Source organism: Scleropages formosus, chromosome 6, assembly GCF_900964775.1.
Source record: "Scleropages formosus chromosome 6, fSclFor1.1, whole genome shotgun sequence".
NCBI classification, from domain to species: Eukaryota; Metazoa; Chordata; class Actinopteri; order Osteoglossiformes; family Osteoglossidae; genus Scleropages; species Scleropages formosus.
The window spans coordinates 19,179,207-19,251,295 of record NC_041811.1 but is presented as its reverse complement, the minus strand read 5'-3'; the positions used below and the strand labels follow the sequence as shown (position 1 = coordinate 19,251,295).

The 72,089-nt window shown below is 43.9% G+C and overlaps 1 protein-coding gene across 1 annotated transcript; it reads right to left on the bottom strand.

The window, feature by feature from the left end:
* Nucleotides 1–13,381: 13,381 nt before the first annotated feature.
* pdzd2 (PDZ domain containing 2) lies at nucleotides 13,382–71,885 on the bottom strand. The gene is made up of 24 exons (XM_018736623.2): nucleotides 71,410–71,885; nucleotides 46,659–47,154; nucleotides 42,154–42,299; nucleotides 41,020–41,152; nucleotides 39,791–39,955; nucleotides 36,514–36,613; nucleotides 35,879–36,027; nucleotides 34,498–34,617; nucleotides 33,983–34,097; nucleotides 32,915–32,988; nucleotides 31,965–32,187; nucleotides 30,952–31,069; nucleotides 30,132–30,264; nucleotides 29,420–29,504; nucleotides 28,879–28,982; nucleotides 28,320–28,488; nucleotides 27,321–28,147; nucleotides 26,538–26,682; nucleotides 20,521–23,065; nucleotides 17,377–17,494; nucleotides 16,847–16,948; nucleotides 16,327–16,594; nucleotides 15,980–16,096; nucleotides 13,382–13,676 (listed from the first exon to the last, which is right to left on the bottom strand). The coding sequence occupies exons 1-24, from the start codon at nucleotides 71,883–71,885 to the stop codon at nucleotides 13,510–13,512; spliced, it is 7,095 nt and encodes a 2,364-aa protein (XP_018592139.2). The 3' UTR covers nucleotides 13,382–13,509.
* Between the last annotated feature and the right edge of the window lie 204 nt (nucleotides 71,886–72,089).

The window sequence follows — 72,089 nt, the reverse complement described above, 5'->3', positions numbered from 1 at the left end:
ACACACAAAAAACTAATATTCACACATCTAGGCATATTTGTGTTGAATTCATCAAATGAGTACCATGGAAACTAAGCCACCACCAGTAGAGAGAGTGGAAGACTGAATGCTTCATGAGAATAGGCTCATTTCCTCAGGAACTGCAATCTGTTTTGAATCCATAAGAAGTATTACAAGAGGACTGGTGTTATTCACCATGCTGTTCCTACCAGTAATTCATCATCTGTTCTGAAATACTGTTAATCCATATGCCCGTACCTTTGTTACATTCATTTTGGATACAGCATTCATTTGTTACAGATAAAATCCTGTTGAAAGTTCAAAGAAGTACAGATCCCATTTCAGATTTGTAATAGATTCGTAATAATCTCACAAAGGTGAACGGAGGAGGCGGTCTAGAGTCTTATCACTTTGCAAGGATGAAGTCAGCATTCAATAAGAAGTTAGCGAGAGTGGTAATCTCAGGTAATTCAATTGGAGTGTTAGTCTTTATGATGTTTTTAGTAGCACAAACTGTAAATTACAGCTTGAAGGGCTGTTTCCCTCATGCTCAGTTTTGGACTCTACTGAACCTTGTGTTCTACATATATAAACACACTAGCACTAGACTGAATCTGTGTTTCCCAGACACAGAGCAAGCCTAGTACCAGACTAAAATGGAATTTCAATGAAGAATCCTTATTGACAGTGAAGTTTAGCACAAGATTAGATTTAATCAGTGTACAGAACACTACCGCTTAGCCTCACAAGTTAATTAACTTTAATGACACTGATGGGAAAGAAACACGCTCATACAACTGAGAGACTAAGCAGCAGGTGTAACCTTGCAACTCAACTTTTGATATACATGCAGCTGAAAAAAAAAGGTGATTTCTGGTTTCATCACATTTTTCTCTTGTATTTTTGTTTCTTGATGTCCAATATTAAAATTTATCTCAACACATTAAATCCTCCCTGTCTTGTCTGCTTCCCGGCTGGGGTTTAACCATCTGTACCATTGCATTAGTCTGGAGGTGACAGCAATTGGCACTGTCAATGTCTTGCAGCAGCCAGAGAAGGCGAGGACACCGTGAGTGATGATAATCCTCTTGGTGCGTGTACTATAGGTCATAGTCACGGCCACATCAGACTTTTGAACCAGGAAGCATAAATCCTGTCACCAAGGTGGATATTGTCTCATAGCAGTCATGACAAATCAATTTAAGTGACAAAAAGAATCCAGAGTGGTTTTTCACGGCCCTGGCTCTTTTCATGTGTTACTCAGGCATTGGAGGTAGGGGTACTGGTGTGTTCTGCAAAGAATCGCAGATAAAGTTATAAGTACAGAGGTACGACACACAAGGCTGGAAATCTTTTCAGGGTTCTGTTCACTATTACCAGGGTGCTGAAACCTCATAAAATACTCGTTCATCCTGTGGACTATACCACTTAGTCATCCTTTTGGATTTCATGGATGCCAAGACAACTTAACACGTTACACACTCAGCATTACGACTCCATGTTATATATGGGCGACGCTGTAGTGTGCAGCAAGTACTTGGATGGATTTATAGAGCATTCTTATTCATTCGGACATTTTTTAGTAGAACAGTTTAGTTTTCACTGTAACATAGACCCAGAGAAGTGTTCACTCTCCTCTCTTCACCTTGACTTGAAAACACGAGTTTGGAATATGTATGTCATAAATAAATTTAGCAGTTTAAGCATCTGAATGAAATACCTTTTCACAAAAAATCCCCAACCCCCCAAACTCGATTATTCTAATTATAATTATTCAAAAGAAGGTACGGGAGACAAAAATTTCTGTCTTCCTGTCTCTGTCTTTCAATGTCTGTCTTCCTCTCTTTTTTGCTAGCAATGCAAAAAATAAAAATCATTGTACTTTAAGCTTTAGAGAATAATACGACCAAAGTCATCTTTTGTAAGGACAGGACCAAGAAAAAATAGCATGACAAAGATGGTTTTTTTTTTCAAAAGGTAATGAGGTTATAAGCTTTAATTGGAAAGAGGGGAAAAGGTGATTTGTCAAAAGGTTGAAAAAATGCATTCCCTTCAGAGTGGTAGAAAGTACTGAGGCTTCTAAATTATAAGGGAAAATGGCCTGAATGAATTTAGTCAATACAAAATAACTAGGAGATTAAAATGTAAATCAGCAGTTAAGTATTTTCAGTGCAGTGCTATATTAAAACACAAAACTTTAATAAATTTGTCAACATATGACAGCTCGTTATGCCCAAATCAAAAGTAGAAATACTCGAGTCATGATGACAGTTTAATGAAAATGTTTTTCTCATTTTCCTTATACTGTACAGAATCACACACACATTTTCTGAACTGCTTGCCCCACACGGGGAGCTGGAGCCTAACCCGGCAACACAGGGCGTATGGCTGGAGGAGGAGGGGACACACCCAGGACAGGACACCAGTCTGTCACAAGGCACCCCAAGCAGGACTCGAACCCCAGACTCACCGGAGAGCAGGACCCGGTCTGCGCCATCGCACCACCACGCCCCTTTCTGTACAGAATCTTTTCTTTCAATTTCATGAAAAGATAAAACTACTACCTGGGACTAAGAGACATAACAGTGCTAGGATTAAATTGTTATGTAGTTGTATAGATTTGTTGAAATTGGTCCTCAACAGGTTGAGATACAATTATATCCTCATATTTAGATATTATATTTCTATTCACAGAGGCAGGACAGCTAGTGCATGCTGGCAGGGACTACCCAGACAAAATATTTCATTACCTTTAAATTCGGCTTCTGTATAACATAGTCTGCAAAACTCATACTTTCCATTTGTCATTGCTCTGTTTGATTTATTTACTTGGCATATCCACATGCACAAAAAACTGCAGCCAAGAATATAGTATAATACATGGAATACATTCAAACAGAAAGTAATAAAACAAACAGATTTGTAGATAAAAATCAAATTCAGTATCCTGTGTATGTGTCTGTCTACATCCTGGGCCTACCAGTAGGTCTAGAGTATTGCACATGTCCACTACGCTCATACAGAAAGTGGCAGTTTTAATTAGTGAATATCACACACATGCACACACACCCTCCAGTCCAGAGAAGGTCCTTTAAAATCATGCAGCTGACCGGACAGAGTGATATACTCCTGGTTCCTTTTAGATGGGCAAGGAAGAAATGGGGCAAGTACAGGACTTTGAAGTTCTTTCTCCTTAGCATTCTCCAACCTCTTTAATTTTATGCACTTAACTTTATTTTACTTTTCATTAACTTCTTGACATATGTCTATACTTTTTGTGCTTGTGTGCTTCTTTGATTAAAAAATAGATCATATTTGACTATATTCAAATAGTGTGGTTATGGTGATGTAATAAAGAAACCGTTTTAATGCACTTTTACAAGTCAAAAATACATCCCATGAAGAATCTCCTCAAGTCAGTTGAGGATATGAAGTTGCATTTAAGAAATTGCCTTCACCAGTGTTTGAAGTAAGTCTTTGCAATGTCATCTGAAGAATCGTTCACCACCTCAGCTGCTCGATGCCAGCGATGGAAGTTTTCATCTTTGCAACCTGTCACATGGCTCTGTTTCCTGTCAAGACAAACCAGAACTGAAACTTTCAAGCAGTGCGGCCACAGTTAAGTAGCCAGTGACATTTGGAAAGTCCTTCCACCCCCACACTGCTCTCAGCAGACGCTTGTCTGCAGAATACCATGTTAGTTTTTCATTGTACAATAAAGGGTTATGGATGATTACAATAATACCAATACAATACAATAATGCCAATGAGAACCTTTGTTTAGCTGACTGTCTCAGGAATTATACCACAATATGAACCATGAAAGAAAATTCAAAGAAAAAGCCTTGGACTCCTTCCGACCCTTGGCAACAACCTATCTATCACAAATAAGGTGTTTAAGCACTCACAAACCTCCAAGGTCCTGTGCATGATGTTCATAAAGCCCTACCTCATTACCTCCTGTCTTTTGTCAATGATGTCCCAATGAGGGGCTCAGCAACCTCACCAAAAAGCAGGTGCAAGCCCTCCAGCCGCCTCCAAGCCAAATGGAAGTACTCCAAGCAAACCCCTTCGGCCACTTGTGCCATTTTATTCTTCTAGCTACTGAAATTAATTTTGGGTGATGTGCAGTAACCTAACAAAGCTAAACAAAACACAAATTTTAGTCTGTTTTTAAGATCAGATGAGACGGTGATTGCTTTTCGTTTTAGAAAAGTACTTAATTGGCCAGATATTCGTTTCATAATAGGTTATGATAATATTATTTTCAGTCTCTACAAAGCATATCAGCATGACATGACACGAACTGAGAATTCATGCAGGTATGCTTCTGGACGACAGCGGAAAGTAATACTGCACTTTTTGCATCCATCTAATTGTCTTTTTTTGATCATCAGGAACCTTCTGCCATGTGATGAAACATGCTTTACTTTTTCTTCACCCAGCCACTAAAAAAGTGTGTCATTTCCCTTTAGCTTTAAAACAGATTCACTTCTGCCACTTCCTGCAGGCCTGACACTGGGAACTGATGAGTTGTTTTTCAAAACAAAATAATTTGCCAGGCAGTTTCTTTCAAAATGGTTTGTTAAACCTAGAAAATAAAGCACTGAAAACATATACATAGCAAGACCAACATTAAAATATTGGGAAAGCTAAAAAGCATTTTCTATTTGGCTTAAAAAACATGGTATTTGCAACCACATACTCACTACTGAAGTTTTCGTGTCATTTACTAAGTGATATTTCTCCCCTGGGGGGCGCGGTGGTGCGGTGGGTTGGACCAGGTCCTGCTCTCTGGTGGGTCTGGGGTTTGAGTCCTGCTTGGGGCGCCTTACGATGGACTGACGTCCCATCCTGGGTGTGTCCCCTCCCCCTCCGGCCTTACGCCCTGTGTTACCGGGTTAGGCTCCCCGCGACCCCGTATGGGACAAGCAGTTCAGAAAATGTGTGTGTGTGTGTGTGTGTGTGTATTTCTCCCCTTATCGCATCTTCATGACTCTGAGTTTATGACGTTTATATTCTAAGCAGTTCTTTAGGAACAAATTCATAGCTGTCTCACACTTGCTCAAAGATATTTTGTCAATTAAAAAAAACACACATCTGTTTAAAAAAAGTCAGTTCCTAATTGCAGCATCAACAATGACAACTGATTTCTCAACTGCATGCTGATTATTTTAGGTGCCTGCTGAAATGGATCCTTTTACAGGATTTAATCCACCACCTAAACCTGAAAAATCCTTCAAATGAAAGAAAGTTTAAATTTTCCATGTCTGTTAATGTCTTTATGCTTGAGAATCATGAACATACGATGAACACCTAAGGGAAACTTAAGGAAGAACAGGATAAATTAAGGCTTCTGCCAATAATGACAGAGCTTGAAACATGGTGTCATAGTTCAGATGTTTTGATGACATGACTTTCATCGAGAAATAAATTATTTGAATTATGAAAATGTTTAGTCTATGAATCCAAGTTTGGGGCTTAACCAAATAGAAGGTAGTGGCAAGTAACCTTTGAGAAAAAGCATAATTCATTACATTAATTGAATTAATTGAATTAATTTTTGAAAATCAATTGCTTCACATCCAGAATAAAGATACCTTTGCCTGTGAAAAGATTTAAAAGCCTGAGCTAAAAAAACAGCAGTTTACCAGCTGAACTGATCTGACTAAAACTGTATTTCTGTCTCTGATCTGGCATTATCAGCAACCGCTTGTCCTGAGCGGGGTCGCACTCTCTGGCGGGTCTGGGGTTCAAGCCCTGCTAGGGTGCCTTCTGATGGACTGGTGTCCCGTCCTGAGTGTGTCCCCTCCCCCTCCAGCCATGCGCCCTGTGTTGCCAGGATAGGCTCTGGCTCGCCGTGACCCCACATGGGACAAGAGGTTTAAGACAGTGTGAGTGCATGTTTGTGTCTCTGACATCCTGAAATATATAAAATGTCCTTTAGTTTGATTTTGTCATAGTATAACTTTGCCTGTCATTTTCATTTATGTTGTGGCGTTAAATTTGATCTAAACATGACTTAAATGTATGCTTTGATGATTATATGCATTTAAAAATTAGAATGTGTCCATAGAATGCGTTGTGACTTAACTAAGTAGGATAAGTACTAACAAACACGCTTGCAACACCCAGAAGTGACCAAACACGTAGAGAAAGGTGGTGCCTGTATGCATAAAATATGATATGAAATGAGGCCAGAAGGTCAGCAAGAGGTGGGGTAGTAACTGCTTCTGCTTCCACATAAACAGCAGAAACCGAAAAAGAAAAGTTCCGAAAACCGAGAAGTGGAAAGTTACTAATTACGCCTAACTGTTACGCCCTTGGGGGGCACAGTGGTGCAGTGGGTTGGATCGGGTCCTGCTCTCCGGTGGGTCTGGGGTTCAAGTCCCGCTTGGGGTGCCTTGCGACGGACTGGCATCCCGTCCTGGGTGTGTCCACTCCCCCTCCGGCCTTACGCCCTGTGTTGCTGGGTTAGGCTCTGGTTCCCTGTGACCCCGTATGGGATGAGTGGTTCAGAGAGAGAGAGAGAGAGAGAGAGAGTGTGTGTGTGTGTGTGTGTGTGTGTGTTACACCCTGAAATGAATTACGTAGGAGATTTGCAAAATAAAAGGAGGCAGCAAGGACTGATCAGGGAGACACCCAGATGATTGAGGCTCTACCGTTGGTACTGTTGCTGCTGACAAGACAGATATGTCTCATGTCTTTTTCTGCCTTGTCTGTTTCTCTATCTCAAGTCTTTCCCTGTTTAGTGTCTTTGTCTTGCGTTTTCTTCCTGAACATTGTCTGGCAAATAAGTTCAATTGTCCTGCGGTTGTCTAGGTTCCGAGTGGAGAGAATTTTCTTCCAAAATGTGCAGGTTGATGACATTGAAAAGAGTTTTGTAATATTCTTATCACGGGTTAGCTATCCTGGTAGAACACAGGCAACAGTGACCTGCATACATTTAGTCACTTAGCAGACACTTTTCTCCAAAGCAACTTCCCACAAACTCTATGTAGTGCTAGCAGCCCATGCACCTTATTCACCAAGGTGACTACACTGCTGGAAACACTACTTACAAGGAGCTACTCATCAATGCATCAGTGAAACACACTCACTCTGTGATACTCACACACACTAAGGGGGAACCTGAACAGCATGTCTTTGGACTGTGGGAGGAAACCCACGCAGACACGGAGAGAACATGCAAACTCCACACAGACTGGGCAGGGACAGAACCCACATTCTCACACACCACTCTGGCACTGTGAGACAGCCACACTACTCACTGTGCCACCATGCCACATACTCTTTCTCAAGTGACTCTCCAGTCATTTCCACGTCCCCTCGACCTCCACTTCCTCTCCATCAATTGGCACTGAATACAGCGAACCCCTGGACCTCCTGAAATCCATCACCATCGCTTTCGTCTTTTCAGCGTGGAGCTGCAGCTGGCTTCATTTGCACCGTTCAACAATGTCCTTCACCAAATCTCTGTGCTCACACTCTTGCCCATCCCTCACACACCAAGCCAGCTTTGTTTATGTAAGATGAAGTCTCAAAGTACAGTGTCATTGTTGATTTCACACTTATTGGTTTGGACATGCAGAGCTTTTGAGGATTATAAAACATGCCCGTACCAGCTTGCCCTTCGAACAGGCCCAGCTGACTGCCTGCCGTACAGAGGAACTGAAGTAACTGGAAGGTTCCAACAGAGGGCACTGCAGCAACTCTCTATTGGACTGATCAGCAAATCATAATTATAATTTTTCTGGGAAAACTAAATCAAATTCTACAACAAAAAGAATTATCAAAGAAACATATCACTTCCACTGTATTTTTTAAGCACTAAATTAAATAGTAGAAGGTACTTAGTATTATAATTATCCATTTAATATACAGTGAGTTGCCTTGGAGTGCTGTAAAATACATATTACATAATGTGTTTATCATTATAAAATTACATCATACGTCCATAGAGTGAGAAGTCAGATATGAAGGACAGTGAATTTTCCTACCCAGATATCATTTAGTTGATAAGCTTAGGGAACTGTACACACATGGTTTATCTATTTCTGATAAATATTGCAAAAACATGCAGACATGGGAAGTTTTTGCTCTAAATGAATAAAAACAAGCACAATGTACTTCTGATAATCATGTGATGTACTGAGACAAATGCAGTAAATGCAATTACAACTAAAGCAAATTTTTACACCTAAACTGTTTTGGAAAGGAAAGGGGGTTAGAATGTGGAATATACTTAATGAAAATTGTCTGTGATTTATATAGCGGGTCCTCAACTTAAAAACTTTTGAGTAAGAAACTTTCCACCATTAAAAATACTTTGATAAGTATCTTCTTTTGCATAGAGACCTAAAATTACAAATTTGAATTCTATTACATAAAGCACCAACCATTCATTTCTTAATAAAAGGTTAAACAGGCTTTGAATTTAAAAAAGATCGCCAGGAATCAGAGCCCACATACTGAAGGCTGCAGTGCTGCACAGAAGATGCTCTGTAATTGCACCAGTATGTACTGTAAGTTGTTTGGGATAATAATAATTACAGTACTTTTGAATGTTGAAATTATCAAGTCTTTAATTACCAATTCCATGAGCACTGTATTGTCAAAGAGAATCTCCTGAATGATGACTTGCATTCATATATATGTATTAATTCTCGTCCAGCTACAAAAATCGACCAAACAAATTAGACCTGCACATTGTTGTTTGGAATACAAATCTTACTCTTTGTTATTTAACTCATTTTATTGTACCAAGTTTGATTTACTTTCTCAATATACTGAAGGATGTAGTTAGGAAAGCATGTTTTGTGCAGATGATACTCTTTCCATAATAAGACGTGGCGTAACTGTAAAGTAGTCGGGTATTCAGCACATTAACACATTTTAGGGAGCGTATTTCATTATATTTAACTATAAGATAATTAACATATTTTAGCTAGCGTAATGTTATAGCAGTTTCAGAGACATCTGGTTCAATTTGTCACGCTCTAATGTAGCAGAACCCCGCATGGATGATACTTGATGCATTTGTGTTAATTCCAGTTTCTTGATTGAGTACAATTCCATGAAGCAAAAATGAAACCCGGGGCAAGTCGGTTCATGAAAAGGAGAACCGTGACACGACGGATGAAAAGGAGAAGCGTACGTAGGCATACTGTGTCATATCACGTCACCTACACCGTTTCAAGCCTCTCCATTTGAGTAAGCTCAGTGTTATTGTTCATGACAGGTTACGTCTCGAGGGAGTTGAATCACCGGCAACAAAAGGCCATATGACGCATACTGTAACGTACCACAAGTATTGACACAGAATGGCCACAACTAAAAGCAAAGCAAAGGAGGAACAGCTCACAACAAATATTTATGCACGGGACCTACATCCTTTGTTGGTGTGAAAAAACAAAATTCCTGCAAAGAAGATGAAAATCTCATCGGATCGTATATTTCCGTATTTTCCCCTCGAGAATATTATTTTACTTTTGTCTGTCGGTTCAAGCAGACCTCACCCTCGGCAACATTGTCATTTTCTTTTCCTTTCAGCCAAGCGACCGCTTCTACCGACACTTCAGCATTCGGTGTTTCTGTGTTATTTCGTAACATTTACAAATAGATTCAGTTCAGTTAGAAGCAACATGTTCTCAGGTGACATTTATTTAGCCTTACGTTTAACTGAGGAATAAGAATAATAAAAAGGATAAATATTATCATAATCACAATTATCATTATGTCCTGGGTGTGTCCCTCCCCCTCCAGCCTTACGCCCTGTGTTGCCAGGTTAGGCTCTGGCTCCCCGCGACCCCCAATGGAACAAGCGGTTCAGAAATGGCAATGGATAATTATTGTTCTTGTTATTGTTGCTGCATATTATTATTATAAGTTACAATACCGCACATCTGATGGTTCATCGAGATTGTAGCTTCAAACAGGGATGACTAGGCTGTGATACCCTTGAGTAAAGTACTCAGTCTGACATCATCATGGCCCAGTTATGGAGACATATCTGGAACAATATTACATATAAAAATTAAGCATATTAAATAATGAAATACTTTAGATCCGACGCTGAAATGCACTCACGTGACTAATTACGCGCGCATGTGGTAATGTGTGTTTTTTGCAGCCGCTGTTTACGTGGTGTCTCTGGATTTTTTTTGTTCCAGCAATACAAGCCGAACGAGTGCGCGCACGAGGGTATGAATGATGCTTGATGGGTCGCGCTAAACAGCCAACGCTGCGCTCGAGTGACGGATGAAAGGGGATTTTTTTGGGCTGCGGAGACGCTGTTTGCGTTCGGGACAGCGGGGTGCGGGGGGGGCTGGTGGTCACGTTCTCCTCCGCTCCTCGTGGTACCTCTCTTGTTTATCGCGTCCGCGGAAGGATCAGCAATCCTTGAAGTACGTGGTGAAAGTCGTCGTCGTCCTCCCCCCCCTCTCGGACGATACTACAGCGCGCTGTAACAAGGAAGTGGCCTAGGGTTTAAAAGGGGCTTCGTCACACAGGTGCTTCGGCGAAACGCTACAACATCCGGGAAAGAAAGTGAGTCGGGCTGCGGAGCGGAGACTGCGAGCCGAAATCGAAGCTGGACTCAATGAGTAAAGCAACGCGCAAAACCTCAGAGGGAAAGATCGTGACAGGCGAGGGTGAGTTGCGTTCGACCGATTAACTTTTCTCATGTATATTCTGAATTGGAAAAGTTGGTGGGTAATAAAAGCGCAGCGAGGTGACTGACTGTGAGCTGCGTTGCCCGTTCAATCCAGCCGCAGCCATGATCGCCGCCTACCGCCTCCGTGTCATCGGAGACACCCTGAACCTCAGGTACCAGCTCATGGACATACTCGTGAGAGGGAAAATACGCTCCACGAAGAAGGAGTGACGGCGGAGGAGTGGCACGGTGACGGCGAACGCGGCAAAACGGCGGAGCGTGTAGAGATCCGGCCCGGCCGATTAGGGAATGACGACGCGACGGTCGGCGCCGCGGAGGAGCTCTGCTTGGTCGGCCGGCCGGCGGAAGAAAGAGCGCCGAGCGGGGTGGGGCGGCCGAAACGGTGGCTTCACTTCACGGACGACGTCGATCAACGAGTGCAGGTTTTCCGGCAAACGGCAGGGAAATCGCCACTTGAGAAGCATGAAAACGCGACTCTTCTGTCGGGTCCATCGATTCACACAGACAGGAGTCCGAGTGACTGGAATGGGCCGGTAGCTCCAGGAGGGAACGCGAATGACTCGGCACTGTAGCCTCTTCATTGGACCGAACCGCTGTCTGTCAGCACAGTGCAATTGTGGACCGTTGTGTGTGTGTGTGTGTGTGTGTGTGTGTGTGTGTGTGTGTGTGTGTGTGTGAGATTCACTCTAGCTTCTCTTACTTGAATAATCTTTCTTTTATATTCTCTCAGGCGTTAGCATTTTATTGGTTCATTTTCTGGCTAAATTTGACCTGAGAATTCCTGTTGTACCTTTTTTTTTTTTTTTTTTTATGCTGGTTAAATAGTTTCAGGTGTGTTTAGAGGCCCAAGTTTCTGAAAATTTCTTAGAGGCAGGTGTAGTAAAACAAAATGTAGTGTGGCGCACAGCGCAGAGGCGGCTTTCGTCTCGAACGATTTATTTGAGCGCCAGCACCAGGGTGGTAATGCTCTCGGTCCGGGGACCCCGTTTCCTTCCGGACCTGCACCTACAGCCAGCCCTCCCAAGCTCCTTAATGCCCCCCAGGCTCTCTTCTTTCTCCCCACGGCAGACGTCATCACCCCCTTATATTCCCCGTACATCACGAGAAGCTAGCCAATTACAATAAACGCATTTCCCGCTCAAAACAGTAACGGGGGTCGTACAGTATTTAAGGTGCGGATAAAGGTGTGTGGTTTTTTTTTTTTTTTGTCATAACTCAAGTCTTTTTTTTAAACCAAAGATAGGTGCTGTAATGAACCCTCCCCATGTTTAATAAGGTCATATGAAAATGTGTACCTTAGTTCTAAATACTCCAGATTTAAGACAAAAGGGTTTTTACCTTGTGCAGCCAAAAAAGGGAAAAACTTGAGAACATGGACTGTTGCTGCCCAACTATTCAGTGTAAAGCACTACTTGTTTTATGCTAGGTACTAAGATGAAATATAACAATGTGGGTTACTAAAGATGCAAATTAAGTGTAATACTACAGCTGCAATTGTTCATGCTGGCACAAAAATAGAATTGAGTTAAATGTAGAATGTCAGCTTTAACCATAGTAACATCACCCTTTATAATTGCTCTTTACATTGAGTACCATGCAAGGTACACATATATGGTGCTTATTTCACTATGAATGTACAATATTTACTGTCACTCATAAATGCAATGTACAGAAATAAAAGATGTTACATTTGTTAATTTGGCTAAAGTAATTTTCAGTTGAGGCAGTAAGTTCACTGAACAACAAATATGGCACTAAATCAACAAACCTGTAGCTAATTTGTCACATAAAATAATGCACTCATACTTGTTTCTTAATGTAATTTAATAATTTGAAAGTGGATTTTCAGACAACTTGTGGAAGCCTAACCGGATATACAAGTCAGATGTGAAGTTGTTCTCTAGCTCTGAACTGAATTAGAGTCAAGCTGAGTTTCACAAGTGGAGAGACCTTATGAGTTTTAAATGCTGTAGGACCAGAATCAGGGGAAAGCTAGAAGAAACTGGAAAGATGAAAAGGAATGACTGGTGGTGTGAGAAAAAAGAAAGGTTATAGGGTCCAGAGGGAGTGGTCAAGGTCACACATGCCAGTATCTCAGACAGGTGGGCACTTAAGACTGAAGCTTTCTTGGAGATGTTGAAGCCTATGGAGAAGAACTGTTTGGAGACACAATTACCTACCATGAATGAGATGGAGGGGGAGAGGAAAAATGTTTATTTGGATTAATCATGGCAGACTGTTGCTTGTTCTGAAATAAACCTGCCTTACCAGTGAAGCAACAGTGAAAATGTGACATTGTAACAAATTGTGAATTAATACATTACAAAAACATATCAATTACAGCTGCCTCACTAACATTGAGGTGTACAATCCTTCTGAACAATGCTTGACGGTTTAACCCTAACCTTAGCCAATCAACAGTGCGGTAGTAATGTTCTATCTACAGCCCAACTATTTTTTGTATTTATTACTATCACTACACCATACAGAAAGTGTGTTCTGATAAAATATAGGGAAATAAATTTCAAATAAAACAGTTTCCATATTTTCAAAATGCAAAGGGATGCTTGGTTTAAAAAAAAAAAAAAAGTGTTCTTAAAGATTAATCTGAGGAGAAAGATTTTTTTAAATATACTCACTTGAGAATTTTTTTACAGTAAAATCCATATGAATATGAACACTGAATTCAAAATATATTGTTTTAAGCAGTGTATAAAGTTTAGAAATGACAGTCCTTGTGTCATCTTGTGTACAGATCGCATGAGATCCGATGTTTCCAGTAAAAGCAAGATTACGTTTCATTTAAAACTAGTAAATACACAGAGCAGCCTTTGTCATACAGAAGTTCTTGGTTTTCTTATTACCAGCTGCACTGGCCCTTGTGAAACCGCTGTGATAATGTTCCAGGCATCAGAGTGCATGAGTCCCCGAAGAGACCTCCCGTTAATTGCCAAAACCTCATCACCGACATTGATGACTCTGGAAAGTTCCGCAGCTCCACCTGGTGGGGGTGGCAATACAAGCAATATCACAATGAGAGCAATTTTCATTTCTCTATATATATATATTGAAATATATTGTGTGTGTTATATTTGTTCACATAAAGAAGCGTCATCTTACTATATTTATTCATTTACCACACACTGTTCTCCAAAACAACTTACAATGATTATTAACCAGTGTTTAGCTGATACCTTCATTCAAGATGGCTTATAGTGCTGGATACGCTGCACTAAACTCCCTATAATCATTCACATATCTATAAAGCAAAACAATGTAACACACACCTACATACATACTGTCTATACATACACACTACAGGCAACTTAAGAGTCACCAGTTCACCTGAAACACCTGAGTAAAGCAAAGTGGACACGGAGAAGAAGGGGTTGTTAATTTACAGAGGAACTTTTACATATATATTTATTCTGTGTGTATTGGTGTTTTTAGTTTCTTTTTTATAAGTAATTACAATATATTTTTTTAAACATGTTTAACATTAGTAGGGGTGCGGTGGCGCAGCGGGCTTGGCCTGTGCCTGCTCTCTGGTGGGTCTGGGGTTCGAGTCCTGCTTGGGGTGCTTTGCGATGGACTGGCGTCCCATCCTGGGTGTCCCCCACCCCCTCCAGCTTTGCACCCTCTGTTGCCAGGTTAGGCTCCGGTTCCCCGCTTGGGATAAGCGATTGTAGACATTGTGTGTGTGTTTAACATTACACATTTTATCAATTTTTTGTAAGAGCTAGTTTATTGTAACATATCCCATATGATTTATGTCTTGACAGGGTTAGGCAGACTTCAGGCTTTGTGCTTGGTGTCAGCAGCAGAACAATTTAAAACGCACGCACGCACTCACTCTCTACAGTTAATTTTGTCATAAGTTCACCTGGAATACAAATCTTTGGACTGTTGTAGGAAAGAGCCGAACAAATCACAGAGATAAAAAGTCATGCTGTATAAAGTGATTACTAATGGGAAACGACCTTGCGTTATAATAACTAATAATAACTATGGAAGTAATATATTTCAATATGTAACACAATTATGTATATTTGTGCATATAACGAAGCGTCCCACACAAGTCAAGGGCACACCCTTTGAGTAGGAGCAGGAAAGCATTATCTTTGTAAGACCTTGGGAAGACTGCATGAATGTATACACAGACATTTCTATGTATATAAATATACTATATTTATTTAAACATATACATGCTTGTACTTCATGTTACAAGCATCCAAGTTATGAATTTTTGAAGATATGAAAATTTCAGTGTTTGTTTATTTTTAATAACTTTTTTTACATTCTATTTCAGAGATAGTCTTCTATTAAGATTTCTGTTGCTGAGCAAAAATGGTGTGCATTTACACTTTCTGCCTTTAGTTGGCAGAAATACACACATACACACTGTCTGAAACTGCCTGTCCCGAGCAGGGTCGCGGGGAGCCGGAGCCTAACCCGGCAACACAGGGCTGGAGGGGGAGGGGACACACACAGGATGGGACACCAGTCCATCACAAGGCACCCCAAGCAGGACTCGAACCCCAGACCCATCAGAGAGCAGGCACAGGTCAAGTACGCCACACCACCGTGCCCCCCCTGCAGAAAAACACCTTCAGACTAATATTTTTTTATTTACGATGGCCTTATCCAATACTTTTACAGAAACTTCCCAGAGAATAAATAGAGGAACATGCCTGTTATCATAATTTTTGAAGGCAAACTGTAAGCGCCCAGATGCTAACAAAGATGTTTATGTAATGAATTGGTTGCTTCTTTCATGGTCAGTTTTTTTGTCCTCAGTCACAAAAGAGACATACAGTCAGTATTTAAAGAAACATTTTTAAAACATGTTCTCTCCACACTATCCGCCATTAGACTGCAACTCACTCTCCTTTTGCTACTCTTCCGTTTCATTCTCCCATCCCACCTGTTGGAGGAACCCGGCACTGTCCATCGTATGCATAAAGCAGAAAAATACACTGAACTGGAGGTTCTGGACAAGTGTTACTTTTTTATTTTCAGTTAGTTCAAAGTGGGTTTAACTTTAATATTGCCTCAAGTCAATAAAAAGATAATAAACTGGCTTCCTGTCCACTTTGCAAACTGCCTCACATCCAATGTTTTAAACATAGTAAACTGGCAACTGCTATTGTCCTTAGAGTATGACTGCATGAATGAACGTGTGTATGTGTGAACAGTCTAGGATGAGATTTCAGTGATCTCTGCAACAGGCAAACATTGTCTTTTCAATGTACAATGAAAATGCATTCCTCTATGATGGGATGTGTGCCTGCAACAGCATATCACCTTTGAAAATGTGTTTGATGTTGAGAGGCCTGTCCCCCTGAGCGGAAGTCTTGCCCCCATCCAAGCTGAAGCCCAGGCCTGCAGAGGTCTTATGAAGCTCCACATTCACAGCTCCATCTGCAAAACATTCAGATCTATCATGAACATCCCAGAAGGCAGTGAAGAACACATGCAGACTCATAGAACGTGGCCAATACCAGAAATAAGACTTTACAATTTCTCACAAAACCTTACTAGTACGTCTATAAGGGTTATGTATATTCATGATTGTTATTAAGAATTAGGTGACGTCAGTTTTAAATCACTTACAGCAACTGAACTCTAACTGTCACAGCTGAAGTTCTTACCTGATCCCGTTTCCAGAATCTTGTCTCTGGAACATTGGGTTTGTCTTCCTTCCAAATCAGGGATAAGGGGTCCACAACGCACGGGACTCCTGTCTGCCCTGCCGATGATAACCAGAGCTTGTCTTGGGAGCCGTGCTTTGTGGAGGCAGGACAGGGCTTCGCCATGGGTCATTCCTCTGAGAGAAGTGGCATCGATAGCCAAGATTCTGTCGCCCCGTTGAACGGTGCCTTCCACACCAGCTGGCCCTCTGGAGAATACTCGGTGAACCTCATGAAATTAGGTGTATCCTTTTAGTTCTAGGACTCTGTAAAGGTCTAGCTGCATGGTTATGGCACAAATGTACCTGTAAGTGCTGTTTTAGTTTCCATCAGATTCTGTGAAATATTATAGCCTTAGCTCTCACAGTATTGAGTATTATAGCTTTGATCTTTACAGTTTACTTAACTCTTCTGAAAATCTGAGAATCTATCACCATTCTGACCTTGTTGATTTACTGCCTGCAAAATAGACATCACTTACAGTTATTGATTTCTGCTCCAAGTCAGTTCCTCCAGCAACACTAAAGCCCAGACCAGATCCTTCTTCTTTAGTCAGAACCACAAAGTAAATGTCTTCTTTATCCTAGACAGTTGAACCAAGAAAAAATGTACCACTGCCCCATATAATTTATGTGGTTGACATATTATATATGGCACAGACACGTATTTCTTCACTTAATCTGGTGTAATTCAGTAAGAAATCATAAAAATGAATCCCCCAAAACTGCACAACTCTGAGAACTTCTCTTCAAACTCGATCCATTTCACACAAAAAATAAACCAGCAGAACAGACTCCCATTACAGGCAGGAGTTTAAACAGCTTACAGGGAGATCCCACATAAAATGAGAATTACAAAAAAAGTACATATTTCATTCATTGCACTCCTGGGGCTATAAATATAAAAGCAAATTTTTAAAGTTGAAAAACATGTAAATATTGTGTAGGTACTGGTCTGTGAAAGGTTTTGGGCCAGTGAAATGAGTTGGCAAGGAATGTGTACTCATATTACCTCTGCTAGAGACTTGGCTTCCTGAATTAGGGATGAAATGTCTGTGTTTTCTGTGAAGAGGGTCAGAACTCTCTCCAGTTTTTTCTGTTCCAGGGGGGAATTAGTCAGATGCCTCAAACTGCCAAAGAAGCACGTTAGTATTTCAGTTTAACATATAATATAATCCCAGAAAATAAACAGTAACTGAAGATATTTGGATGGTTAATTCCAAGGCACTCATTTTAAAGAAGCTAGAAGTCCCATACTAATCTGCATTTAGGATCTTCAGAGGATAAAACTCAAGCCACATTTTATTAAAAAAAAAAAAAAAAAAAAACCCACATACTGACATAGCAAAATTCATTTTTACTAAGTTTACTACCCCAGACTGCCATCATTTCAAGGTAGTATTTTCCAAATCTTTCTGCTTGGAAAGAGTACGGTATAACCACAAATGCAGTCTGTTTCAGGAGAAGGTCATTCCAACCAGGACAGAATATCTAGAAGAAATTAATACTTTAAATCTAATCAATGAATAACATTTTTACATGGAGTATGAATGAAGCATGACATCAAATCCTTCTGAGTGCAGTAAAATCATGTAATATCAGTCAATGTTGTTAATGAAACTAACTTTATACAAATAAAACTGGTAAGAAATACTTTTTGTTCAAGCAGACAGCAAGAGGATAAGGTACTCAAGGTTAAGGTAAAAAAACTACAATCAGAAGCTTGTATTTTTAATTGCTACTGTGTGTAAAATGAATTACATCAGTTAACAAGGATAAGATGCCATAACTCATAACCACGTGATCAAACATATGGTTGATAGAGCTGCAATTAGACAACAATAAACCTCATGTGCTGGAGCTCTGGCTTCTGGGTCAAAATAGCTTCATAGAGCTGATTTGAGACAGGAAAACCTGTAACTCACTCATCCATTTGCCACATTTTACACAGTTACCATCAAATATAACTTATTGCACAGTAACAAACTGCAGCTTCAGAATAATGGGTTCCCAATATATTAAATGAATGAAGATGAAAACAAATGCAAAATAATTATGAAACAAATCATCTTATTTTACAGTATATAATTATCTGCCTCAAAAGTAAACAGGATGCCAAAAGGTACAGCACGCTAAAGCATACCTGCCTCTTCCAAGAGAGTTCCCTACCCTACCCAAACACACATTCTTCCAAGGCAGAAAGCAAAATTTTTCATGGTTCTGCATGTCAGGGAGGTCTTTTGCAGCAGTTGCTGTGGAACAAAAGTCACATTTCTGCATTTCATTTCTGTACCAGGCCTAATTCGGCACTGGTGCACTTCCTTCTTGAAATATGTCAGTGTTCAAAAGTGTGTTTTAAAACATCCCCTGTTATCAGTAATACAAAGCTAATATAGCTGATTAATTAAAAAAACTGCAGAAGTCACATCCATTTAACATCACTAATGTAATGCATACATGTTTCAGCAAGTCAGTTGGTTTCAGCTACTTGTACCGGTTAAGCCCCTCGAAAAAAGGCAGAACGAAAATTTCACGAGTAGAGACACAAAAGCTTGGTTGTAGTCTCTCTCTCTCACACACACACACACACACACACACACACACACACACAAATTGTCTGAAACCGCTTGTCCCGAGTGGGGTTGCGGGGACACACCCAGGACGGGACGCCAGTCCATCGCAAGACACCCCCAGAAGGACTTGAACCCCAGACCCACCAGAGAGCAGGCACAGGCCAAACCCGCTGCACCACCGTACCCCCCGGGTGTAGTCTCTATGTCCTTAAATAAGCTAATGAAGATGCAGGTTCTCTACAATAGTAGAAAGCTTATTTTTAGTGATTCAGAGATTGATTTCATTATTTTGGGGGGGGGGGGGGGGTGTGCATGGTGGCGCAGCAGGTTTGGCCAGGGCTTGCTCTCTGGTGAGTCTGGGGTTTGAGTCCTGCTTGGGGTGCCCCGTGACAGAGTGACGTCCCATCCTGGGTGCGTCCCCTCCTCCTCCAGCTCCGCACCCTGCGTTGTCAGGCCAGGCTCCGGCTCGGCGCGACCCCGCTCAGGACAAGCTGTCTCAGGCAGTGTGTGTTGATTTACTTAATTATGTAGCTAAATAAAGCAATGTCACATTGTCAAAATGCTATTTTCCACAATTGTATAACTGCTTTATAAAATATAATATGCATACAAGTCCTGTGGAAAAAAAAGAAACCATATTTTCATACCAGCAGAGAGATGAGTCATCTGTGGAGGTGGAAGAATTCTTACTCTATACACAAAGCCAAATACATGTGGTCAGAAACTGGGAGACTCAGTCACACTCTTAACAAGCAGTTATACACACATTATTTCAGGGTTTGATCCTGTTTCCAAAGATGTAACATAACACTCTAAATTTTGGCAACTTCAACAGTGGTTGGCAGTGGGCAGGATGGAGATACTTACAGTATCTTTAAAAGCAAAGGCAACATTTTAATATAAAATATTGTAATTGGCAAGCCCTGTGTTTGTTTGGCATTTCTCACCTAGGGCCCACAAAACATTTCACTGCCCTGTTGCAATGCAACAGATGCTTTCCAGAGAAAGCAGAAAAGAAAGATATAAAATTTTAAACATTTATCAATAAACCAGTGTTTAAAGTAAATGAGAGAATGTCTTCATTCCATCATTTTCAAAGAGCACACTTAGACCTCATAGAATGAGATGCCATACAACAACTTTTTGTCCAATACACAGTCATTTCACTTCCATAGTAGGTATTTTATTCCGTACAATGGCACCTCGGGATGTATCAGACATTTTCAGACAGACGTAGACACTTGGTGCCTCAAACCCAAAGAATTATGACTGTCTGGCTATATTCAGGCTAAATATAGTGCATTATCTTACACATTACCAAGAAAAAATGTCTGCTAGTGTTCAAGCAGGGTTCGAGTGCAGTGGTTAGTCTCCAAAGTTTTATTATAGACTCTGAATGAAGACAGATATTCCTTCAAGCAGTTTATTAAATTTTCACTTCTCCCCTAACAAAACTAACTATACCGAGTCCTCGAGTTACAAACATTTGAGTTGCAAATTTTCAAAGATACAAACATTTATTTCAATTTTTTATGTTGAACAGTGGCTATTTTGGTGAATAGTGACCGTTTCTTCCCACTCACCTGATGGACCAGCTGCCCGGACACTGCCCCTTTTGGGCTGTATTCTGAACGAACAATTCCTTCTTAGGGTCCACGTCACAGTGAATATCCTCAGGCAAAATCTCCATCATCATCTTATTGTGGCCCCCAAGTTTGTTGACAATTTCGACATCACCAATACAGCCATCTGTGCAAAGTTTGTCTAGGTTCGGCATGCTCAGCGCCCGCAGCTCTCGAAGCCTGGAGTAGGACAGGCCAGCATGGCTTTGGGGGTTTCTGCTTCGCATCACAGAAGGGGTTTGTTGAGAACTGTCTCGCTGCAGGTCAAACAAAACACCAGCAGCTTCCCGCTCTTTGCTGGGCAGACTGAAATCTGTGAGGTCTGTTGTACATGAGGATTTCTCTAGGTGGACAGAGGCTGTTGGAGATTCACTCAAATTATTAGCACAGGAACTCAAGCTCCTTCTTAAAGAATGAGCATCAGTGGAATGAGAACCTGCTGAACCAACATGACCAGACGCCCTCTTGGTCAGCGGAGGTTTCCATGAGAGTGCAAAAGGCTGGATGTCGATATTCTTAGTTACCGACCTGTCGTAGTAAGAAAGGTTTTCAAAGGACTTGATTCTCTGTTGGACAGAAAAGGGTTTAGACCTTGAGGGGACACTGGTATCTGTGGAGTAAGTGCATCTCTCAGATCTCATTGGACTCAAAGTGAACTTATCAGCACTGAAACTCCCATCACTCTTAAGTTTGTTGCTGAAAACATTGTTAGCCTTGCTTTTGTTTAAATAGGGTGTTCCAACTGATCCAGCGGACCCTTGGTTTGTGATAGCGCAACGATGTTCTCCATTAGGTAGGGAATCCAGTGAGTCTTCCTGAAACTGTTCAGTTACAGAGCTGGGCACCTGTGCCTCTGCAATTCGGCTCAATGCCTTGCGAACAGGAGGCTTTGTCATTGGGGGTGTTGAAGTTGTTGCATTTATAGTTTTTTCAGAAGTCACCTTCCTTCCCAAAACAGGTGTTGAAACTAATGATGAGGGCAGAGATGATGACGGTGAGGAGAGTCGTACCTCCATGAAAGTCCTCTGTGTGGAAACACTTTCAGGCTGTTCTTTTGTCTTCAGGGCCACGTGAGCAACGTCTTCCTTTTGAAAAAATTCCACCTTTCTTTTCTCGCCCAAGGGCTCCTTATACTTACTGGAAAATAATCCGCCTTTTAAATGACTCACCTCTGACTTCACTGAATCCATACAGCAGTTTTTCCGATTGAGCAAGGCGTTGTCTGCGTTGCGGCCAGGTATTTTCGGTGACGTCGTAATGCTTTTCTCCAGTGGTTTGTTTGTTTTTGAGCTATACGGCACTCTGTGTGCCTGCTTCGGGGTAAGTACAGGGCAATCTGGGAGCTGTTTCTGAACAGGACTCCCAGCCCCAGAGGGTTTGAAGCCAGTCTGGTTTTGCATCTTATTTTTATTTCTAAAGTCCTTGAGATTTGGGGCTGAGCTTGTTCTGTGTACTTTGCCATGAAGTCTACGTCTGCTGTTGAACTGGTTCGAAGTAAAGGGATCGCTTTGAGATTTTGTCCCCGAGTTCCGGGAAATGTGATCATTTGAATTATTCTGTGCTTCTGACGAAGTCCTCCTGAATTCAAGAGAAGCCTGCTCTTTCTCTCGCTGCTTGTCTTTTGGCGTTGTCGTCAACAGCACTCTGGCACTGGATTTACCGAGGTTAGAAAGAAATTTGGACTCTGCTGAAATCAACTGGGACGGCTGTGAATTAGCGTGCTTATTTGAAGTAAGCAATTCAGTTGCTTGAGGCACTGTTCCTGCCATTGTCACTGGGATGGCCTGAACATTAGCTGGTACAGGAGAACACTCATCCACCCTTGAAATGCCTTGATGTAGTTTGACAGGCGCTGCTGCCTGTGGCAAACCTGCACTCTGTGTCAAGCAACAGAACTGGTTGGCTACGGTTGAGCAGGGCTGCTCAGCTTTGCCATCTGCAGAGACGCTCTCGTTGGCTTTTGCATTCGATGCATCATGGGCATGAGCTGGGAGTCTTTGGTTCACGCAAGGCAGCCTCTGTTGTCCTTGGCACACTTCAAGGGACTGTGTTTTTTTCATGAGGGCGCTGCCCACAGTTTCAACAGGTACAGGCTTTGTTTTGTTTTCTGGATCCAAAATCGAGAAATCCAAACTATTTGCTTGTGTGGACAAAGCAGACTTTTCTGTGTTTTCTTTCAGGTTGTTGTCGTCTGCTTTGTTGGAAGGAGTCCTATCACTGTTTATACCAACAGCAGCTTCCGCGTGTGCATCTTCAAGAGATTTTCCAGTAGAGTTCAATTCGGTTAAAAAGTCATCAGTGTCAGTGACTGGCACTTTATCTGTATGATTTTTAGGTACACAATCTTGTGACAGGTTCTTCGGTGACTCTGATTTTAGGGTGGTGCACTCCACGTGTACACCTTCCTTCCTTGTAGCATTTCTGTCTTTAGTGGTTCTGCAGGAATCTGTCTGAGCTGGTCCATCACTACTCGCTGACATCATCAGGCAAGACAGTTGGTCTACAGCTAAAACAGTGCAAACAAAGTGGTGAGAAATACTCAATTCTTCTAGAGAGAGAAAAAAAAAAAAAAAAAATAATTTTTTCCTATACCTTCAATTTAATCATTAAGTATTAAACAAAATACAAAAAAAAATAGAACAAAAACAAGTTATAGTATGCTAGTTGTTACCATATATTTCCCAGTAACCTTGTAGAAATAAAAAAAAAAAAAAAAAAAATTGTAGGAAGGTTATCAGGATTCATCTATCGTGCGTTTTATTCACCTACTCGAGAAATGAACATTGGTGCATCAAGTGGGAGGTAACAAATTAGGTTTATTTGAGAGTCACATGTCTGCAGCTATGTCTCTTTCTCTTAATATAATGCACAAATTGGATTTTTGCTGAGATGTACGTCGCTTTGGAGAAAAGCATCTGCTAAATGAATAAATGTAAATGTAGAAATTATATGTAGTTCCACTGCAATTTGTTTGGCGATTAATGTATTTGCTATTTATTTGACAATTATTTCAAATTAGTCCCTGAAGTACATTCTATACCAAATAAAATGATAATCAAAGCACATTTTGCTTTACAAAATACTTAGTCTTCCAGTCTCATGAAGTGCAGTGACAATGCAATTTAATTTCAGATGTCATGCACAAAAGTGGATCTTTCACTAACCCTATCCGTGCAGAAACCTGTAAGACAGTAAAATAATGCTCACAAATGCACTATTTACTGATATACTATTTATTTGTATTTTATTCAATGGATATATGTGATACATGTATATCTGTGTGAGTCAAAGGTTAATGGCATTTTTCCTCAGCAGGTGGCAGCACCAGCTCAAATTTTGCAAGGCACTAAATGTTATTTCTCCAACTACCCTGTTGGCTTCTAAGTCACCAAGCAAGTTCTCTTTAGCATTAGTGGAGCTTCGCAAAGATTGCAAAGGTTTTGTAAGCAGAAAAAAAATGCCTAAAAGTGCCAAACATTTTTCTTTTTTTCATGCAATGTCAAGACCAGACAGTTTAGAATGGGCCTGGAGACTTGAAAGATCTGATGCTGCTAAAACAATGTACAGCGATCATCTAAGTAGGGTAACTTCTTTCTAGTAATCACCTTAGGAGGTCATATATTATACCAATTTAACTTTCTGAAAACTTTTGGCCTACTGACCGACCAAACCAGCCAGCTGTGCTGTTCCATCAATTTCTGCCAGGTGCTGAGAAAATCAAGGTCTACCTCTACCAGAGCTTACACATATATAATCATGCAGAAAAATATTTTTTCTACGTTCACTTCAGTCGGTGTAATTACTGTAATTAATCTTGCCATAAACTTTGCATGTAGGGCCAAGATATAAAGATATATGTTTCACAAATAAATAGTAAATAGGCTGTGAACTGCATTCGGTAATATATACTGTTCGGCTAACAAACTATAAAAGAAACATAATTAAAAATCTGCTCTGAATGCTGTTCGGTCAGCCTTTACAGTCTGCTCACATGTCTTTGTGAGCTAAGCAAATTTATATGAAAACCCATTTTAAACATTAAGGTTTGCTCTTTTTAATCTCAGTATGTTTCCCCCATGTAGCTGAATGATGTGTCAGAAACCCTTAGCAACAAATAAAGTTTAACGCCCAGTATGGCAAGTGGTTTCCCAAATGTTCCTCGATTCCCACCAACTGTATGCTATGAATAACTCACAGAAATTACACCAACTGAGACAGAGAAGAACTTAAATATCGTAAATGTGAAAGGCTACAAACTGTAGTGGGAACTACTCCTATGGTCTCTATAGAATAAAGAGGTAAATCAATCACCATCGACAGAAAGCCAGCTACTTGCTGTCCCTTTAGTGGTGGAGAAGAGTACTGCCAGCAAGGACAAGACAGTGGCGCTCCTACTTCTTCATGCAGCATGAAGAAACAGAAGCCGGCCTACTCGTTTCAGTCACAGGTTTTTGAAGAAAAATTTAAAAACACACAGATATTTGCTTTGCAGTTTAAAAATCACGCTGGGGATTGAATGGAGCACTAGGGCTACTGAGGAAAGTGGGCCTAACCGTGTGCAACTGCCTCATCCTGGCTGAGCTTTGGATGGCTGAATGTGGAGTGTCACTGTACAAATCTTTTCCAAGAGTGACTCTGATTACTCTAATTAACCATAATGCATACCCTCCTGTGACTTGTACTTTACCAAAATAAAGTTACACACTGATTTGGAGAAAAAGTATCTGCCAAATAAATAGATATATCAAAAATGCAACTTTGTTATAAATTACATTGAAATATCTTTCAGACAACGGGGTGCGGTGGGTTGGACCGGGTCCCGCTCTCCAGTGGGTCTGGGGTTCGAGTCCCGCTTGGGGTGTCTTGCGACGGTCTGGCGTCCCATCCTGGGTGTGTCCCCTCCCCTTCTGGCCTTACGCCCTATGTTGCCGGTAGGCTCCGGTTCCCCGCGACCCCGTATGGGACAAGCAGCTCAGAAAATGTGTGTGTGTGTGTGTATATCTTTCAGACAAAACAACAAATCAGCCCCCATAAAGTAAACACATTCATTTTCTTTGTGGTTTGCATGACTGGGACAAGCAGGCTTGCCCGCGATGTTTCAAGATGCATATAAAATAGTGTGTTTTGGCCTGGGTTTTTAACTGTTGAGTGTTCCCTAACCCTAATCTTATGCTTTAAAATATTATGTATGTGTGTTTTGCAAAATAAAAGGTTGATGAAAATTGTTACATTGTGAGGAAACTGCGCCTGGATCAGTTCGACTTTGCCGGAAAAGTTCCCAGCTGAGATTTACCTTTATTTACTTAGCAGACGCTTTTCTCCAAAGCAACTTCGAATGAACTCTATGTAGTGTTATCAGCCCACATACCTTATTCACCAAGGTAACTTATACTGCTAGATACACTACTTACACTGGATCACTCATCCATACATCAGTGAAACACACTGCATTGTCTTTGGACTGTGGGAGGAAACCAGAGCACCCGGAGTAAACCCACACAGACACAGGGAGAACACACAAACTCCATACAGACTGAGGGGGGATTGAACCCACGTTCTCCCACACCACCCAGGCACTGTGAGACAGCAGCGTTACTCACTGTGCCACCCACATATACATAACTGTACTACAAACTGCTTCAAATTATTTCAAAGTTTTAAATTTTTTTTAATTAATAAAATAATTTTAGAAAGGATTTTCTTCTTTCATTTATACCTACTTGCGTAATGCATACGGGTTCATACTGTGGAATGTGACAAATTGCCTGTACTCAAGAATCACGTGTCTGTATCTAAATCTCTCTTTCTGTTGATGTGATGCACTTTATGTATTGTTTGAGATGTACATCGCTTTAGAGAAAAGCGTCTGCTAAATGAATAAATGTAATAGTAGAGGCCCTTAAAGGGAGATAAGAAGAAAGTATACAACCCAAGAGAATTCAAATAGTGTCAGGGGAATGACATTGCTGAGAACTCACCTGAAACTGGCTTCTTAATTTCCAAACTGAGAGTTACTGGAAGGTTGTGCAAGAGGTCGCAGATGTCTTGATATGACAAAGTACACAGTAGGTTATCTCCTATCGCCACTATCTCATCTCCAACACAGAGCTTTCCCCTGGATTCCTGGAATTAGAGCGTAAACAAGGGAACAATGCAAAAAAAAAAAAAAAAAAAAAACACACAACTTACCAGCAAGGTATTAGTAAAGAATGCTGGATCGGGTGTCATTAAAGTACTACTGAAAAATCGATCAAGAATTTTTTAAAGGGAATGAACCAAAATACAGTATATAATGTATTCACTTAGCTGATGACTTTATCTAAAGTGACTGACAATGTGAGGTTTGTGTACTAAGATACTTAAAATGATTTAAGTATTTATACCGCAGGGTAATTTTTACTGAAGCAATTTAGGCTACTTAAATTGCTAAAGGCCACCATAGCAGGGGTGAGATTCAAACCAAGGTCTTTTAATTGCAAGCTCTAACCAAGGGTCCCAAATTAATTTTCAACAATGAAATTAAAATGGAGAAGTAAAACGTCCTTTTACCGTTCAAAACCAATGATAGTGGAAAAAGGATGGAAAGAACATACAAAGAATGACAGCCAGATTTATAATACATTATTGTCTTTTATGCTTTCAGAACTTTGTACTGTAACTCATAGTATTTAAATGGTTAACAACTGGATGATACTTAGCTTATTCTAACTGCCCCACAATGTAATTTTTTTAGTATATGGATTTTAGAATGCGAAACGTACTCTTTCTGCTGCCCCTCCCGGCCGAAGCCCTGTAATCAGAACCCTCAGGGGCGAGGACTTGATCTCCAAGTCAAGGCCAAAGGATTCTTCCTCGTTCCTCTGCAGGAGCACCATCTTTGTGGCGCAAATCACTGGCAGCTCACTTAATTCCTCCTTCTTGCCATGAGGGGGTGGGCGGGGTCTGAGCACAGTCTGGGTGTGGCTTGAGGCAGGCTCCTCCCTTTTGGGGCGGTGCAGCATGTTGGGGCACTCAATGCTCATCATGCTCTTCACCCGCGTCACAGCCTTGTGTTCCAGTTTGGGGGACCGTTTGGACTCCAGCTGCGCCTCGCGATGGTGGTCCGTCTTAACGGCGAGATTCATACTCTCATGCTCCGGGCAGAGAATGGGCATGAACGGCGACTCCCCCCCTGGGGGCCGAGCACTGAGTTCAGAACCGGCCTCTTGGCCAGTAGAGGGGACGCTGCTGCTAAGGCACTTGCCTTCACACTCCTCCTCTGCCTCCTCAGAGGAAACTCCGTCCACCGTCCGACAACCGTTGCCAGCAAGTCTCCTGCGCTCAACTCCAGACTCCAGCCGCCCCTTGCAGAGCAGCTTTTGTTCCTCAGCAACTCGCAGGTCCTCCTCCTCCTCCTCACTGGCCTCATCTCCGTAGCAGACGATCCGCCGCTGGCGCAGCAGAGGGCTGCGAACCGAGCCAGTGCTGCCGTTCAGGCTGGTTTGGTGAGAAACCCCCACATGCTGATGCAGAGGGCCCGAAGGGCTCACGCTCTCCTCCGGGCATGTGGCACCACTGTCAATACTCGCACGTGGGGAATCCTTGACGCCTGTCAATTGAGGACAGTGTGGTTCTAACATCTGCTACCCATGTAACATTAGACACAGAATTCAGACCAACTATTCTGAAATAATTAAGGGCGAATCAACTGCATAACATTTGATTTGCAAATGAGCCACAATACTGCATTTTAAACACATGTAATTAAACAAATGCAGTACCTGAGCCATGACCCGCAGCGCCAGCCTCGTCTAATGAGGCGTTGCTCCGCTGATAGTTTAGGTTGTCGTCACTGGACTCTGTCACCATGGTTTCTGACAGGGACGACTGGCTGGGGACATCGTGGGAGAAGTACTGGGAGAGCTCTGCTTCTGAGCTCAAGGAACCCTGCTGCAGAGTCATTAGACGTGAACTCCGAGTTGCTTAAAAACCAGACATTAGCAATTCATTTGTGATTAAGGGTTTTCAGGTTCAAATGTCAGGAGCAAAGCTGAGCTGAGAAATAACTACATCCAAATGCTTGGGTAAAAAGCTATGTCATGTAAGCGCTGTACAAAATACCATAATCATTTAAAAGTGACAATGATCTAAAGATCCATCACTTCTCTGAATGCTAAGGAATATGTTAGAGAAAAAAAAAAAATGTGGGTTAGGTCCATGTGAAAGATTTGAAGAAATCACAGTTTTGAAAAACTTGAGCAGCGTGTGAGTAAATCTTGAGAGTCTTCATTGCCATTAACTGAGAGAGAAGATTGTTAAAAGGTAAAAGGCAGTGGTTACCCTGCTGCCAGGCTCCAGGAACCGCTTCATGGTCCAGCTGAGAGGCATTGAACCCTCCGCCTGCCTAGATTTCACAGTAGCAGAGGGACTCTTGGACGGGAGTCCTGGGAAATGTGGAAAAGCGGGCTTTTACGCTGAAAGCTGGCTGTTGTACAAGAGGCTCGTTTTATTATTTTTAACCCTTATTTTGCTGATGCCCTTGGCAAGGCTACTTCACAATGTTAGATGAGCTAATTTACAATTATTCACCCATTTATACAGCAGGGGATTTTTCCTGACTATAGACCGTAAGGCAACAGCTACAATCACAATGCTATCAGCTGCCTTCCCAGGCCCCATGTTTTCGCTTAATGAATAATAGCTGTACAGCCGGCAATTAAATATGAAGATCACCGCTGCAAAACAGATAAACAAAAAATAAAGCACCTGCATATTAACTATTTCCAGAAACGAAGAGCTGAAAGCATTTCTGAAGCAGGACAGGCGAACGTTTCCAAGTACGGCGAATCGCAGATTTATCCACTGAAAGTGACGAGTATACCTAGCACATGGGAGTGGCTGTCCTTGTTCAGGCTCTCTCTCTGTGTGGTGCGGGTGATGGCCTCATCCATCTCCTGCTCTGAAACCTGGAACGAGAAGAGAAACGGACCGATCAAAATCATATATCGCCTCCTTGATATCTATTGAAGAACTTTCATTAATAATTGCAGAGGCTCACATTATTACAGTTAAATCAGCATCAAAAAAATCTAGGGATAACATAAAAATGACAGCAGTTACGGCATTAAAAATATAAATGACAAATGCGATCGAGTGAAAAATATCCATATTCTTCATTTTTGGTCACATCTCAAAGGTTTTAAAGGTTTATTTTAGCAAAAATAAAATCAATACAATGACTAGAAGAGAGAGAACTTTATTAAATAGAAATATAACAAATATAAGAGCTACACTGCACATAAGTACTGCGGTGGCTGCAGTTCCACCATCACTAGCGTACCTGTATTTCAGCACTAATATAGTTCCAGTCACAGGTCTTTTTATTGAATGCTTTTGAGAACTTTTTGGCATGTATTGAAATACTGCTACTTTGACAGCATTTTTAGGCACATTCAGTAACGTCGTAGCAACAGCACCTCATTTTGAGTTCACGTAAGACTTTTTGCTTGGATTACACTTAGGTGATGTAGGAGGATGGGGGCACGGGGTGCAGCTGGGTTCAGGCAAAACGGGGGATGCTGAAAAGGCCTTACCTTTGGGTTGGGGTGCCGACTGATGATGAGGCTGACTGGACCAGGTCCGCATTCGCTCAAGATGGCATAGGCTTCACTAAGAGCTGCGTGACGCAGGCTCACCGAGTCTACCTCCAGCACCTGGTCGCCACGACTTCGGATACGTGAATGACGGGAAGAGAAGGAAAAGGTATATTTCAATGTTCGATTATTCTCCATCTCCAACCCAGATTGGAACTTATCGCAGTATCACCGCAGTAGAATCATTAAAATTGACCTCTAACGTGTGGCTACACATCTTTGGTCCTCAAGGGCTGAAGTCCTGCATGTTTCATAAAATTTTCTTAATTAGAGCCTGGTTTACACTTGAGGCACCAAGTGATTACTTTAACATTACAATTCAGAGCCGAGAATGAATGAAAACCAGCATCAACTGTCACCCTGCAGGTTTGGACATCCACGTACATTGAGCAGATAGATTCAAAAACATAAACAAGCCCACATGCATTTAGAAACACATATACAAACACATAAGAAGAATGAAGAGCACATAAAAAGACAAAGTAGAATTCACCGTACAGATGCAAGGATATGCAATGCACTTTTCTGTTTTCCAAGTAATAGGATGCTGATGAACACAGGGGCTTAAAAGAGCTCTAAATCACACTAGTTTTTCCTTATGAATTATGATGGCTCCTTCCTGTGGGCCTGTACATAAAATTTCAGACTCACTTCATAGTACATATGCTGCTTATTGTACAAGTGCAAATTATTTCATTCAAATAAAAACCAATGAATACAACGGTTCGGCGGAGGCTGGAGAGCGGAGTGGGTTGTTCACCTGAGTCTGCCGTCCATCTTGGCCACAGAGCCCGGAGCCAGACTGTGGATGTAGATCCCTGGGGCACTGTTCTCCAGAGTGAGGCAGCAGGCCCCGATACCGAGGCCCACCCCTGGCTCTGAACACACACCAATGAAAAGTATATTAAACACTAATAGTGTTTCGTACTCTCACTTATTTTCAGTTGGGAACAACTGGCGATTTTTAAAAAGAGCAAAAGCAGACATATCTTTATTTAGACTTCTCTTTACTGGTGGCAGAGTGGCTCAGCGAGTAGTGCTGCTGTCTCCCCCCGTGCCTGAGCGGTGTGAGAGAATGTGGGTTCGATCCCTGCTCAGCCTGTATGGAGTTCGCATGTTCTCCCTGTGTCTGTGTGGGTTTACTCCAGGTGCTCCGGTTTCCTCCCACAGTCCAAAGACATGCTGTTCAAGTTCATCCATAGTGTGTGAACGACAGAGAGAGTGAGTGTGTTCCACTGACGTATGGATGAGTGACCCAGTCTAAGTAGTGTATCTAGCAGTGTAAGTCACTACAGTGAATAAGGTGTGTGGGCTCATAATGCTACATAGTATCCACTGTAAGAGGCTTTGGAGAAAAGCATCTGCTAAATGAATAAATGTAATGTGGTTCTTGAAATATTCTTCTCCAATAATCTCATTATAGTAGTTCATTATACAGTAATGCTCCCTTACTGTAGTAGTATATACAGTATGTGCACAGTACAAGTAGTGGTATTTTCATATCCACATTATATTTACATTTAATTATTTAGTGGACACTTCTCCAAAGTGATTTGCAGGGATAAGATGCTTACTATTACTTACCTTTTTAAACAGCTGAATAATTTTTTCGGAGCAATTTAGGGTACAGCCCTTGCTGAAGGGTTCAATAGCAGCAAGTAAAATTCAAAGATTGGTCTTTTGAATACAACACTACTTGCTGCCCCTTTACAAAAACTATAATTTACTTCCTGTTAAACCACGGAGAAGTACATCAGCACGTATGAAAAGTACCTTTGTTGAGCGTGACCTCCATTATTATCCGATCCTTGGGTCCAGGGCCCTTACGGCAGGCTACATCTCCATCCTCAGAGCCCAGGGGTACTGGGGTCCCACCGCTGGCATTGGAATTGGGTGAGCTGGAGCGGCTAAGCAGGGTGGGCGTGGCACAGGGCGTGAGGCTGGGACTGCGCAACCGTGTACGCACTGTCAGGGTGACCACACCTTTTTTCAGTTGCTGAAGTCAAGACAAGACAAGACCGTTGATTACACAAAGCAAGGGGCTCAAAGATGACCAATCAGCGACACACGGGATGCCAGTATAATTCTGGGTGACAGCAGCACCAGAACAAAACCAAAAAACCACCAAGTCTAATGAGAAACAATAACAGTCAAATTAGATCTAGGCAAGACTGGTCAATATTTATATGGGGGAAAGTGAAAAGAAGAGTGAAAGCAAAGCAACCCATAAGCGGCCTGCATCTCTGGGAACTGCTGCACTAGAGCTGGGAATACATGTCGCCTGTTTTCCTGATAAACTGGTTAACCGAATGAAAGAACCAATCACTTTGTTGGCCACTGATAATATTAACAAAAAAGCTAGGGGAGCAGTAGAGATATATTTTTAGAAGTACTATTTCCAGACTCATTCTTGATCAAACTCATCACTACATTGGTCGCAAGTGAGCTGAAATACCACCAACTGCTGTTAGGAAAATCAATATTGCCGACTGCATAGTTTCATTATTAGAAGACTTTACCGTTTGCACCCGAGTTGCCACTTTATTGTAACCGAGCAGCACAAAACAAGCAAGACACAAACTATAGCATAAAAGTTAAACATGTAAGATGTACATGAAAATGGTTTTTATTGCAATATTACTACACTGCAGTCATGATTTAACAGCTTGATGGCAACATCAAACAAGACTGATGAAAGGGTAGTCGGTCAACCAAGCAGTTACCTTGAAAGTCTGGATGGCTTGCTGGTGAGTGAGGCCCTGCAGGGATTCCCCATTCACTTCCAAAATCTCGTCTCCTGAGACAGAGCAGAACACGTGACGCTGACAGAAGGTTCCTACCTAGGTCTCCCTGATGAAGTAGACCTGAGTAGAACTCGAGTAAATCCCCAGAGCACCGGAAATGGTGACCGCATGAGAATGCCAAGACATACTATGATCACGAGCATGACATTTTTCAAAAACTTCATGCTTTCCAGAGACATTTAACAACCCAAATTAAACTCCTGGTGCCTGGAATATCACTGAAGCACACCTGGAAAATTAAAAGCATGTGTCTAGAATTAAGAAAGGATGCACTGTCAAATAAATTATTAAACTTTGCAGTCTGCAAGAGATTTATTCTTCACTCAGCTGAACTGTTATAACAACATTAGCTTATTCACAAAAACTAAAATAATGCATGTCACATCGAAAAGATTCAGAAACACTTTGGAGCTAAAAACAAAACAAAGCCAGTTTTACTGAGAAGCATGACACTCAAAGCAAAACTGGCTTATTTTATTCTAACCTACAATGCGTTGCTAAATCTTTTGATGTGCGAATGATTTTTACATATCTGGGCACCTAAGCGACTCAATAAACAAGCCAAACACTTCAATAACAACATCGACAGGATGCCCTGGATCCAAGCAATCGGGGCTACGTGACTTGCACTGGGCAGGAATGGTGAAAAACCTATATAGCCCTCAGGCTGTAAGACCTCCAAAACCCACTGGATGCAGGGAAGACTTTTTTAAAAAGCCTGATGTCTCCATTAGAGATTCATATGGAAGCAAGCTGCAAGTGGCGTTTGCTTTCGATCCTGCACTATTAAACCAAAACATGAAGAGTTATCTGTGTTGTAGAAATAAATCTACACAATGAAGACATCAGTGCAGTTATCCTGATTGCCTTCAGTGTTTGTGGATGCTGATTACTTTTCTAACTTGAGCCTGGCCCTTCTTCTGTCATATTCCAACCTGCGTTTCAGGAGGATGACACCAAATATGATGACAGCATCACATCACGTACCCTCTTTGAGCCTTCCATCGCCCGCTGCCGCTCCGTTTGAGAAGATGGTTTTCACAAAGATGCCCATTCTCCCACGAGCAGAGTCCTGTCCACCTACGATGCTGAAGCCGAGGCCCTAAAACACACAGCCGCAAAACGAAGTAATCAGACCAGTCTCAGCAAATCTAACTGCTGGGAGCAAAGCCCTTTTTTTTCCCCACATTCAAACATGTTCTAGATATTGTATTATTTTGTTTCCCCGGAGAATTTTTCATCATTTGTACAGCTGGACATTTTATTGGAGCAATTCAGAGTAAGTACCTTGTTCCCATAGTGAAAGAGGACTAGAAAGTCCTGCCCTTTATCTACTGTGCTACTAGCTGTCTTATTAGTTTGAAAACATTACAGGATGGACATACCAGAAAAATATGTGCATTAATCTGATTCTTTTAATATGCTGCATCCACGTGACTACATACTGTATTTCATGAAGTAGTTCTAGCTGTAACATGTCCAGCAACCTGAAGGACCCTCACCTTTCCTTGTCCTTTCATCAGAACAATGTTGGAGATAATGGATGGCTGGGCCAATCTCCATGGAGACTCCACTTGAACGGTGCTCAGGGAACGTGCCCATTTCTTCACAATTTGATATTCCTGAGTGGAGACAAACAAACTGAATGAAACAACATCTCAGACTTGTTGCCTCACATCATCTAAGACGGTGCGTCGCATTTTGTCTTTGATCTTTTCTTTGTCTTACCGTAACTCATTCACAGCAGTTTCAAAAGGCAAAATAACATTTATCAAAAACATGTGATTTTAAATATAAACCAGCAGACTAAGTAGAATTTCCTATGTAATGTTTATACATAAGAGAGGGTGCGGTGGCGCAGCGGGTTTGGCCGGGTTCTGCTCTCTGGTGGGTCTGGGGTTTGAGCCTTGTGATAGACTGGCATCCTGTCCTGGGTGTGTCCCCGCCCCCTCCAGCTTTGCACCCAGTGTTGCTGGTTTAGGCTCCGGTTCACCATGACCCCACTCAAGACAAGCAGTTTCAGTCAATGTGTGTGTGTGTGTGAGTTTATACATCAACAGCTACATACAATACTAAATGTCTTCTTACCTGTGCTACAGTAATACCTTGACCTGTAATACCTGACTCTCACCATGTTCAAACTGAAATTAACAGTGGTTGGAGAAGGCTTCAGCATCAGGCCACTTTCTTTGAATCGATCATCCCGATCCACTCAGGAAATTAGCAAGAACAGTAAATGCATTGACTTAAACCAGGAGACAGTAAGAGCTGGGATTGAAATCATGTCTCTCCTTGTTCCAGCCAGGGTGTTCCTGCCGCGCAGTTGTTGATGACAAAGGGAAGCCTACTAATCGGACCTTGTTAACACACCACGTCTCTCTCAGATCTTTTTCACAGCCTAGTGAAGTCAGCGCTAAAGGCACGCAGGTCCACCACAGCAGAGAGGAGTGATCTAATGTAACCATGAAGAAAAACAATCCACAACAACTGCCTATCCACAACTGACCATCAACGAGGCTAGAATTATCGCCACCGATCACCAGAAGTGGAAGCGTATCGTGAATGACATACGGAATCCAGCGGCACCTGCAGCAGCGTATTGGTTGAGAGGGCGACCTGCCCCCCAAATCGCCAGCTAAGGACCAAGAAGAAGAAGATACACTCTGGCAGTTTCTGTGTCATTTTTGAAGCAGGATGATCTAGACTCATTTTAAAACCCAGACCTTAAAAAAAAAGTCATTATTTTGTGAGATTCTCTAAATATTCTGCATTCTGAAGAGGACTTGGTACTCCATTAGAAAGTACAACAGCAGTACCCTCGAGGGCTTTGACTTCCACGCTAGCGGCTGCTGAACGATGAAGGGCTTGGTCATTCCGATCTACCTGGCGGATGCCCGCTGTGTCCAGCTGCTGGGGGAGCGAGTGCTTGCGGCCACCGCACGCCGGCTTCTCGACCGCTTCACTGGCCGTGTCCCCGTTCTCCACAATCAGCTCATCGTCCTCCCCAACCGACTCCAATCGACTGCCTCCGCCTGAAAGAACGAAATCCCACGAAATACTGCGCAACCTAGAGCCAGTATAGTTTTTCAACAGGCAGATACGGCGGAAATTTAGGTAAAAAATTTTTTAGTCTTTGATTGTGCAGTCCCAAGACATCGATTTCAGTTAAACTTTGCTTGAATTATTCATTATAATGCCTTTAGAACTTCATCACAGAACATAAGGGGGGGGGGCAACAGTCTTCAAACGAGCCTGCATATAGATACCTCCATTGAGCACGTATTTACACATATACTATTTTTTGGCTTTTTACAGCATTGACACAAATATGGCACAAAATATCTCATGAAATAATTAACCTGTTATGAAGCATGAGGCAGTAGATATTTCGAAGATAGATTTCACACAGAAGGTGCTATAGCAGCTGAGATAAACTGCTATTGCTTCTTTTGCCTGGCTAATACGACATAAAATGAAAATGTCAGAAGTGTAACTGAAGATGCACGTGAGGTTCTGACCTTGGGATCGACTCCGGAACTTCATGGACGTCGGGCTGCGACAGCTTCCCTTCGGTCCATCCACCCTCCCCCGCTCCTCCAGTTTGTCCAGCTCCGTGAACTGCGAGTAAGCGGGAGATGATCCACTGCTATTCAGGCCACTGCCTGGACTGACCCTGCTTTGCCACTTACTCAAACAGAACAAATACAACCCGAGCAGGAGATGCAGGAAGGCAAGGACTTGCAGGAAATTCATGAACGTACCTCCGGTGGAGCAATTTTTTTCTGAACATAACACAGTTTTTCATCGCCTCGAGAACAATGGCGCTTGATGAAACAATGTCACGCGTTCCATGTGGCCGAGAAAGCCATTAAAAAAAAATCTATACTGTGTGCCACGAGATTATATTTTAACATTTTAAAAAACAATATGCAGTACCACTATCTTAAAAATGTGATAATCTACAAAAAAACTAATTCCTAATTTCCCTTTGACTATTTTAAATAGTTCCTTTCAGCCTTGAAAATAATTTCTTGGCAAATGCACTTCAATAAAGAAAAATGCAGCTAAAAAAGCATCCGCCTGTGCTTTGCTTATCCTTAGCGGGGAACATATGTTGCACCGCAAACAAATCACAGCCCCCCAGAAAGCTTTGGTTTAATGCTTGTTTGCGCGATGTCTCAGATGCACGCGGATGTGCTGAGGTACCTCTGGGAGACGACAAATTAGCGCTGTCGCGAAACATTTCGGTCACAAAACAGAAAGATTGCAAGTTATTTTCACATCAGCAAAGAACGTCCTAAAATATTCAAAGACGCTCAAACTGCTCAGTATGGAGAACTATTTCGTCTAACTCAGGAAGGGATCTAGAGCTGCTTTCACGCCCTCCTCATCCCAGCACCAAGCTGTCGCCGGCCCCTAGACGATGAATTTCACAGCCGCCTCTTTCTAATCGCGGAGGATGACATAAAAAGGCAAGATGTGTCGAAAAACGAAGAAGGGAGGGAGACAGACGGACACGGTGTGTTTTGACATTATATTACTTTATATCTGCACTTCACTTGGAACACTACAAACTTTCTGTTGATAAACTTGTCAGTAAATCTAACCGTTAAAACAAGGACCTCCAAGTTACTCCTGTAAATTTCAGACTCCTTTCAGTTTACAAAAACATGTTTTTATAAATTGCAATTTACCATGAATGTACTCAGAGTGAAAGCAGACTAAAATTAGCATGACATATACCCCCAATCTGCACAGACTTATTAAAAGCCAATTAAATATATAGAAATACAAAATAAATTAAAAGACAAAAGCAGATATACAGAGCAGGGCTGTAAACTGTCCATAACTCCAAAAATATTATGTCGACTAAAAACTGAATAAATTGAGACCAACTTATGTCAGAATATCACCAGATCCCTTTAAAATGGACAGTTACTTCAACAGTTAACATTAGTTGGCATTAGGATGACATAAAAAGGCAGTTTCCCTCCATTAATTACGCTATAATAGTATATGGCTGTGTTAATGCGCTCGTTGACACTGCTGATTTGTGATTACCACGATTACTGAAGTTGAAACTAGCAAACAAGGTGTAATAGAGGTTAATAACGTAATGCAAACTATGCCTAAAGAAGAACGCATGGTGGCTCTGTTTTCACACAGCACCGCTGTCGGAAGGCGTGAAAAATCCAAATTCAGTCCGTGTAAACACAAAGAAATGCCTCATAGGGTGAAGCAGGGATGTTAAATGCGCACACACACACACACACACACACACACAGGCTAAAGCCGCTTGTTCCAAGTGGGGTCGCAGCAAGCCGGAGCCTAACCCGGCAACACAGGGCACAAGGCTGGATGGGGAGGGGACACACCCAGGGCGGGACACCAGTCTATCACAAGGTATCCCAAGTGGGACTCAAACCCCAGACCCACAGGAGAGCAGGACCCAGCCAAACCCGCTGTGCCAGCGTGACCCCGGATGTTAAACGAAACTTGTAAAAAGGGATTCTTGTACCTCGACTGGGTGTATCTCAGAGTACAACTGTACTGTGTAAAATACACATTCGCTGTTCCATTTTTACACCTCCCCCCGCTATGTCCTCAGATGGGTCTAACTTGAGTTAAAAGCATCTCGACACGTGGTTAGTACGAGTCCGGAAATTCATGTGCAATAATCCAAATATGATTCAAAATCTGCATTAGGTTCATTAATTCCATCAGCAGACCCTGTCACAACCGACCGGGTCACGATGACTCCCTCTCCCCCCTCCTCTCGCTCACCACAACGGAGACCTGACACTGCGAATAAATCGACGGGCAGCTCCGCTCCGGAGCGCAAAAGTCTGTTGCTGCTTGCATAAACCACCCACATCAGAGCAGACCACCTACTGCGTCCTCCAACATGCCACTTCCTGGGCCACTGTGTCATTTTCCCCCCCACAGTTTTTCCAAATTTTTAAAGCGCTTACGGTCCAACATACACATTAAATAAGAAGCAAACTTTTAATGATGGATTCTTATTTGTACTTACAAAGTGCAGACATTATTATTCAGAAAGCCGACAAATTCTGGCACAGACCAAGATTAATTACTATTTACTGCAAAGCATAATATTGTATGTAGCGCTAAACAAAAATTCCCAGTTGTTCAGAAGGGCAAAAACACCTTTATAAAAAGGGACCATTAATTACACCCTTAGGTGCTGATGTGGGTCACATGCAAAAGCAAAAAGATCCCAGGGAAATCATGGACTCCTGAATGCAAAGCATCACCGAACCCCTACGTACACTTTTGTTCACACGTGAACCTGCTGCGGACTGGGATTTTCATCTTCTTGCCTAAGAAAAAAATTCTGCACTTAGGTATAATCTTTGGCAAACAATCCAATAAAAACTCTCGGCAGGAACCGCGGAATGATAATTTAATTAGGGAAGTGGGGAGCAGCAGGCAAAGGGAGGAGCAAAACGAGCACGCTGACCCACTTTGCTAGTCGCTCATGAGCCCGGCTCATTTCCTCCCCATGCTAATTACCATTTGTAAACAATGGTTTGAAACAGAACATCAATTATTCTTTTTCATTTACCCTGCAGGTCCTGCAGGCTCTGCTGAAACATCAATCTTTACAAAAGGACTCATCAACTATCTGCACAATGTTGAAAATTTAAACGTGCACCGGAAAACGGGATACGAGTGCACAGGTGAGCCAATCCACACCTGAATACAAACAAGGCTCCGCACACAAGTGTCTGGCAAGCTGTAGAGAACTGCGGAGACATGGACGCGCGCACACACCGAGTCCTGCGATGGCAGGGAGAGGCAGCTAGCAGAGATATCTTCGGCATCCAGCAGCATGTTCTCCTTGTTGTCCAAAGGGGAGTTGTCATTAGCCGAGCAAGTGCTCACCAGGTCCGGTAGGCTCGTCGAGGGGTATTTTTGGAAGTCAACTGCAGATTCCTCCTGTAAAAACACGGTAAATGTTTCACGTTTACGATCACATGTGCGAATATTTGCACTGTGTGGATAAGCGGTTTTTTTCCTTTTTTTCAAATTTAATTTAATTTCAGAACGCCCTTTGCCTTTGCTTGAATTCGTTCAAGACCTTGAAGGCCACTGGCTTAACCTCTGAGAGGTAAGTAAAAACTGACAGTGCTGAATAGCGTTACAGCTCCAAAAGAATTAATTACGAGAAAAAGCAGGCCGCCCTGATGACACGTTATGTTTGTAGCACCATCAAACCTCGATTTTTGATCAGGCTATATAGTCAGTTCTGCTGCAATCGGTGTTTCAATTACACAATTGGAAATAACACAATGAATAAACAGAGGAAGACATTTTACAAAAGACATTCTTTTAGAATTACAATTTGAGATTAACAAGATCCAAATTGAAAAATCCCAACTCGCACCCTTTTTTCAATTTATGGTTTAATTTTGATCTAGCATATTACAGATAAACATGCTTGGCTACAGTTATGAGTGTAAAAAAGCATTGTGGTCCAACTGTTTTTCAGCTCTTAGATGTTATAAAGAATTCGGTAGAAACTAAAGAACAAATTCCATGTTCTTTCATTATTTTTAAGTACTTTATCTTCATTTGCAATAGATTATGTTTTGGGTAGGTTTTGCACTTATGAAGTTCCTGGGGGGGGTCCTCAGTTTTCAGCAGTAATCTGCTCCAAACCCATTTTTCTCACTAATGCAATTTTTTTATTATGCAAATTGGCATAATGCAGTGTTTCACAGGAACACAAGAATCATGTTACAGCAGAACTGACTGTATTTTGCATTTTGGCTACATGGATAAAACCAAATTCATTAGTTTATTTCTGATCAAATAAATTCCATAGCTTACAACTCTCCGATTTGAGACGGTTGAATGTTTTCAGTTCAGGTCAAGTACCTTGGCTAGGTGCAATAGCAGGACCACTCCAGAAGCTCGAACTGGTAATGTTCTGGACTGTAGGGCTGGATCGCTAACTATCGTCCCTGGCACAAGGTGCAGGACCCAGCACCAGAACTCACCCTGCTGGCCACGACGAGCTGCACCAGCCCAGTGGAGGAGCGCAGGATGGCCACAGCTTCATGGTGAGCGAGGCCCACCAGAGACTGCCCATTGATCATGAGTAGCTCATCACCAGCCTTCAGCCTGCCATCCCTGTGAAACGCAACACAACAGAAGCAGGACATCTCATGGAACTGCATAGTTCTGCCCTCCACCCATAAATCAGCATTAAAAAAAAAACACCTAACAGCTAATTATATTATTATTAGTTCTAGAAACAAGGCAACTTTGAGCTTTTACACTAAGAGCAGATATAGAGACCATTTTAAATGTACAAGAAAAAAAAGTTTTTTTTAAATTTAAAAAAAAAAAAAAAAAAAAAATCTAAATTTTGTCATGTAGTTTGTTATTTGGACACTTTCTAGTTTGACTTCTAAGTGAAAGACCAGTTAGACTCTTAAACTCCCTGTTATGTGGAGCAAAATTACCTTGGCTAGTTCAAACGTAGTTTCAAAGAGTTTATATATAACTGGGAGCAAAGAAAGCTTGAGCTGGAGTGTAGCTAACTGATTTTTGGTAGTCCATTTACGTGCTATTCATGTGTCAGGCATGATTAGCAGACGTGAACCGGTATCCTGGAAAGCAGGGCTCCGTGTAGCACAGTGGAGTCATGCGTTGTCACCGAAAGGACATTTGATGGGAAAACAGTTTTGAGGGGGAAACAGATTAAATGCTGCAGTTGTAGCTGGAAACGCAGTTATGAGTTGGTGCAAAGATGAAATACCAGTGAAGCTATTGCAGCACCATGATGTAATCAGAAAAAATTGATTTTTAATTTCTAATAATTTATGCGCATAATTTAGCGAGCTATTCTGAACAGAGCTTTAGCTCTGAGAATACTAATCTTTTTCAGGAATAATTAAAAGCAACATGCCCCGCTCCGGGTGTGTCCCCTCCCCCTCCTGCCTTGCGCCCTGTGTTGCCGGGTTAGGCTCGGGTTCACCGCGACCTCACTTGGGACAAGCGCTTTCAGCCAGTGTGTGCGTGTATGTGTGATCAACATGTTTCTTGCATCTGCCACTCCATGTACAATTCGATCCCGATTGGCCACGTTTACCGATTTACCAGATTGTCCATGTCTTTATCCCACTCACCTCTGAGCAGCACCCCCCATCTCCACGTGAGCCACGACAATGCCATGCGGGGAGCGCTTGGACCCTCGGCCTCCCGTGATCTGGATTCCCAGGCCTTCCGGCCCTTTGACCATGTGCATCTTCCAAATTCGGCTGCCTTCCCTGGGCTGTGACAGGGAACACAGAAACAGAGAGCACTCGGATTAACATGCGCGTTTCACCAGCTGGTTGCCCTTCAGATCCATGTCATTTGCATGGCACAGAAGGCCATTGTTGGAGGCCAGTTGGTTGCATAGAGGACTGCTAATAAAAAACTGTTTTCTTTCATTAAACTGCATCCATAAAAACACTGACAGTATATTGGTTGGCCTTATACTCATTGCATGGAAATGATCCCAGACACGCTTTGGCACTATCACACACTATCTATATATGATTGCCCCTGTAACTGTCCGTTTTTAACCATATTTTAGGTTCAGGTCTGGAGATTAAGAAATACTACATTTACACAATGCTATGAATGTTTCCACAAGGCGAAATTTTTTTGATGATGAGTTTTGTTTGTCATACTCAAGATTTAAAACACAGTCATTAAGTAACAATGGTACAGGTGATGGTGTAGCGATTAGCCCGACTGCCTTTGGATTCGAAGGTTACAGGTTTGAACCCCACCTCCAGCTGTAGTATCTTTGAGCAAGGTACTTAACCTAAAACATTGTTCCAGTAATATTACCCAGCTGTATAAACAACAAATAACTGTAAGCTTGTAATAATTGTAACCTTAACACTGTAAGTTGCTTTGGTGAAGAGCATCAGCTATATGAGTTAATGTACTAATGGTTTAATAAATCAGCCCCGGTAAACGTCATTGCTTGCGGTACTCAGAAGTGGACTTCTATGACATTCCCTCATATCTCATTAAATTTTGAAAGACTCATTTTTTATCATTTATAATTTCTCAGAAGTTGGATAACTACTGAAGATCACATCAGCATGAAAGCAAACTCAAACAGCATTGACGAGTGCGATTTTAAATTTATAAAAGACATTTCATCTATAAAATACTATTTTTAAAGAGCCGGACTTGATCAATATATTTAAAACTAACGTTAATTAGCCAGTAAGATGACAATAAGAGGAAACACTTAACAAACCGCCTTTTCTCGACTGCAGTGGTGGCTTACTTAATTTAGTTCATCTGGTTACCACAAACAAGCCCACAGCAAATCAGTAATTAATGAAGTTCAAGCAACCTACGCACAACAGCAACACCTTTTCACTTACAGGACATCGTTCCAGCTCCCTAAGAGTTACTGAACAACCTGAAAATATGCTGCATGATGTTTTACCATCCTGATGCTCTGAGGGAGGGGGGCTGAAATGCCGGGTTCGATTAGACCACGGCCACGGAGCAACGTGACTCGGGCTCTCAGGGGAAGCTTGGCTTAGTCAAACGACAGCAACAACACAATGGGACTCTTCCCAGGCCATGGACATCACTGCTAAAACACAGACAGTGTTTCTTTATCTATTAATATTCTGCGCTCTCTTGAGCGTGGTCTTATCCCGTGTTAGCAAAATCATCATCACCACCACCACCAGTACTGCGCTAACTATTGTCCTGGATCTCCATATCAGGAACAGAAACCTCACCATGGAGATATAAGGAAAATGAAAAGCCCTCTTTAAATGCTTATCTAAGTATTTTGGCACTTTCCAATTTTAGAACACAATAAGAAACCTAAGTCCTATTTAAAATTACATTCTTAATAAGAACATTCTGGCGTGAATGTGTGGACGCAGGAAAAAAGGAGAGGATTGGCAGGATCACATGGAATCCAACTGTATTTGTACCAGGTGGAATGTGTGCAGGACAGTCTCTAGCCAAGGTGCAAGGAAACATGTCTCATATCCACTATCCTGCTACATATAACAATGTCTCATACACACACAGTCTGAAACTGCTTGTCCCATACGGGGTCGTGGGGAGCCAGAGCCTAACCCGGCAACACAGGGCGTAAGGCTGGAGGGGACACACCCAGGAGGGGACGCCAGCCCATCACAAAGCTCCCCAAGCGGGACTCGAACTCCAGACCCACTGCAGAGCAGAACCCAGTCCAACCCGCTGCGCCACCGCAGCCCCCATATAATGATGGTTCACACTCAAAAGTAAAATACAGGTCTTGTAATGTCTGCATTACATATCATTCTGACTTACACTGTATTATACGCTTAACATAACTGTTACTGTATGAGCGAAACACACCTCACATAATGAAAGTACCAGTGAAAGGTTTGAGTACAATAACTGGAAAATATTTTCCCCTCTCCACAAGGCACACAATTAACAAGTTTGACTAAGAAATTAATTGACATGTCTTCCAAAGTCCTCTTCTGCAGCAATTCCCAGACATGTAAGGCATGTACGGGGTTGCTTTACTTTCACTTCTCTGTCCAGCTCATCCCATACAAGTACCAGCCTAGTGTACTCAAACTTTTCACTGGTACTACGTATATGTCGTGGTACTTTTCGGGGGGGGTCAATAATTTATGGTAATGTCTTTGGTAAAATAATGAATATAACAGAAAACAGCAGCCCTCTATCTTCACCAATGCTCAGTCCAAAATTCATAGTGGGGCCTTCAGAGATGTTTTTTACGCTAGATAATGAAAACTGGATGGAGGGAAAAAAACCAAGCCAAGCACAGCATTCCCATCCCGTCCCGTCAGGTGACGCAGGCAAGCTGTTCCAAGACAAGCTTAGACACTTACATGAAACAACATGCCAATCATCCCATCTCCTCAGCGCCACCCAGTCTCCGTATCTGCCCCATTATTGACCGAACACTTCTACTCTTCCTCACTTTTTACCCATGACCACCCGGCGGAAAATCTCCTTATTTCTCCTATGTATGAGACACTAAAACGAATTCATCGGCGCTCGACCCTTTGGTTTAAATTCACTGTGCAAATTAGCTATCCGGATTTTCAGAGGAACAATCTATGACAACTCCTTCACTGCTGGTAACAAAGTGCAGCTCTTTCTCCATTAAACGCAGTCATGGCTTCAACGCTGACCTAAATAGCGCTGCTAGTCAGGGTTAGACCGGGACGTTCGAAAAAAAAAAAAGCACAGCCAGCTCTGAATAACAGCCAAACACTCTTCTCCTTGCACTCAAGTTATGGACAGTACTGCACTCAGGGTGATCGCAAACGCATACAAATAACATCATTTGTAAGATCTCCTGTAGATCATCTGAAGACCTCACGTTCACATCGAGTTGGATTTTTTCATGTCGCCAATTCCGGACGTTACAAAACACGATTGAATTTGATCAGGTATTAATATGAATGTATTAATCCCATTATGTCATCGTAAAGACTGTCCAAAGAGACAGAGCTCAGGCACAACTAGTCAGCGACAACGAGAAACATGCGGACAAATCCACGTATGCACGAATCCATAGGCTAAAAAGAAAAACCATCCCTAAAGCATTACCATCTTGCACTGGAGAAATGCACCGCTTCTTTGTGTAGTCAAATTTACCAGAAGGGAAAACCCGCAGAAGCAGCCGGGGAACGCGTTGTGTTCCTCGTACGAAAAGCACGAGACGGTTTAGTGCATAACAAAGAGGCTTAACTTAATCCGTGCATTCTCCGCAACAGCGAGTGAATGCAGGTGTCTGTGACGGGACTTTGTCTTGCAAGGCCGACCACGTGGCCTTCGGTTGTCCGGTGTCCGGCTCCCATCGGGCAGCAGCGAGACACTTCCCATACATTGTCCGCAGACAATTCAAAACCAGCTCCTACCATTTAAAACACCGCAGTCAAAATGTTCATAGAGATTTCATTAATCTGAAATTAACACATTTGTACTGAATGCACAGATGACTAGTGTACATTTTATAGTCCTCCTTTTAAATTTCAAATGAGCAGCGATTGTGTCGCCGAGAACAGCAACTTTTGTTACAGCAAAATCTGTGCCAAAGGCATTATCTGTTCTTAAAATATAAGCAGGGCTTCTTTGCAGATTTTGTCCACTGTAAGATAACAGACGCAGTCACCTGACGCACATTTCTCCAAAGCTGCTTAACACTGTTACGGTTCCTACGGTTATTCACCCACTTATACAGCTGGGCACATGCACTGGAGCAAATTAGGGCAAGTACCTTACTCTAGGGTGCTACAGCTAGGATATGAACGTGCAACCTTTGAGCCTGCAGGCAGCAGCTCCAACCACTATGCCAACCACCGGCCACCCGACACTGAAAGAGGGGAGGAGACCAGTGAATAACCTTAAATTTATTTTGGGTGACTCAGTGACTTCACTACCTGATTTTATTATTATTATGTTGCGTAGCCAATTGCATTATCCAAAGAAGCTTACAATCTACAGAACCGCGTATTTCATTGGAACAATTCTGTTTAAGCTCCGGGAGAGCGAACATGCAACTTTCATTTTGATGTTTCCTAAATGACATTTACAGCTGGTGTTTGTGAGCAGCAAAAGGCAAAGATAATCTTACCTGACTGGAAATCTCACAGTCCAGAGACTCAGTCTTGCAGGTGTCAGAAAGACGATGACGGGAGTGTGAAGGTAGGGTAGCAGAAGAGCCCCTGTAGAGCACCTGGGCTGCCCTAGGCGGGGCGGTCACAGGACCCTCCCCCAAAGACATTCTGACTGACCCCTCCTTCGTAGGTGTTCCGGCCCGAGAGGCGGGCCCTGGGTCTAGCGACGAGCCGTGGTTGATCTCTGACTCCTGGTTGGTGCTCTCTTCGCTATCGTGTTTTAGCGACGGGCGGGAGATCACTCCGAATTTGCGTGTCCGCTTGCCATTCAGCTCAGCTCCACCCACTGGCTCAGAGGGAACATCGCCACGATTTCCACCCGCGCTGGCCACCGCATCCTCACCGCCAACACCCCGCCCACTGTTGCATGGGGGAAGAGGGGCTTTCCGCTTGATGCGCCGCAGCATGGTTAGGTAGATGCATCCGCCGTTCCAGCACTGCTCTGCCAAATAGCTGCACAGGGAACAGCAGGTGCACAACCTTCAATGGTCAGGTCAGCAAACAGGGATATTGCAGCACATAACAATACCCCAAAAAGAAATATGACTTTGTTCATATTGGTTTTAACATATAGACAGACTACAAAATCTTTTTTGCACAATTTTTTCCCCTTAAGTCAATTGTTATTCCTTACGTAGTTACAACTGGGAATGTACAGTTAAGTCTGTACATTAAGCAACAGTCATTTATTCTGCAGCATATTCTAACTTGACCAAGAGTGTGATTGAAACCAGCAACCTTCAGGCGCCAAGGCAACAGCCCCATGGCTACAGCATCTGCTGTCCCCGAGTTTAAAGAGCATCATACATTATGCAACTGTTTACAAACCAAATGATCTGTACCTTTTTATTATGGCTTTTATAATAACAAGGGATATACTGTATAGCTACTGCATGATTTTACATGCCTTCTATATAACAAAAAGTCACCCATTGTCTAAGTGTAAACTGTTCTGAAGAGAGACCTTAAATCATTTCGCTTTGGTAACATTATCATTAATAATTTAGGCAGATCATCTTGGGAAAAGAAGACTGCAATGACTTGTGGGGTTCACTGATTAAAACCGCCTTCTATGATGAACATAGCATGCCACTGAAGCAAATTCAGTAATTCCTCAAAACATCTCGTTTCACTGGATAAATAAACACTGATGTATTTATTTATCATAAGGACAGAGACTTTCTCCATCCTATTAAAGGCTCAGCGGTATTTTCTTTGCAGGCTTTTTGCACAGAGGCAGTGAGGCTTTTCTACCTCCACAGGTTCTGATGCCACACACTGAAAGCATCCATTTCTGTCCTCAACCGGGACATCGGTCAGAAACAGGGCCAAAGAAGATCAGTGCAACAAGATAGAAAACACAGTGACAGAACTGCGGAGCAATGCTGTGAACTTCTTTGGGGACATTCTACATATAATACACCTTTAGACTTTTGAGAAGGGAAAGTAACAGAGTATGCATTGCCCTGCAATGGACTGGTATCCCATCAGGGGAAGATCCTCTGGATTACCACTATTCAACAAGCGGTTCTGAAAAGGAATGACAGCATGGATGCAGTGTCTCCAGCTATTCTTACAGTATGAATCCCAACACACCAAAAAAATCAAAATACTTAACTTTTGTATAATTACTATCAGATTTAATAATAATCTGGGCTATTAAAGAGACAACAATACTTACAAGACAGCACTGAAGCACTACAGTAAATTCCTATCTTAAAGAATTCATAACACAAAATACAACCTCAGGGCAAGTTTTTCTGGGTTTCTCACTTCCATGATCCCTCAGTGGCAGAACGAGCCACAAATACCCACCTGAGCTGCAGAGCTACTGGCTCTGCTCAGACATAGATTTAAAACCACCTTGGTCTGCCATACTCCATCTATCCACAATGCCTCTATTGTTCCATCCAAATGCCAAACTTGCAAGAGCTTTTTAACATTCCGACCCACCTTCTGCAATGGTCTCAAACTAATTTTATACCTTTGCTGACATGGAACCAAGAGAAAAAGCCTTTCTTTCCAAGAAGTCTCTTTTACATAATTAATTATGGTCAGTGTTCTAAAAGACAGTTGGATCAAAACTTCACAAAATGTTCAACTGAGGACACCCACGCACAAAAAAAAAAAAAAATAAAAATAAAAACTGATCATTGTGATATGCTAAAACTTAACAGTTAACTTCTTCTTGATTCTCAGTGAAAACTTCACTCATCACACAATAACAGACAGAAAACGTGAAAATATATTAACATTTCTTGAGGCTTCCTGGTAAACTTACATGGTTTTTCATCAATTTGTTGGAGACAAAGAGGATTTGTGAGCATGAGGACAGCGAAACAGCAAGAGATTTCTTTCCAAGAGATCATTGCCTTTGTAACAGCAGTTTTAGTCATTTCCGTTCAAATAAACCCCGCAAGAAAAAGCAATCTGTGAAAGCAGACATACCTACCAAAGTCCTTTCCACGCACAGGATATTCTTTTCAATATTTATATCTTTGATGAATTTTCCACTGATAGGATACAGTTTGGAAAGACATTTCTGTCATCGGTGATTTATTGTGTGTCCCTGTTGTCCTTATAAAAAAGTGACCTTAGAAATAGTTGTCATTAAAAACTTTTTAATGTAATACTGCCAGTTTTAGCCTCAGTTTTCTGCCACAGTTCCGATGAAGATACATCTGAGGTATTGCGATAATGTCCCCACTGGCAATAACAGATTGAATAAAAGTACATACCTCAGATTTGAGTAACCCCTAAATTTAATATGTGTCCAATAAATACGAATATATAAACTTCAGCTGTGCCTGCTTTAGTTTGGATTATCCCCAAAATCTTGCACAAAATAGCAGCCTAAATTGTACAGCCGCCTAAATCACATTAAGAGGGATTTCCAAGTATGAAAAAAGAGGTGCGTCTCTCCAAATGTTTGTGCCAGACCAGAAAATGTTGGATCCTGCCTGAAACACAGCCCTCCATACATAAAAGGGAAGGCAAGGGAAGCGGTCAGCCACAGAGCAGGAAATCCCATCGCACACGGAGCCCTCGGGTCCAGACGGCCAGTACACGGGTTGTTGGGGTGACACCACCGTGATCCAGTGTCATTAGTGCAGGGTTTCTGCAGGACACCGGCTTCGTATCTCACATCGCATCCTCATCGACAGGTGCAGCCCTGTACTCCCCTCCAAGGTTTTACGTATTTTAAAAAAAAAAAAAAAACTGTACCCTGTCAAACAAGAAGCGCCAAATATGTTTCTGCTCACTGCAAGAAGTGGGTCAGCTTTAGATACCTCAAATATTCAACATGCTGTGGACTGCCAGAGTCTGTACTCGGAAAGGTAATCGCATATCTGTACTTTCTTTGGTACTAGGGATTTCATTTCTCGCACTTTAAGAAAGTTCCGATATGTTTTTATGTTTTCAGTTTCTCAAAAAGGCTTTAATCTGTACATCATAATAATGATTTGATATTTTTAGGAACAGGCCACCCACCACTTGGTGCCATGCAATTCAGATGTACGTACATGGAACATCCGTAATGGCAAGGTGCAGCCTCTGGATTTGCATTAATACCGAGTCCCATCATAGCCCCACAGTGCAAGTCGATCCTTTCCTCTGGCAGTCCATTTGCCCAGAATGGCCGCACCTGAGCTGTCACGCGGAACCGAGGACGCCAGGGCGGATGGACCCGAGTGCAGGATTGGTCGTCAGGAACCAAGGGATCGGGCAAGTTCTCGTTGTCGGGGATGGGAAAGAGTCGGTCGATCAGCGGTCAGAGCGAGAGCGAAGATCCAAGGACGTGATCAGGGAACGAAGCGAAGGGTCGAAAGCCGGAAACGGGAGACATGAAGCAAGGTACGAGGAAGAACTAGCCATAGCGCAGGAGGGACAGCTGTCTCAGCAAGATTCCACAATTGTACGGGAGCTGAGGAGAGTCTTTTAAAGGCGAGCGTTCAGTCAGGTGCTTGACTGGTGTCAGGTGCTGTCGATTGCGGTGCGGGCGCGGACGTGACACGAGCCTCGTCTCTTCGTCGGCTGCGGTCCATGCTGCTGCATATACTTTTAGGACGCTTGCGATCAGAACACATATATGCAGACTCTTCATATCTGTAAATTGGAACACTGACGAAGGTAAATCCACCTTAATCCCTTATGATTTTCACGAGGTAAACATGTTTAGCACCAGCTAGAAGGTGATGAAAGTTAGAGGTGCCCTTACGAGAAGCTGCCATGCTGAAGAATCTCCAGCAGAAATAAGAACGTGAGGGAGGATGAACAAGAACGAGAACAAAAAAAGCTACCGAGTTCACCCCGGCACACAGAAAAAGAATTTTACTGATGTGAAACCAGATGAACGTGGTAATGGTAAATGTCTGAAACACCCTGACTGCCAAGGGGAATTCTGCAGGAAAGGTCCTTAGATCAGGGTTGAAAAAGTACTACCTATTCCTACCAAAACTGTGTGCAAGTCCAGCCATCAAAATACCACGGGGAAATAAACAATACTGCACGGAATCACGCGCGGTTTGCTTCCCTTTTTTTGAAGCTGCAAAAATATCAAGGTTCAAGTGGCCGCTGGTGTTTATTTACATTCCCCTGGGCTGCGGTCGCCATCGCGCACCTTTCCTGAGCCCCGTCTCATTGCGGCCAAGCGCTGGAGCGGCCCCTCTCCTCCGGCGGGGAATTCCAAAGGAATGAAAACATCGGCACCGCGCCAGGTGAATATTTCAGTCTGGAAAAAGACAATTCTCCAAAAGCCCCGCTGGCACGCGCCGAGCAGCAGCGTCTGCTGGCCGATTCAGGGAAAAGGGTGAAGTTGGCCATTCCTGACCGGACGGAAGGCAAACTGCTCTAGGTTTGACCGCCGTCTCTGGTTGCAGCCACATCATCTCATTTAGTCAAGCACGTTCACGGTGAGCAGATAAAGTTCTGCCAGAATCACCCGTAGTCCACTGTTATTTCCGGCTCCTGAACGACTCGGCCGTCCACGTTCCTCTACATTAAACCTGTTATTTCGCTCGAGCTACATAGCAAACCAACAATCGGTGCAATTCGGTTTTTTGGTCTCATGCATCCCCTTGTAGTAAACAAAGAAAGGAACTCGGCAGCAGCTGGCATCACCATGAATATGCAGCCTGTGGGTGTCTCCTCAAGGTCACATAGTTTTTAATGCTGCATGTATGATCTCTGCTACATGTACGTATAACTGGGTGCTGTTTTGCAGCAAATCTGATCCAAAGTAATTTACATCAACCTTCTCTTTTACCTTCTAAAATGAAAAATACAAGTAAACCTATGACAGACAGACATTCCATCTGCGGTATACTCTATTATGCCTGTGGCTTACTGAACAGGTTCCAGACCAAGGCTGGCCTGCAGTGGACAAGCAGGTACGAACGAATGATAAGAAGTATATAGGACCTGCTAAAGAAAGAGAGTTTGGATGAAACAGACTTTGCAGTACACCATCGAGCTAATGGGCAGTTTGCAAGTTGCAACAGGCAGGAGTCCAAGCCACAGCCCTATTTCCCAGAATGACCGCTCCGCTCGGGGAAAGGATCACTATCAAAAAATGAGCAACAGGTGCAGACTATTGAACCAATTAAAGGCTGTTAAAAGACACTGAGAAAGGAGGGCAGCTGTGGACGAGGGTTTTGGAATGGGAACGCTTTCTGTACGGTTGTCATAAACAGAATTAAATTCGGGTTGTTGGATTTGTGAAGGATTTTTAGCTGGCTCTTTTATTGTACAGTTTTCCCGCTACTTCATATTTTTGTAGTCTTAGGCCTGAAATTTCATTTATATGATAGTAGGTTTACTTGGTTTTATGAACATGGGCAAAGAGTGTAAAGAAACAGTAGTCATCTCATAGCCATCCTATGCCTGGTCACTTCCCTGACTGGACATTCCCTGGCCCCATATCTCTCCAGTTCAGCTATCTAAAGACAGTAATACTTTAGAGATTGACTAAGTAATTCCAGTACATTGAGAAAACTGGGTTATTGCTGCTAGAACAATTACAGCTGCTCTATGACTTATAAATTCTTCAGTAACAAACTTTTTGCTGATATCAAGTTTTTTCCTATTAGTATTTATCTGGATGGGACACGGTGGTGCAGTAGGTGTGGCTGGGTCCTGCTCTCTGGCGGGTCTGGGGTTCGAGTCCTGCTTGGGGTGCCTTGCGATGGACTGGTGTCCCGCCCTGGGTGTATCCCCTCCGCCTCCAGCCTTGCGCCCTGTGTTGCCGGGCTGGGCTCTGGTTTACCGTGACCCCGCTTGCGATAAGCACTTTCAGACTGTGTGTGTTTGTGTGTATTTATCTGGGGGGGGGGGGGGGCGTGGTGGGCGTGGCCGGGTCCTGCTCTCTGGTGGGTCTGGGGTTTGAGTCCTGCTTGGGGTGCCTTGCAGCCGACTGCCGTCCTGTCCTCGGTACGTGCCTTCACCGTGTTGCCCAGTTAGGCTCCGGTTCACCGCGACCCTGCTCAGGACAAGCGGTTTCGCAGTGTGTGTCTGTGTATAGTTATCTGGTTTAAGCGTTGCCCAATGTGGTGACGAATGGCAATCAAAAATTGTGAGCAATACCGTAAGCTTTTCCAAAAGAGTGGAAACGATGGGAAAGAAGCGAAAAGTTGAACAAACTGAAGGATCCTAAACTTTCTAGATGTACCAGTTTCGAGCCTGTCATCCTCCGTGTAATGCCTCCAGCACAAGTGACCCCTAAAATAAAAATATTTACACACTTCAACCTATACATTTGTCATACGGAGACACAAAATGCTAAAGTCAACTGCTAAAGAAGAGACTAGAAGAAGTCTTTGCCTGCAGGAATTTTCTCCTTGCATAACTTCAATCCACACTGTTGGACATCGGTGTGGAGCAAGGCTTAAGATATTCCAAAGTATAGTGGTGAACCAAATATGGGGAAAACCCTTTCTATATACTTTTTTCCTCAACAAGAATGCAGACTTGCAGGAATTTATTTTGCCACCATCTCCTCCGAGACCTCATTTGCTTGGGTGGTGAACCAGATGTCCTTCGCTTCCAGACAGCACTAACGTTTCCATTTGAAGCCACGATGTGCTTTCATCTCTTCTCCTTTTCCACCGTATTCAACCCACGACTGCCACACGTGATGGTGCAGCAGGTAACTCTCACATTCCCCGTGTTCGCACGGGATTCTAAAAACAGGCGTCGATGAAGGCAATCAAACTACTCCTGTACCCTGTCCAACAGTGAAAACCATGCGAGTGATAGCCAAGAATCGGCTGCCCCATCATCACTTTCAATGCCCCCTCCACCTATGAATAGGGGAAAGGTGGGTCAAATTGCTGTCCAGCTTAATCAGGAACACCCAGCTTTTTGCAGGTAGTTCTGGTAATGGTTGGCAGTGCCAATCTGTCTTATTCGAGAGTCCAGGTGTGAGTGGCACATCCACTCACAACCTCAGCAGCCATAAACAACAAGTAGCACCTGAACCATTTTGTGGGTCTGGTTCTGGGAGTTAATAGAAATCTGTGAGATTCAACTGCAAGAATTTTTCTTAAGAGGGAGGCAATAAAATAAAAGTTAATGAAGGGAAAGCAATATTCGACATTTATGTCTAGGTCAGTTCAGGGACTATCCAGTACACACCAATAAGAATATAACAAAAATGAGCACAGGAAGGGTGGGAAATAAAGTTTTTTGAGGGTGATCACCCATTCCAAAAGGTGACGATGGAGTTCTGTTTATTCGGCGCTCTAAAACAAACAAACACAGTGGCTGAAACCGCTTGTCCCAAGCAGCGAACTGGAGCCTAACCCGGCAACAGAGGGTGCAAGGTCGGAGGCGGAGGGGACACACCCAGGACAGGACACCAGTCCACTGCAAAGCACTCCAAGCAGGACTCGAACCCCAGACCCGCCAGAAAGCGGAACCCGGCCAAACCTTCCGCGTCCCCCTCGCTCTAAGCCAGTGAGGATTTATGCATGCATCTTTAGCTGACACTTTTATAAAAGCTGACTGACCAGTAAAAACACATATAGCATATGGGAGGGAAAAAATCCTACCTAAAAATTCCCACAAAAAAAAAATCATTACTACATTTTAATATCTGCAGACTTTTTACCTCTTTAGTGCAGCACATAGCATGCCTACTGTCAAATGAGGCATTTCTCCTGTGAAAATTGTTTTTGGCTATGAGTAAATTGCTGACAGATTCCTGTCCATGGCCTTGTGTAGCAGTTTGCTTAAATCTGATTGCTTTTCTTCTGTCATTTGACACATTTTTTCACTATTCATTATTTATTGAGTATAGGTAAGGAAGACCAAAATATCAAGTATCTGAGATAGTGTGGAGTAAGCTGTCATCTACACACGTTAACTTTCTAAAGATGGCGTTCCAAACACACAGCAGTTTTCACATCACATTTATTTGACAGATGCTTTTTTCTCTGAAGCAACTCCCAACAAACTCTGTGTAGTGTTATCAGCCCACACACCTTACTCAGCAAGGTGACTTACACTGCTAGATACACTACTTACAACAGGTCACTCATCCATACATCAGTGGAATAAACTCTCTGTCACAAACACTATGGGTGAACTTGAATTGCACGTCTTTGGACTGAGGGAGGAAACCAGAGCACCCAGAAGACACCCACACAGACAGGGGGAGAACATGCAAACTTCACACAGACTGAACAGGGATCAAACCCACACCCTCTCGCACCACTGCAGTACTATGAGACAGCAGCGCTACTCACTGTGCCACCCTAAAAACCACTAAGTACCTGGAGACAAAGACACTTCAGTGTGAATCATTACATTTTAGCCATAAATTTATATACATTCAAGTATGGATGTGCCGCAAGTTTCAGCACATTACCTACAAAGCTGGTAGCGTAGTGGTTAGAATCATGATGTAAAGATTGCAGGTTCGATCCCCATCTCTGGCTGTAGTATTCTTGAGCAAGGTACTTACCCTGAAATTGTGCCAGTATAATTACCCACCTGTATAAACGGGTAAATAATTATAAGTTGCTTTGGAGAAAAGCATCAGCTAAATGGATAAATGTAAACACAAAACAGCAGGCAAATAAACACCAAATTCAGTGTTGAATACAGCAGCTATTCATGGTCCATAAAAAGAATGACAATACACTGCTAGAAGATAGAAATACTGCACCTAAAATTAGAAAGAAACTTTCTACAGATAAAGATAACATAATTCCCGTGAGATGAAATCTTAAGATGCCCACGATCCACGTAAAGAGCAAACCTTGGCATCGCATTTCTGTTCCTAATAGTTATGGAAAAGTGATGTCGGACAGGTTTCATGATGCACATGATGATCTAGAAGCATACTACTGCATGTCTGCATTTCACGTTTTACTTAGGTTTTTATTAAGAGTTTATCACATGGCAGCGCCGATATTACGACGAGATAAATGTGTATTATGTAAAGCTGATCCAGTTCTCGTAAGAACCACACGTTCCTTGTTGTGTGCCACATGTCCAAAGGGCAAATCCTGCTGTACGAAGCGGTTTCGTTTAAAAGTAAGCGCATAAACCCTGGTGTTGTGTTCCAGCCAATAAACTGAAGTGGGAAAACGCCTGTAAAAGATGAGGAAATCTTTTCAACACACACACACACACAGAGTCCAAAACCGCCGCCTATCCCAAGCCAGGGCGCAAGGCTGGAGAGGGAGGGGACACACCCAGGACGGGACGCCAGTCCATCGCAAGGCACCCCGAGCGGGGCTCGAACCCCAGACCCACCAGAGAGCAGGATCCGGTCAAACCCATCCCCCCACCCACAGAGAACAGCGGCCAGAAAAACGCGTAAAAACGCAAGAGCAGTTGGAAGACATGGCAGACGGGACATTTACCGGTTAATCGCTGGAAGGAAAAACACGTGCAGCACATTTCCGAGTAGCAAACTGACGGACGGACTGACGGACGGATCATACCCACAGTTCGTGTCACTCCTCGAACCCCGCTTTTGTTCCTCTGCTCTCTCTCTGCAGGTTTTGCAACTCCAGTCCCGCCTTCACTCATCCGTCGATTAATCGATTCGATTTTAAGTGTCTTCGGAGAAAAAAGCGCCAGCGAAATGAAAAGATGTAATCGAATCGATTCGATTCGATTAACCAGCCGCTGCCGATCAAACAGAGACACTACAAAACTGAACAGGGAAACCAAGGCTGATCTTGGGAGAAAAATGTGTTTTAAAAAAAAAAAAATCAGACGCTGGAAATCTGGAGCGTCATCATCCACAATAATATATTGCTCATTCAGAATCACACAATCGGCATTTACGCGTTTTATATTTTTGACAGTAGATAATAACTGCACTTTATATATATATTACCGCTGACTGTATTTTCCTGCTGCTCCGTTGCTATTCCACTCGCTCTCCAGATAAAGGCTGAATTTATTTTGGTTTTATATGGTTTTTTTTCCCCATAGCCTACCGTCGAAATCTTCTCGGAGATGTTCCATCTAGTGAAAGTGCTCGAGTTCAAGTTCTCCGCCCCCTCTCCCCTGGACTCGGGTTCAAGGAATAGCACCTCTCCGCTCGGCACTGACTGCCTACTACGAGCGACACACACGTCGACCTCCTCTAATCAGATCATCCGCGGTGAGTTTAAGACAGAATTAGCGGAGCGCTCCGCTCGCCTCTCACCGTCACCCTCGACCGCTCACATGAAAACTGCGCAAAAAACGGCACATGATGATCGAATGCCCCGCGAATACATGTACATTTATTCACTTAGCAGACGCTTTTCTGCAAAGCGACGTACATCTCATAGAAAACACAATGTGTGCATTACATTACAGAGAAAGAGACAGACAGATGCAGACGCGTGATTTTTTAAGTGCAGTTACTTTCTTTCCACCAGGCATATGAACCAATGTTCATCATACGATGAGTACCTTCATAAAACTTTAATATCCACGATTCCTGATCACTTTCCTAGCATTTTTTTAATGCATGGAATAAAACCTATGAAGGCACTGACCCAGCATCAATACCAAGGGACTCGTGGTACCCAGACACCCCCCCCCCCTCCACTTTCCTCGTGCTCCTGCGGATCTGTCTCCTCGCGTTTGTTCTTGTAATGTATTTTCTAGGTTTTGTTTTTCCTATAAGAAACAATGATTGGAGTATAAATTATAATTTCATTGCTTATTTTTCTTATATTTCTTTCTTACAGTTGCACAGCACTGTGTTTCCAATAAACACTTTTTTCTATGTACCGTTACTGTTTTGCGTTGGTTTTTGCCATGAAATTCGCATTTGCTGGGTTTATTCGGTGAGCCCGTTATACGCGATTTGTTCCTACGCGCTCCCTGCGTAAACTGCCACTCTAAGCAATGGCTCATGGAAAATGATAAAATATTCATTATTCTTCAATCGGTGTTTTTTCCGTTTTCCTACGGATAAGTTCGAATAGTCCTCCGATTGCAATTCTACATATTTTGTCTAGACCATTTTATTACGCCTTCACAACGAGGGATCAAAGCTTCGCATATATATATATATATTTTTTTTTGAACTGCGACACGAAGCGGCATCTTAAAAGAACAATGAGAGCGCGAGACGAGTTGCGGTCGTGCGGACCTCGTCGTGTAGGGAAAACGCTCCGTTACAGTTACGGCGAAAGAGGAATATCTTCTACCGCCACCATGTGGTCAAAAATGAACACTGACAGAAGACAATTTTATTAAAAAAAAAAAAAAAAAAAAAAAATCCTCATCTGAGCCCATCTTTCAAAGGAACAGCTTTGTGGACTGACGGTAAAATACGGAGAGGGATAATTCGGTTTATTGTTACACTTTACAAGCATCATATAATTACAGCAAATCGCAACTGTAACCCTAACCTTAAAATAAGCCAGTTTTTGCCTTTCAGATAGCTGGTAGTGTGGTGGTTAGAGCTGCTGCCTTTGGATCCAACAGTTGCAGGTTTGAAACCCACCGCTGGCTGCAGTACCCTTCAGCAAGGTACTTATCCTAAAGTGTTCCAGTAAAACTACTCCATTCTATACACAGTTAAACACTGTAAGGTGCTTTGGAGAAAAGTGTCAGCTAAACAGATGTAAATGTTTTCATAAACAATATTGTGCATCATATATATCATATGTAGGACTCAACTTCTTAATCCTAATGTGTAAGATGTAATGGAGCTGATGATCTTGTGTGTTAAATTTTTAATCTTAGATTTTTTTGGTCACATGGTTACGCAAAGAATCCTGACTGTGGACAATAAGCAGTTTTGTTCATAATGAAAGCCGTATTCTAGACTGATCCACAGAGCTGTGTGAATTAGTTTTGCCCCGTTTACACTGATACTGGAACTTTGATCACAATGGTGAACAGTGATTGGTGTTTGCCGGTTGAAAGTAGGGGTCATGACTCGGTTGGAAGCCACTACTTAATCCACATTTTCATTGTTTGATTTGCAGAAAATCTACAGATTCCTCCTTTAAGCAACATCAGAAAGAACCACACATTCTTCATTTCAGATAAGAAATTACCCTCAATATTATGGACGATTAAGGTTCCCTTGTCTTTCAGAGATTCCATGATTGCTCCCTCCTCTCGCTACACGGAGGTCATCAAAATTCCAGTGGAAAAAGGTATTTAATGCGCTGATTCAAACTGGTACCAGACTAGCCTACAGTTCTCAGCAATCCGGATTTGCCCATCTTAATCCATCTCCATCTGGAGGCAGTGGCGGTGGAGGCCTCTGGAGGACCTCTGTGCTTTTTGTTCCGCTTTGATTAGGCCACAAATCACTGACTTTGAAAGTAGAAGGTAATCATACCATATGTCCTGCAACCACATGCACATGAACATGCTGTTTGAATAACTTCTAAGCAGACCGGTGAACTACTGATAAAAGGTAACCGTTACAGGGTTGTGTTAACAGCTGGCCACTTATAGTTCAGAAGGCGATACAAAAATGCTCAAATGTATTTGGTAAAGAAAAGCTATTTCACAAACGGGTTCAGTATCGTGGCAGGAAAACACATTTCAAAAACAAGAAATCGTGGAGACAAAACACTGCAAGCATGTCAGCGATATCATATTGGGATTTGATTATGGGAGAGGACAAAATGACAAACTTAATTTATATGTAACAAATATGACCCAACCTAATGCACAATATCAAATGTTGTGATGTGTTATCAAATTCCTCTTTTAAAAATGATGGATTTCACAAGGAATCTCAGCTTCAAACACACAAGTTTTCTGTAAATATTTTAGGATTAGGGTGAGGAGCTCAGTTAGGGTGAGGAGCTCAGTCACCCGGGAGGAGCTCGGAGTAGAGCCGCTGCTCCTCCGCATCGAGAGGAGCCAGTTGAGGTGGCTCGGGCATCTGTTCCGGATGCCTCCTGGACGCCTCCCTGGGGAGGTGTTCCGGGCTTGTCCCACTGGGAGGAGGCCTCGGGGCAGACCCAGGACACGTTGGAGAGACTATGTCTCCCGGCTGGCCTGGGAACGCCTTGGGGTTCCCCCAGAGGAACTGGAGGAGGTGTGCGGGGAGAGGGAAGTCTGGAGTACTCTGCTCGGACTGCTGCCCCCGCGACCCGGCCCCGGATAAAGCGGAGGAAGATGGATGGATGGATGGATGGATTTTAGGATTATATTATTACAGGTAAACTCTTATAAAATGACTAAAATACTAAGCCTGACCAGTTGTCATTGATCTGTTGCTATTTATTTTCAAGCAAAGTTTGAGCTGCATACAAAAGTGAAAGGTGGCTTTGAAAAGAGACAAGGTGCCTGTTCTTCTGCTAGTGAGAAAGCAGGTCCACTGCCCTCTCAAACCCTCAGCCAAGGCACCATCCAGCAGCCAACTGGCTGCTGGACATCCCTTCTCAAGTACCAGAGCATGGAGTTGCAAGCTCAGTGCTCAATATGAAGGCTCACATAGAGGAAGACTTCACTCTTCACGAGAAGGGAACGTCGGCGGTCCATTCACAGTCGAACACCGGAGCTATTGTGCCCGAGAAGAAGGAGCAAATTTCACTGGATATCCAGGCAGATGAGGAGGCCTGAGGACGTCAGGCTTCAAGGTGGGTAATGGCCAATCACATCAGCATCACAATGGCCAATCTATTAATTCCTTTTCTTAATTTAATTTGTATTTTTTGCCCCATTTTGCACCCATACTGTACAGCACAGTGACATTTCAATCAGTCAAAAATGACCCAGTAGTCACTGTGAGAGGACATTCTGAGGCACCACCAAAACCGGACATCAAACTGAAGGAAAAAAACCAATATATTGTCTAAAATTTATGCTGTAGATATGTTTGCATGGCCATTATTGCCTAGGTACATTAGCAAATTGTAAGAAAACCACATTTACGCCGCAGAGTGCACCCGGACATCTATAATGACTTCACATGGCTGTTAAACATCATGTACAGCACACATTGGACCAGATGACTTCTATGACTTCTGCCCATACCATTACACATGGAGCCAGCAAATTGTTTGGAGGCAGCAAATTGCAGGTTCAAGGCATCCTTTGCCTTTGACTTTCTCCAAATATAAAAAAAAAAAAAAAAAATCCATTGCCCCATCATGTTTTTTCCACTGTTCAGGAGTCCAGATTTTGGGCATATTACTCCAGACTATGTATTTTGAACACCGGCCTTCAGCACTACCACTTTCTGATGGCAGCTCTACCATAATTGCCAGTATCAGATAGAAAAAGTCACTCACCCTAAAATGTCTGTTTATACGCTAGTTCCGCACCAGCAAAATCCGAAAAATTCAGGCTTGTTAACCGTGCTTATAACATTCCACTGAGACTATAAAGAAACAGAGCTACTTTCGATGCATGGTTGAGAGGGGGGGAAGAAAATGTTGTAGGCAAAATAAGAACGCCCTTCATCGGAGGTGTTTACTGCAGCTGTTAACATGGAGAAGCGTAAAGTAAGAAACAGTCACTAGAGTACAGTGTCATACAAAATCATAAGGCCAGTTCTGAGGATCATTTCTGTATAAACAATGTCAAATTTTCCACTACAAATCCTTGGACATGCCAGATTTTATATACAAAAAGCAGGTTTGAAAAGTAGCCCACCAATACAGCTTTGAACTGCACAACGGGACCTTGGTCAGTTTTCTTATTAGCTCAGATGTTCACTTCCAAACGACCTTTTTTTTAAACCAAAACCCTTTTCTTAAATCACATTTGGAGATTTGAGACCCTTTTGACTTAACCCCAGTGCCAAATCCTCTATCTCCTGTTTCATCTTGGCTAAAGAGCTTATCGTTTGAAATCCAATGCTGCGGTGGCACATTTATCTGAGTGCCAATGAGAGCCGGGAGAGCTCGTGTTTTTCCAGCTTACGCCAAGGCAGTACCTTTATGGGATCCAAAGCTCTCCGTGGCAGGACTTGATAAGACCAGTTGACCCAACTGTGCAGCAAATAGGTCCGTTTAGTTTGCATTACATTTACTTCACAATGCTCGGGCATGCAGCTCCGCGAGCTCAGCTCAGGCACACGGTGACTGGAAACTGACAAAGCATTATTCACTTAGAAGCCGCTTTTCTCCAAGGCAACATACTACTAGACAGGGTAAAAAGGAGTGCATTTCTTAACAGGTCAAGTGCTTTATTTTAAGAAAAGCAGCAAGATGACCATGACGGATGGTGTGATGCAAATTTGTGCACCTGTTAGGAAGTTGGGAAAACGGTGAGTCCAAAAGAGACTCTTGAATGACGAAAGGGATTCAGCAGGCCTGAAGAACAGCTTGTGGCGTAGAGGTTAGAGCTGTTGGCTTTGGGCCCCCAAGTTGCAGGTTGAGTCCCAGCTGCAGTACCCATGAGTAAAATGCTATAAATTGCTCCGGTAAAATTACCCAGCTGTATAAATAGGTAAGTAATCATAAGAAGCTTATCATTGTGAGTTGCTTTGGAGAAAAGTGTTAGCTAAATGAATAAATGTAGGGGATAAACTGACTTCTTTCCAAGAAAGTCTGGATTTTGGACTCCTTAGTGTGACAGCCCAGAGGTACAGCAATACCGGACTCTTGCTGCGGTGTAGAGAATGCTCGAATCCTGTTCTTATTGCGGTGCTGATCCTTTTATCACACTGTAGACCAGAAACAAAAAAAATTCATGATGCACTCTACCTCCAAAATTAGCTTTCTGATCTGTTATCAAAGGATCAGTTCCTTCTGCCAAAAGATAGACTTTACATTTTCGTTGTTATTATTTATTCCCTTACCAGGAGCTGACTAACCTAAGCATTTAGATTACGGTAGCTGGAAACCTTACCAAAGGTATGTTAAGTGCTAACCCTTACTCAAGGGTACTGGAGGAGCTGAACCTGCAACCTTTTAACCGCAAATCAGAACTCTTAAGCGCTGCCGCCTTATCTTTCCTTCCGCAAGGCATTTTCCGACGAGAGCAGTCCTTCGATGTGAAGTCCTGCAATAAGACCACCTATTTCAGAACACAGACAAAAGCACAAACGGCAGGTTGTCATTTAGATCACCATCACCCTGAGATAACCGCCAGACTTTTCATGCCCTGGAACACATTTCTCTCCATGGATCTTTGTTCTTTTTCTTTTCTCAAAGGAACACTTTTGCTCTAAGCTGCTGTTTTTGTTTATGTTCCGTTTCTCTCTGGCTGCAATGCAAGCATTGTGATTTGATGATGATTTGCTACAGGCTAGCGTGACAGACCTCTAATTACGAGTTTGCGTTGACGACTTTGGCCTGCACAAAATCACTCGCTTCTCCCTCCCTCCCTTCCGTCCCGCTTGTGTAGAAAGAGCGCTCTGGCTGACGGCGGTTCAGAATCTGCCCCTTCGTGTCAAAACATCCTAGTGTTTGTTCTTCCACGTGCACGACGCTGCACGGTTGCTCCAAGCCCACTGAGAATCTCTGGGTTATACTGTCACAAAGGTCAGACACAGTATATACAGTATCATGCTGCCGAACGGAGGAAACTGAGTCCGGCTGCCGAGTACAAACACTCTTACCAATTCACTCCAAATCTTTTCTCTCATCACGCCTGCATAGAGATGACACAGCACTCATACACATACACTTTAAGGGGAAAACCCTGCAGGCAGTACAGCTTTCATTTATTCATTTAGCAGGTGACTTTGTAACACTTATCTTCGAAGAGACTTCCGGTGAACGCTCCAGATACGCTACCGACAATGATTCACTAATCTATACACCAGTGAAACGCACTTTCTCGCATACATGACAGGCAACTTACTCACCGATTCACTTTGGATTGTGGGAGGAAACCAGAGCACCCGGCAAACACAAGGAGAACACGCAAACTCCACGCAGACTGAGCAGGGATCGAACCCACGTCCTCTCACACCATCCAGGTGCTGTGAGACAACAGCGCTGCGCCACCGCGCCACTCACAGTGAAAACACATAACCCTTTAGAAAATATTTTTTTTCAGTTGAAATGTAACAATGTAGTGTCAAAGTATGTTCAGGTGTACCGCTATTCTCTATGACAACGGCTGCTGCGAAAATCCCTCCTTTTTATCATTGTATTGTGTGTATTTCAAACTCATTTTTCCCATCAAACAGAAAGGCAAGTGTATTCCCTCAGCTCTGGTGAGAGGCACAAATTGTTAGACTGTACGGCGCAATGGGAAGCAGACAGCGGATAGGGTAACTCAAATGGCACCACAGTAGCAGTTCCCAGTTTTCCTCCTATAAAACTTCCAACACACTTGGGCTTCATGGCAGGGCAGAGGTGGTTGCGCCCACTGAGGCCAAGGGAAGGTGCGGCGGCGTGACCGAGTGAGCGACAGGAGAAGCCCTTTGTCGCGTCCATCAGGCCATGGGCGGACCTTGGTCCCGCGGAGCCCTTTCCCTCCAAGGCTGAGACCAGCCTGGCTCGTGTCCAGTCAAAGGGCCTGGAGAATAGCGCGTGGCCCAGCACAAAGAGGAAACAGTTGTTGTGGCTGTGTAGGGGGAGTGGGGGTTCACGGTGGGCTACGTGCCAGGGAGTTCAGGAGCATACGTTGGCTGCTCCGTCCTACTCGAAAGGCTCCTCTTCCAAGAAGGGGGCAGCTGCACCGCGACCGCCTGTGACCCAATCTGTGTTAGAGCAGGTGCTCCCCAAGCACCCAAGGGACAGGGGTTCGAGTCGGAGCGTGACGCTGACAGGGAATGCGGAAAAAAGTTATGTATGTAACGCTACAGCCAAGCAGGGAAGGACTCTAATTGCTTATTCATTATTTACTTATGGGTACCTATTTAACAGTTCAGCTAAAAGGTATGTTTCGAATATGTGGTCAAAATACATTCCTTTCTTTAAATATAATGGTAGTCCTTGAGTTACGACATATGAGACTTATGATGAAACAGACCTATGACGGTCGTCCTTTTAGCCTTATATTATTTTTGCCACGCCCATGCCATCGCAAGGATAGGATACACCTGGACCAAGCAAGATAAAAGGGAGAAGTCTAACCGAGACAAATGCGGAACCTTGATTCGCCGACCCGACCAGCGTCCGTGCTTGCACAAACCTGCTCCTTACTCTCCTCCTCATCCCCTGTCCATAACCCGACGTCCTCTCCCGTGACCCCTTCCTTCCTGTGGTTTCTCGATCTGTGTTTTGACCCCTCGCCTGACTTCTTGACTACGATTTTGGATTGTCCATTAAACGAAGTTTGCCGTAGAAGACCCACGCCTGTCCCTGACCACGGTTTCTGTCTCACCCCGCCGACTCCGGAGTGCTCCGCAATTGGGTCCACCTCCAGCTCCCGGACGACATCATGGCAGAAGGTTCCGCCTCCGGAACGGACCTAGCGGAGATCCACCGCGTCAAGAAGGCGCTCGCCTCCCAAGGCCACCGTTTGGGATCGATGGAGCAAACCCTGAATAACCTCGCGGAAGCGTTCCAGTCCCTCGTCGGAACGATGCAGGAGCAAGGTATGCTCGTCGCGGCAAGTACCGCCCCCGCGGCCTCATCCAGACCAGAAAACCCGTCCGTAAGACCTCCGTCCCCCTTGTCCCAGTACCCACCGTCCCAAGACCCGCGTCTCCCGCCGCCGGCCCGCTTTGAAGGTGACTCCACATGCTACGCGGGATTTTTGATGCAGTGCGAACTCGTTTTTGCTAGCCTGCCTCAAGTTTACGGCACTAGCCTCAGCCGTATCACCTATATCACGTCCCTCCTTGCTGGCCGTGCGCTAGACTGGGCAACGGCCACTTGGGGGGTTAATTCACAGTCGACGTACGAAGAATTCAAGACACGGTTTCAAGCGGTGTTCGGGCTGCCCCCGTCAGATGACAGCCTGAATGAGAGTCTGTTCGAGATCAGACAGGGGGAACGAACAGTCGCCGACTACGCCATCGAGTTCCGCACCTTAGCTGCACGCAGTGACTGGGGCGGCTCCGCACTACTGGCCAGTTTCCGCCAGGGCTTAGACCCGCGCATACGGAAGGAAATGGCCTTCCGAGGAGACAAGTGGAGTCTGGACCAATTTATTGAAACGGCAATGGCCGTCGACAACGCAGTCCGTACCCACGAACCACGGCGCCGGGCCACTCCGGAACGAACCAGCCACGAGTACGGCCCTGCGGAGCCCATGCAGCTGGGTCGAGGACGACTGTCTCCCACGGAACGAAGGAGAAGGTTCCAAGAGGCCCTGTGCCTGTACTGGGGGGAACCCGGACACCGTCGTCTCCAGTGCCCTGTCCGTCCCAAGGCCCAGGTGAGTGGGTTTCGCCATTGTGACCGTTTGACGGTTCCCATTACCGTGTCGTGGGGAGGAGGTAACCTGTCCATCCATGCTTTGGTCGACTCGGGGGCAGCAGGCAGTTTTCTAGACTTTAATTTCGCCCAGCACCACAAGATTCCGGTAGAGAAATGTCCCCAGCGCCTGAAAATTAATGCGTTAGATGGACAACCCCTAGGCAAGGGATATGTGGACTTCCGGACAGCCCCTGTTCAGCTGGGGATCGGGGCGTGTCATCAGGAAACAATACAATTTTATCTGATCGCCACCCCTGAGGTTCCAGTGATATTGGGATTTCCCTGGGTAGTGTCTCATAACCCCGTTTTCAATTGGAGCACCGGAGACCTCACTTCGTGGGGGGCACAATGTGAAGGGAAATGCCTGAGGTTGCCTTGCAGGGCTACCTCCATTGAAGGAAATGAGTCGGCACAACCGGCACCGGTGCCCCCTGAATACCGAGAACTGGCTACAGTTTTCAGCCGCAGTAGGGCTGCTGAATTGCCTCCGCACCGCCCTTGGGACTGCGCGATCGATCTTTTTCCAGGTACCACGCCACCCCGTAGTCGAGTGTATCCCCTGGCCAGGCCCGAGCAGCGGGCGCTTCAGCAGTATATCACAGAGGCGCTCGCATCCGGCATCATCCGACCGTCTACTTCTCCTGCCTCTGCCGGGTTCTTTTTCATAGAGAAAAAGGATGGTGGACTGCGACCTTGCATCGATTATCGAGGCCTGAATAGCATCACGGTCAGGTATCCTCACCCAATGCCATTGATCACCGCGGCCCTAGAACAAGTCCGAGATGCAAGGTGGTTCACGAAATTAGACTTGAGGAGTGCATATAACCTGATCCGTATCCGGGAAGGGGATGAGTGGAAGACCGCGTTTAGCACTACCATGGGGCATTATGAGTACCGGGTCATGCCTTTTGGACTCGCCAATGCACCAAGTGTATTCCAGGCTTTCGTCAACCATGTGCTGGGGGACCTGGCGCTTTGTGGGGTGCTAGTATATCTGGATGATATTTTGATTTTTTCCAAAGACTTTAACCCCCACGTTCAGTTGGTTAGACGGGTATTGCAGCGGTTGCTACATAACCGTTTGTACGTAAAGCTGGAAAAATGTGAGTTCCACCAGCAGCAGATATCTTTCCTTGGGTTCATACTGACCCCGGAGGGGGTCGCCATGGATCCGAGGAAGGTACGTGCATTGCTAGACTGGCCGTGCCCGACCACTACCAAGGCCTTACAGCGATTCCTAGGGTTTGCCAACTTTTACCGCCGGTTTATCAGGAACTTCAGCTCGATCGCGGCCCCGCTCACCGCCTTAACAGCCAACAGATCCCCCAGACTCCCATGGAATCCCGGGGCTCAACAGGCTTTCGAGGAGCTCAAACGCCGCTTCACCTCTGCGCCCATCCTTCACCAACCGGATCCAGAGCTACCATTCCTCGTGGAAGTGGACGCCTCAGAAACGGGGGTGGGCGCCGTGCTCTCCCAACGCCAGGGTAAGCCAGAAAAACTGTACCCGTGTGCCTTCTTTTCCAGGAAATTGTCGCCCACAGAACGAAATTATGACATCGGGAATCTGGAGTTACTGGCTATGAAGCTGGCCTTGGACGAATGGCGACACTGGTTGGAAGGTGCAAAACACCCGTTTCTGGTACTAACCGATCATAAGAACCTCGAGTACCTGCAGAGCGCCAAACGTTTAAACTCCCGGCAGGCCAGGTGGGCGCTCTTTTTCGCTCGGTTTCACTTCACAGTGACCTACCGGCCGGGGACGAAGAATGCCAAAGCGGATGCTCTCTCGCGCCTACATGAAGAGAAACCAACCACCGATGAACCCGGGTACATCCTGCCCCGGACCTGCGTACTGGGGCCCGTGCTATGGGATGTCAACCGAGGGTTGCCCCCGGATCCGTCAACCGCACCGCCAGGAGGACCGGAAGGTAAGCAATATGTTCCCCCAGAGAGACGAAGGACGTTGCTCCAATGGGCCCACGATCACCCAGCGGCAGGTCACCCCGGCTTCAGCCGCACCCAAGAACAGCTGCAGAAACGATACTGGTGGCCATCCCTCAAGGAGGACGTGCACGACTATGTCCGGGCTTGCCCGGTATGCGCCCAAACAAAGGTGCCAACCCAGAAACCTGCAGGACTCCTACAACCCTTGCCCATCCCAAGACGCCCCTGGACCCACATAGCCCTCGACTTCTTGGTCGAGTTCCCCAGTTCTGAGGGTAAGACAACCATCCTGACCATCCTTGATCGCTTTTCGAAGGGCTGTCGCCTGGTCCCTTTACCGAAGTTACCCACGGCTCTCGAGACCGCCGAACTCCTCTTCCACCACGTGTTCCGGCTTTACGGTCTGCCCGAGGACATCGTCTCTGACCGAGGACCGCAGTTCACCTCACGGGTCTGGAAGGCCTTCTGGAAAAAGCTAGGGATAACGGTGAGTCTGACTTCTGGTTACCATCCCCAGGCCAACGGGCAAGTGGAGCGTCTACAACAAGACATTGGTCGATTCCTCCGTAGTTACTGTTTTCCCAATCCCCAGCTGTGGGTGAGGTACTTGCCCTGGGCAGAATACGCCCATAACGCCCTCACTCATTCGTCGACCGGACACTCTCCCTTTCAGTGTATTTTAGGATACCAACCACCCTTATTCCCGTGGCATCCGGAACCTAGTGACGTGCCTGCGGTGGAGGCCTGGCACAAGAACAGCCAGAAGGTATGGAAAACCGTACGCAAACATCTCCTCCGTCGCCGGTTGCAGTTGAAACGTCGGGAAGACAGACGACGATGACCGCTCTCCATCCTCCCTGGTCAGAGGGTCTGGTTATCCACCCGCGGCTTACAAGGGCCGTACATGTCCAAGAAACTTAGCCCTAGATACCTGGGACCCTTCAAAGTGCTAAAACGTGTTACTCCGGTCACCTATAAGCTGCAACTACCCCGGCACTTGCGTATACACCCCTCTTTTCATGTATCCTTCCTGAAGCCCGTGGCCACTGCCCTACATCAACCGCAGCCTGCACCTCCTCCGCCCATCGCCTTGCCCGACGGGAGGGGGCCAGCGTACATCGTAAAGGCACTCCTCGACTCCCGTCGCCGTGGGGGGACCCTTCAGTACCTTGTGGACTGGGAGGGCTATGGGCCGGAGGAGCGCAGTTGGGTGGCCGCCCGTGATGTATTGGACCCTGATCTTATCTCTGATTTCCACAGGGATCATCCTGGGCGGCCCGCTCCCCGGCCCCGAGGTCGCCCCCCGGGTCCCAGGGGAGCGTCTAGAGCCGCTCCTAGGAGGGGGGGTCATGCCACGCCCATGCCATCGCGAGGATAGGATACACCTGGACCAAGCAAGATAAAAGGGAGAAGTCTAACCGAGACAAATGCGGAACCTTGATTCGCCGACCCGACCAGCGTCCGTGCTTGCACAAACCTGCTCCTTACTCTCCTCCTCATCCCCTGTCCATAACCCGACGTCCTCTCCCGTGACCCCTTCCTTCCTGTGGTTTCTCGATCTGTGTTTTGACCCCTCGCCTGACTTCTTGACTACGATTTTGGATTGTCCATTAAACGAAGTTTGCCGTAGAAGACCCACGCCTGTCCCTGACCACGGTTTCTGTCTCACCCCGCCGACTCCGGAGTGCTCCGCAATTGGGTCCGCCTCCAGCTCCCGGACGACATCATGGCAATTTTAGAATCCTGACATTAGATTTTGTTTACAAAACTTTTCCGTTGTGATTCCCTTTCTCCTACTCTATTTTAAATGTCTAGCAAGCGGAAATGTCCATGTTCTGGTGGCTCTAAAAAAAAAAAAAAAAAAAAAAAAGAAGTGGAAGACAGTAGATTTACAAATGAAAGTGAAATAACAGTGCAGCATGAAAGTAAAATTACAAGACTGTACTGTATCTATATTGCTATTATTCAAGGTTGGTATTATTTTAATGAGAATAATGTATGACACTCATTAAAAAATATAACGAAGCCTTATTCTACAAGGTAGTATTACACACACACACAGTCTGGAATCGCTTGTCCCAAGCAGGGTCGCGGTGATCTGGAGCCTAACCCAGCAACACAGGGCATGTTGGAGGGGACACACCCAGGACGGGACGTCAGTCCATCACAAGGCACCTCAAGCAGGACTCGAAATCCAGACCCACCAGAGAGCAAGACCCAGCCAAGCCCCCTTTAATGCTTGTTAATTGTATATCTACAGTGGTGCTTGAAAGTTTGTGAACTCTAACATCCAATACCGCTGCATTGAAGCGTTGAAGCTGTTCTGTAAGGAGGAATGGTCTGAAATTCCTCCAAGCCAGTGTGCTGGACTGATCAACAGTTACTGAAAATGCTTAGTTACAGTTATTGCTGCACAAGGGGGGGGGGCGTCACACCAGTTACTGAAAGCAAAGGTTTCATACTTTTGCCACACACAGATATGTAACATTGGATAATTTTCCTCAGTAAATAAATGAACAAGTATAACGTTTTTGTCTCATTTGTTTGGTTCTCTTTGGCCAGTTTTAGGTAGTGCGCGAAAATCTGATGATGTTTTAGGTCACATTTATGCAGAAATAGAGAAAATTCTAAATGGTTCACAAACTTTCAAGCACCACTGTATCCTGATGGTTCATATAATACAGTATTGGTCGACTTACAACGGGTGATCGGTCACCAGAAAGGAACTCCAGTATATACTGAGAACCACTGGTATTATTATCTTTTGTATTAAATTGTAATTTTTAATACTTTTAATTTGTACATGATGTTAAATATGGTGCAGAATCTATAACCTGTCCAAGAATCATGCTTAGTCAGTGCAGTTCTATACTTTTTCCAGAACACTTTCAGGTGTGTGGAACTAGCAGAGCAAATCACCTGACTTGTGGTACAAGCATCCAAAGTTCATATTCCTTGTTTTCACATTGCTGCCCAAAACACAAAGAGAACGTTTGAAAGCTCATACCTGGCTCCAGTGACATCCACACCCACCATCAGCTGTCCGTTGAGCGACAGGAGCTCATCCCGCAGTTTGATCTCCCCACAGCGGGCGGCAGGACTCTTCTTTTTCACCTCCGTCACCCAGATGCAGCCCACATCAAGCACAGGCCCCTTGTCCCCCTTCCTGCGTCTCCTGCGGCCCCCTTTCTTCCGACCCTCCGGGTCCCCAAAGATGGGGATGTTCCCAAAGCTGAGGCCGAGCTCCTCATCATCCCCCTGGGCTTTGCGGAGGCAAACGGTGCACACCTCTGCATCCATGCCCTCCTGGACAGGATGTACAGCCGGTGTGCCCCTCTCCTCTTCCCCGAAGTTCAGCTGAATGTACTCCGCCAGCTTGCGGACAGCAGCCCGGCACATGGGAGCGCTGTCCTCACCATTGCTGCTCTCTGTAGCCTCCAGCAGGGGCAGAATGTTCAAGGCATTCTCCTGGGTGATGGGCATTGTCCTGGCTCTGGGGGTCCACGTAGGGAAGCAGTCGCATCACAGGCAAAGGAACCCCCCACCCAACTCACCTGAGCTGCCATCATCAATCCCTAGGAAGAGTAGGATGGTTGCGGGAGCCTGGGCTGCCGCCGTCATCTCCACGTGTGTTAAAACACTCTGTTAGGCTCAAACAAGCAGTCCAAGGCCATCCTGTCTTCTCGC

Coding starts and splice junctions, on each gene's coding strand:
- pdzd2 (XM_018736623.2), bottom strand. CDS start 71,885: ATGCCCATCACCCAGGAGAATGCCTTGAACATTCTGCCCCTGCTGGAG. Junction 42,300..46,658: donor ACTGTGAGATTTCCAGTCAG/GTAAGATTATCT, acceptor TCCCTGTCACAG/CCCAGGGAAGGCAGCCGAAT. Junction 36,028..36,513: donor GTTCCGGAGTCGATCCCAAG/GTCAGAACCTCA, acceptor TCGTTCTTTCAG/GCGGAGGCAGTCGATTGGAG.